This window comes from Acartia tonsa, chromosome 6 (assembly GCF_053477335.1).
Source record: "Acartia tonsa isolate MP-2025a chromosome 6, ASM5347733v1, whole genome shotgun sequence".
Classification (NCBI taxonomy): Eukaryota; Metazoa; Arthropoda; class Copepoda; order Calanoida; family Acartiidae; genus Acartia; species Acartia tonsa.
The window spans coordinates 3,503,555-3,575,429 of record NC_137265.1 but is presented as its reverse complement, the minus strand read 5'-3'; the positions used below and the strand labels follow the sequence as shown (position 1 = coordinate 3,575,429).

At 31.5% G+C, this 71,875-nt stretch overlaps 6 protein-coding genes and 3 long non-coding RNA genes across 9 annotated transcripts; all 9 read left to right on the top strand.

Annotated features, from left to right (window-relative positions):
• The first annotated feature begins 39,903 nt into the window (after positions 1-39,903).
• Positions 39,904-41,459, top strand: LOC145321482 (uncharacterized). Its single transcript, XM_080162903.1, has 6 exons — positions 39,904-39,997; positions 40,119-40,145; positions 40,293-40,346; positions 40,827-40,908; positions 41,076-41,191; positions 41,339-41,459. Exons 3-6 carry the CDS (start codon positions 40,297-40,299, stop codon positions 41,457-41,459), a joined length of 369 nt encoding a protein of 122 aa, XP_080019029.1. The 5' UTR covers positions 39,904-39,997; positions 40,119-40,145; positions 40,293-40,296.
• Positions 41,460-44,031: 2,572 nt separating this feature from the next.
• LOC145321481 (uncharacterized) lies at positions 44,032-46,964 on the top strand. Its single transcript, XM_080162902.1, has 6 exons — positions 44,032-44,069; positions 44,299-44,401; positions 45,376-45,449; positions 45,799-45,870; positions 46,429-46,508; positions 46,876-46,964. The coding sequence occupies exons 1-6, from the start codon at positions 44,032-44,034 to the stop codon at positions 46,962-46,964; spliced, it is 456 nt and encodes a 151-aa protein (XP_080019028.1).
• Positions 46,965-47,576: 612 nt separating this feature from the next.
• Positions 47,577-55,376, top strand: LOC145321480 (uncharacterized). The gene is made up of 5 exons (XM_080162900.1): positions 47,577-47,622; positions 53,991-54,113; positions 54,208-54,252; positions 54,814-54,915; positions 55,255-55,376. Exons 1-5 carry the CDS (start codon positions 47,577-47,579, stop codon positions 55,374-55,376), a joined length of 438 nt encoding a protein of 145 aa, XP_080019026.1.
• Positions 55,377-56,301: 925 nt separating this feature from the next.
• LOC145323438 (uncharacterized) lies at positions 56,302-57,003 on the top strand. The gene is made up of 3 exons (XR_013880980.1): positions 56,302-56,363; positions 56,465-56,580; positions 56,913-57,003. It is a non-coding gene; the product is annotated as an uncharacterized LOC145323438 (long non-coding RNA).
• Positions 57,004-57,089: 86 nt separating this feature from the next.
• LOC145323279 (uncharacterized) lies at positions 57,090-57,982 on the top strand. Its single transcript, XR_013880909.1, has 4 exons — positions 57,090-57,209; positions 57,411-57,575; positions 57,665-57,747; positions 57,912-57,982. It is a non-coding gene; the product is annotated as an uncharacterized LOC145323279 (long non-coding RNA).
• Positions 57,983-58,876: 894 nt separating this feature from the next.
• LOC145321479 (uncharacterized) lies at positions 58,877-62,651 on the top strand. Its single transcript, XM_080162899.1, has 9 exons — positions 58,877-58,953; positions 59,259-59,393; positions 59,462-59,559; positions 60,660-60,765; positions 60,946-61,074; positions 61,307-61,431; positions 61,921-62,035; positions 62,308-62,414; positions 62,501-62,651. Exons 3-9 carry the CDS (start codon positions 59,546-59,548, stop codon positions 62,649-62,651), a joined length of 747 nt encoding a protein of 248 aa, XP_080019025.1. The 5' UTR covers positions 58,877-58,953; positions 59,259-59,393; positions 59,462-59,545.
• Positions 62,652-62,838: 187 nt separating this feature from the next.
• On the top strand, positions 62,839-65,401 carry LOC145321478 (protein eva-1 homolog C-like). Its single transcript, XM_080162898.1, has 7 exons — positions 62,839-62,890; positions 63,764-63,870; positions 63,948-64,053; positions 64,252-64,334; positions 64,760-64,853; positions 65,050-65,161; positions 65,392-65,401. The coding sequence occupies exons 2-7, from the start codon at positions 63,868-63,870 to the stop codon at positions 65,399-65,401; spliced, it is 408 nt and encodes a 135-aa protein (XP_080019024.1). The 5' UTR covers positions 62,839-62,890; positions 63,764-63,867.
• Positions 65,402-66,423: 1,022 nt separating this feature from the next.
• On the top strand, positions 66,424-67,026 carry LOC145323228 (uncharacterized). Its single transcript, XR_013880887.1, has 3 exons — positions 66,424-66,488; positions 66,700-66,817; positions 66,989-67,026. It is a non-coding gene; the product is annotated as an uncharacterized LOC145323228 (long non-coding RNA).
• Positions 67,027-67,239: 213 nt separating this feature from the next.
• LOC145321476 (uncharacterized) lies at positions 67,240-68,946 on the top strand. Its single transcript, XM_080162897.1, has 6 exons — positions 67,240-67,258; positions 67,534-67,583; positions 67,852-67,930; positions 68,112-68,261; positions 68,513-68,656; positions 68,758-68,946. The coding sequence occupies exons 1-6, from the start codon at positions 67,240-67,242 to the stop codon at positions 68,907-68,909; spliced, it is 594 nt and encodes a 197-aa protein (XP_080019023.1). The 3' UTR covers positions 68,910-68,946.
• Positions 68,947-71,875: the final 2,929 nt, after the last annotated feature.

Genomic DNA, 71,875 nt, shown 5'->3' with positions numbered 1-71,875 from the left:
AAATAACTGTTCATATGTATAATCTGCTGCTTGAGTCAAATTAAAAGATAAATATACCCCTAAATGTTTTACTATATCACATTTAGTCCCTAGAATTGATATGTTAAGAGGACACTCCCCATTTGTAAGAATTTTAGTTTTTTGAAAGTTGATTTTGATGTTTACTGTTGACTCTAATTTTTGAAGTGAGTTGGAAACCAATTGTATGTCTTCATTTGATTTTAATTGAAAGGCATTAAAGCCATCGTCAGCAAAAAAAATTGGATCAAATGGTTTTCCATCCAACTTCAAAGTTAGGTTTTTAATTTTAGGACTTGTTAAACAACAATAAAATATGTGGTTGTAAATATCAAATAAACTTCCACTTGAAGGTGCCCCTTGAGAGAAACCAATTTTATTTTTATATTTCTTAGATGAGTTTCCTTTTACAACAATTTTAAAGCTTCCGCCATTTGTAAGAGAGATCCAAGATTTTGCAAAATTGCCTTCTGGAAAAATATGTTTAATTATAGTATTTGATACACAATGTAATGCCTTATCATATGCACGTTGTAGATCAAAAAATATAAGTTGGCTATTGTAGTTGTGCGCTTTTATATGATTTATTATGCTTACAATAGAAATAGTGGCATTGGCCATATGACGCTTAGGTATAAATCCATATTGGTCAGAATGACAAATTTTAGAAAGTAAAGGAGTAACTTTTTTATTAATTGCTTTATCAAGAATTTTCAAAACATTTTCCATTTGTGCAATAGGGCGGCGGTTTCCAGGTATTGTTGGATCAAGTCCTGGTTTGGGAATATATGTAATATTTCTTTCCTTAACAAATGATAAACTAGAATTATCCAAATCAATATCATACATGTTGTTAAAAGCTTTAGTGGTGAATTTAGGTAAATTATCAAGCAAGAAAGCAAATAATTGTGTTGGTTGTGAAGTTGGACCAGGCATGCTATTTGACTTCATGCTCTTGATTACTTTTCTAAATTCACCTGTTGTTGAATATGGATTCGTTAAATGCTTAATTTTAGGATACATATTATCAAGCTTTAAATCAAAAAAATTAAGTAATTCATCTAAATTCGAATTAGGCATAACATTTGGGCACACTAGTTGTGCATGCAAATCACCAAAAATGTTGGCTATTTTCTTTGGACAATCAATCAATTCATTATCAACCAGCAAGTTTGAACATTGTTTTTTTGAGTTTCTAAAGTTTTTATAAGTAAAGTTGTTTGGTAAACCATCTAGTAAGAGGGCTCTCATTTGAAAAGTTTCAGAATTGGTTTGAACAAGCATTTTAAAATATTCTTGCTGTTGTTGTATAAGCCGATTGATTTCCTTACTAGCCTGGCCACAATTTATATTTGAATCAATCATATCATAAAGCAAATTAATTTGTTTGTCAAATTCTTTAGTCTTGTTATAAGATTTGAACTTTAATTTAGAAAAAAATCTATCATGCGCTTTTTTGAGATGATTTATTAAATCAAATAAAACTGTGCTATTTTGATGTTCTGAGCTTACATATGTAAAATCATTATCTATTAACCCAAAATTATTACTATAATTGTGACTGCTAATTTTAAAAGAAATAGGATCTGCATTTTCAATTAGAAATTTAGATGTTTCTTCTTTCATTAAATTAATAAAATCCTTATTATTAAATAGATACCCTTGCCATTTTGGTGCTGAATATTTAAATTTTTTCTTGTTTCCAATTCTCATTGATTTATGATCAGAGAAAGAATTGTAAGAAAATTCAATAAAGTTAAAAAAATCCATATTTGTATAAAAATGATCAATATATGAATAAGAATTAATTCTTTGCTTCGTACCCCTCCAGGTATAGCCTGGTTCAATATTTAGTTTATTTGCTAAATCATGCATATTATATTTTTCAAGAAAGGATTGAATAAGGATGTTCCTGTTATTATGTCGTTTTTGATTAAAATCACAATTGGTATCACCAAACATACTAAAATTTGTTATGTTGTTTCTGTCTAAAAATGAGCTAACTTTTTTTAATATTTTGTTGCACTCCTCCCTATTTGAGGGCAAGTAGACAGGGACTAGATTCAAATATTCATTCCCAATTTTTACCCTTACAAACATAGCATGTTTAGAGACAATAACTTTTACATCTCTTTTTCTGTCCTCAATTGAATAACAATTATCCATGAATCCAAAAATGCCTCCTTGCCCCGAATCACATGAAGTCTCCCCAATATATTTCATCCCCTTGGGTAATCGAATCCTTCTGTGAAAAGATTTAAGTTTAGTTTCAAGGCAAAAATAAATAGTTGGAATATGTCTGCAAGAAGAAACCATTTCCTTAATTTTATACGGGACACCATTTAATCTATATCTATTTTTCTTAAACTGTCCCAAACCTCTGACGTTTGTACATAGTATATTTACAGGGCTTTTAGGTAAACTATTCATTCCCTAAAAGTATTACACTATTGCTGTTGGTTAGCAAACCAATACAATCTAAGGTCTATTTATCAAATAAACCCCTTAAACCAATGTTCAAAATTGATGGGTTGGTTTTTTCCCTTGTAGAGTAATTATCAAAAGAAGCAGAAGAACTATTAATATCTTAAAATATAGAGGACTTTCCTAAATAAATTTTTTGAAACAGAATTATAATCTAGAAGTATTTTACCAGTCTAGTGTGTATGTGTGAAAATTTTTATTTTTGTATCTAAACTTTCCTCCCCCCCCCCCCCATCCCCCTCCATCTATCCATTAAATTTCTTCCCCCCATCTCCTTATAGTAGACCCCCGCAGCTAGGAATAACATAAGTATTTTTCCCACGTATAAGTAAAGGGTTAACTTACCCCCCCCTCCCCCCCTCCTACAAAACTCCTTATATATTCATGTGAACTGTAAGAAATATATACTTATTATTGTAACGCAGCTACTCTATAATTATTTGTTATTGCATGCAATTTAGATAAAATAATACAGTTCAATTATAAAGGTTAATATAGGTACACTAATACTATTTAAATTATTCTATTGGCTATTATGAAATCCAATTAGCATATTAGCAAATGCATCAATGCTAGAATTTTGTTCTTGTTGATCCTGAAGTGAACTATTTTGGCTTACTGTTTGTGGTGGCATTGAATATATTTGAGTAGCTGGTGGGCTTGTATAAATTGGACAATTGTTAAATATACTTGGGCCAATTGCTTGATATGCAACGCTATAGTGTTTTTGCTGCAAATATGGACCTTGCTTAAAAGTGGTTGTATATATGTTTTGATATTTTGGCTGTTGCGATAGCCTTAGGTCTGCCATAATTGCACTCATTGGTAGGTTGGGTTGTTGCATTGTTGCATGATTGGTTGATTGCTGAATAGGAGATAGCATTATATTCCTTGGGGAAATGCTATTCTTTTTTTCACTGTTAAGTGGCGTGCTATTGCATACTATTTCCCCAAAATATGAGGACTTAACATTCTCACTCATTTTAACTTTTTTACGCCCTTGATTATTAGACAATGGACTACTTTTAGCCCCACGCTTTCCTTGGCTATTTAGCCTGTCACTATTGTTGGCGGATGGTTGTTGCTTTGTTTTTCTAGCTGGTGTTTTAACCATGTCAACATATGATGGTTTGGTTGCTGCAGTCTTACCCTCCACATTCTGAGGTGTGGTGTTGCTCTGAGAGCGTGTGTTTCCAGGGGCTACAGGGATAGTGCCATCAATTTGTGTGCTCAATGATTTTTTCCCCTCCACATGTTTTCTAATAGCGTGCATGAGCATGTTGAACTCGTCAGATTCAAAGCTTTTGTCATCTAATGGAATAAAAACTCCATTGTGAAACATCTCATTTGTAGCACAGTCGCTGTAGCTTGTAGGTTCCTTCATCCCTGGTGTTCTGAAAACATACATTGGGGCCACTTTCTCCATTCCATTAATCGCCATAAGGTTGTTGGTAGCAAACCAAGTGATCTCCCCTTCTTTTTGTAGCTGTTTTAGAACAGAAGTGACAGCTCTCATATTGTGTTTTAACAGAGGAAATTTATTAACACAATAGTGCACAGGAAATATTTCCCCTTTCTCCTTACCCAACTTAGTCAAGGACTCTACTGCCATGTCCCTGGCAATCCTGCTGCTAAACTCAATGTTGATGGGATACCGTTTAACAGAGCCCACAGCAGGAAGTTGTCTAAACTCTTTCACATGGTCAATCCCTGCAGGCCCAACGCCTAACAATTCAGCAAATGCATGAAAATGTGAATACTGCTTACCCCATAAATGATAATTGACCTTCATGATACGCCTAGCATCAGGGATATGAAGAGATTGCTGTAGATAGCTTAACTCAGGAGGTAAAATATCACTATGCAAAGTGACTAAATTGTCAGGGCTGCCATAATCAAGCCCAAGCCTAGTTTTTAGAGATGAAAGTTCTCCTCTTATGTCATTTACTAGATCATACAGAGCAAGCATATGATTCGCATGCTCCTTATCTGTTTTGGATAAAGCTCCCAGCTCGCTCTCTATCTTTGATATTCTGCCATTAAAGTTTGACAGAGCTTTTCGTTTGTCAACATTCACTTTACTTTTTGCACCCGTCATGTTTATTGCAATATGTTAGGAAATCAGCACAGTGTGCTCACGATGATAAAAAGTTGGATGCTATGGTTTAGATATTAACTGGTTTAAAATGTTAGTATTTCAATGATATTTTAACTTTAAGTTTATTTAAATATTGCTGTATAAATGTTAACAAATATTCTTGAACATTTCAAGCCCAACCCTTTCTCATTTACTAAGAATTTAAGAGGGGTCAGTTTAACAATATCTTATTTCTTTTCCTATTTATCATGAAAAACACTTAACAATGAAAATATTTCTTTGTATATTTAATATCAAACCCCTAAGTGGGTAAATAAGAAAAGAAAAATTTATCCGAAAGGTGAATGAATTTGATTTGGACTAACAAGTACAATAATGTTCATACGTAACGCTGTAATAAAAATCTAATCGTTCCCTTTATATAAAAAGACGGTTCATCTTACTCATAGGTTAAGTGCTTAGATCAAATTTGCAATCTTTGGCAGGTATTGTAAAGAAATCACTCAGTATGATTCACTCTTTGAAGTTTTAGGAAATCTCTTTTTTGATTTTTAAATTGAAAAAGAAGATATAGTAAGTTTCATCAACTAGTTGTAACATTAAAGTAAAAGAATAGAGGGGGAAAGAGCTATATTTAACTCTGCCCACAAGGGCGGGGACCCTGTTCTTGATTTTGTTTTTGTTAGTTATTCGCTAGCCAAACGAACAACTTGGACCAGGTAGTTGTCTGGAATATACGCCCATAAGAAATACATTTATAATTTTAACACACTGACATATACGTATAGAAAACCCAAGTTTATAGAGTAGTTGTGCTACTATAAAAATGTGTTTATTGGGGGGGTGGGGGGGGAAATACATATTAAGCGTATTTCCTTTCTGTAATTGATGATAGATTAAACATGCTGGGCAAAACCTTTAGACTTGTTGAGCTTAAACTATATACACATACAATATACATACATTAATATATATAAATATTAGGGTTAGTACAGATTGTCAGGGATATAAAGGGATAAGGCAATGATAAATTGATATACATCCCCATTGATGATACACAAATTACCTTTTTTTTTGTAAATTACACTCAGTGCAGTGGTTGAAACGAATGGACACTTAACTTAATGAACCAACCAATCAAATTTGATGAAAGTCACCAAAATTGTTAAGCCAACGAATAAGAAAACATTATTATTAAATTTTGGGGACTAGTGTAATAAACATCCTCCCTGGGTTAGTACAGAATTTGTACAATTTGGATAGGATTTAGCACGTTTTTTTAAGTATGCTGCAAAAAACTGGCAAAACACAACCAAAAAATGAAGGCGGGGATGTGAGGTACTATTTTGAAATAAGTAATATTTACTTTCATTCTTTGAAAGATTCGTCACAACTTTTGAAAATGCCTTAAAATACAGGAAGTAGCTTCACGGGGTATAAAAGGAAATTCTACATAATCTAAATTTCATACATTTTCTTTAAACTTAAACAGTAAGGGATGCTCAATTGTTGATACTTAAATTTTGTACATTTCGTTTATAGAATTGTTGCTTGCATACTGAGAAATCAGACCATGGAATTTTTTTTGCAGCTATACAATTTAAATTACTAAATAGTAGCTGAGAATGGATGTAGAATATACGTGGATAAATTGTCGTCAATATAGCTTGCTAACATGGAACTAGTTTATTGGTAAGTTCGTTCATCCATCAAGAGGGAAAGAGGCGGTAATGGGGGGAATCGTTATTTTAGCCAGCTGCAAGTTTCACTCAATTAGAGTACATCATAGTCTAGTGTAAGATTCAAGTAATAATATTCCCTGAACTTAAATTGTATAGACATACGAACATTCCATAGAAAAGGTAAAGCTATGCTTACAAAATGACCAAACATTTATTGCCTACTATTGATCATTTTATAAACAGTTAGGTGTCTCAAAGGTCGTGTAAATAGGTCAAATCAAAGGAGTCAGATTTAACCTTTTCTTTTAATTACACTTATGTTTCCGAAAATAATCTGCTTAAAATGTTAAATAAGCAAATTTTAAACATTTATAATTGATTATTGATTATTTATAAAGTATGCTAGAATTCTAAATAAATGTAATCAATTAAAACAGCAAAAATAATTGTATGGGTGGGCCTTTTCCTTATTGCATTTAGCTTTACTAAATTTAGATTTTGTCCGTCCGTCTATAGCTCTCTCTTTGTGATGATACTTTTATCCAGGGATCTAAAGGGATAAGACAATGGCCGATATACTGAGGCATTTTTAATTTGTGCAGTTGCCTTTAAACTTATCATACAATCAGATTTAGACACTCATATATATATTTCATAGATTTAAAACGTTGATATGTCTTACTGTGGCTACCAAGTCGTACCTTTTATAGAATACTAGCGGCTTCGCCCCGGGCCTCTAGGGTCTTTGCCCCAAGAGGTAATTAATAAGAAATGTAGTACATGTGGTGCAGCACCAAATAGTTGGTATCATCTACATAATCAAAAAAATTGATGGTGATTTTTTTATTTTCTAGGGGTTGGGGGTGTCCCACATCCCAAGAAAATAGCCTAAAACCACCACAGGATCAGTAGGTATATTCCCTGAAGAGTAGAATCCAATCGGTTCAGTGGTTACCGAGATCTTAAGGGACGGACAGACATCAAGCTACTTTGTATTATAGATAAGTATTCATCAGTGATATGTCTAAATTTTCAAAAAATGTGCAAAAAACAAAGGATCATGTTACTTGTCGATGCAGCGCTTATCACATGTTACTTGTAGATGCAGCAAACTCACACATGTTACTTGTAGATGCAGCAATATCCCCCCTCCATTCCCTATAGAGATACTAGTAAAAAAGTGTAGAGATAATAAAAAAGTGGGACGGGTTTTTCTGGTTTAATTTGGTTGGAATAGAAGGGAGGGAGGGGGTTGTACATGAAATTACCCTGAGTTATGTTTTTTAGAGGGTGGAGATTTTTTAAATCAAAGGTTTAATTTAGAAATTAGCAGAAATTTCTCAGGAGAAAAAGAGTGGGAGGAGTTTTTCTTGTATAATTTGGTTCAAGATGAAGGAAGTTGTTTGGGGTTTTGAAGTTCTTTAGAAATTACTAAAAAGCTTATTTTCGAAAAAAAATATAACTAACATTGTCTGCCTATCTCCTTTTTTTTTATCTCCCTTTAACATGTTACTTGTAAGTGCAGCAAAGTTAAACTTGTTACTTGAATGTGCAGCGCTGCATCGACAAGTAACATGATCCAAAACAAAATTTGGTAAAATTTTATTTTATAAAGCAAAGCTTTGTTATTTATTCGAAACTACATGTGGGAATTTAATTAGTTCAAATTGATTTTTAGGCAATGAAATCAAAATGAAATCAAAAGAAATCAAATCTAGGAGCTCTAACACTACAAAGCTATCTAGACCTCACCGAACACAAAATGTAGATAAATATCAAATCATCGTCTTATCCCTTGAGATCCCTGGATTTTTGCACAATTCTTGTCAACATAACTCTTATATCTCTTAACAAAATATTATTATTATACAAGGGGTTTCACCCAGGGATCTAAAGGTATGAGACTATAGCCTGTAAATTAATGTACATCCCCAATGATTATACACATAATTATCCCTTCTGTAGATTACAATAAGTGGTTGAAACGTTTGGACATTCGACTAGATAAACCAACTAATCAAAATTCAGTAAGAGTCCACAAGTTTTTTAAGCAAACAAATAAGAAAACCTTATTATAAGACTTTGGGGACTCTTGAAATAAACACTAAACAGCCCAATGTCCCCTCCCTTCCTGGTTTAGCCAAAGAGAAAATAGGAAAGAGAAATTAAGAACAACTTTATCCATAAATAGCGAAGCAACAACTAGCACACAATATTTTTATTATTATAATTGTTTTACCAAGAATTACCAAATTGAATATCTCTATTAGGTTGAGTAACACCCAACCTACAAAACCTTTGATTGGACCACCTTTGTCTGTAAGCACTTACTGTAAACCAAAGCATTTTCCCTACTCTAACTATTAATGTTAAGCATCTAACATAGTAGCAGTATAAACCATTTTGATCTAAATGGATAAGACAATGGCTGATAAATTGATGTACATCCCCAATGCTGATACACAAAATTACCCCTTCTGTAAATTAAAATCAGTTGTTGAACCGTTTGAATACTCAACTTAATGAACCAACCAATTACAATTCACTAGGGTCCGCAAGATTGTTAAGCCAACGTTATTATAGAACTATGGGGACCAGTGTAATAAACAACCCATTGTCCTCTCTCTCTCTCTCTCTCTCTCTGAGTAGTAACTCTTTTTAACGTCTTTAATTATGACGCGGTTAAGATCCTAACCCATCTCCTTCAAATGCACGGCCGCGGATAGAATGGAACAAATTGACAGACATACTCTATTCATAAAGTAGCTGCGGTACTTAAAATAAGAGTTGGGGGGGGGGGGTATGAAAGATTGCAAAGAAGAGGCGGTTAAGAGTATAGGGTTAAGTTGGTTAAGGATTAAGAAAATATTTATGATATTTGTTTTCTTTACCTCCAATGAATCTCTTTCTTTCTCTCTCTCTCAATCTTTCTCTCTTTCTATTTTTCACTCCCTCTTTAGTTCTCTTTTATTAACTCTCTTTCTCTTCTCTTTCTTTCTTTCTCTCTCTTTCTCTTATATCTCTTTCTCTTTCCAAAACATTTAATTTATCACTCTATCTTTTTTTTGTTTCTCTGTTTGTTTCCTATTAAATTCCATTATGATCCTAAAAATACATTTCAAAGAAAGATTCTTTTATTATAATTATATTATTAAGTGAGCAGCTACCATACATTTAGCGTATTTCTATAGTCTTACTAAGCATATTATCAAAAGTTTATTTAACCCACTTGTTTATCATCGGAATTTAAAACAGAAAATCAAATTTTTCCACTAAATTTATTTTACTGTTTATTTTTTAAAAATTAAGCCCTTTTACTGCTATGATACACAGACAAACCGACACATAAAACTTGACTACTATGCTACTTAGATATTAATGCTTAAATGACCAAGGCTTGACAACCTCGCATGCGATTTAAACTCGTTATCATGCTTAAGAAGTGGGATTTTGCCGTAATAAGATCAGGACCAGAAATCTAGCTGATTTTAAAGTTATAAAACATTGATTTTCAAGCGGCTGCCTATTCCTAAAGGGATAAGACAATGGTCGATAAATTGATAAATACCCAAAATTATCCCTTCTGTAGCGTAAAATTAGTTGTTAAAATGTTTGAACACTCAACTTAATAAACAACACATCTAAATGCACAAAGCGAACCAATAAGAAAACGTTATTATAAAACTTTGGGTACTAGTGTAATAAACAGCTCCATTGTCCCCCCTCTCTCTCTCTCTGCGAGCCCTGGGCATGACAATAACTTTGACTAAATTATAAGACCATAAAATAAAATAAATAAACAAGTAAGTAAATGATTAACAATGTAGATAGAATTAAAGGATTAATTTCTAGGGGTTAGGTTTATATTCCTAATGGTTTAGTTATGCGTTACCTAACAGTTTTTTTGCAGGGGGGAAGGGGACATTTGGATGTTTATTACACTTGTCTCCAAAGTTTTATAATAACATTTTCTTATTCATTAGCTTACAACTTTCAGGACTATGTGAATATTGATTGGCTGGTTCACTAAGTTGACTGTTCAAACGTTTCAGCAAATTGTTATATACAGAAGGGGCAATTTTGTATATTATCATAGGGGATGTACACTAATTTATCGGCAATTTTCTTATCCCTTTAGATTCCTGGTTATTTGTTTATGTTATATTGGTCAATGATATGTGCCATGAAATACCTACAGGGAAAGATATTTCATCTATTGAAAAACGTTATGCCTACAACTGTTCATAGATTTATCCTCTTTCATCAGATAACCTTAGTTTCAAAGTTGCATCACTGAAAAAGAAATATTTGGACGGACTTACTATACAGCCTCTATAAAATGGTTTAGAGACTAGATATGCATATAAAAATTAGTTATATAGAAGCTTCAGCACTAATTAACTTGAAAATTTGATTTTTGGCGGCACTCCAGGTTGATAATTATCATCTTGATCTTATAGAAAGACGTATGCACAGACTAAAAATATACAATGACAAAGCTTCTTGAGAAAAACTTTTGTAAGTATGATTTTGCATAAACGAGAACTACTTTCAAGGTTTAAAAGACAATATTAACACAGAAGCCGTTGTGCTAAACAGGGACGGCCAAGGTTTTCTTTGCAGTGCAATGCAGTGGGGGGGTGGATCTCAATACTGGGGTATTTAAAGTTTGGGTGTGTAAAACGAAGCTTTATGAATTCTTTAACTCAACACCCCCCCCCCTCCAAAAAAAAAATGTTTACCCCAAGGGTTAGATTTGCATTGGAGAAGGGGACATTAGGTGTCATTAGGAAGCTTCGTTACAAAAAAAAGAATTTAAAAAAACTGTGGCCTGACTCCTGAGAAAGGAATTTTTTGCAGACACCCCCTGCGGATGAGAACCTATATAAATAAAATACACGTAGACAACTAAAGCAGGGGCGCAGGGATAGGACAATAGATGGTAAACTATTTTATCCCCAATATTTCTATATACATTATTAGCAGATTCGAAATATCCTCTATTGGAAGTCCCATCCCCCAAGTAAATAGCCTAAGTAGGACCAATAGGTATATTACCTGAAGAGTTCAGTGGTTACCGAGATCTTAAGCTTCAGACAGACAGACTGACAGACAGTCATCGTTCTACTTTTATTTTATGATATGCCTTGTAAAGAATTACCTAGCTAGTTAATTATCTCATTCGGTTGAAAGTAATCATCTAATAATCCAAGGGCTTGTAATTTAGTGCAATACTCTAACGCTCACGGGTAAATATTAGGTTAGGTAACATCCAAAAACAACAGACCCTTTGATTGCATTACCTTTGTCCTAACTGTATCGTAATTAATTGTGCCTGTTTACGGGCCAAGGTATTCCTTATTCCTAAGTATCCTGTATTTAAGTAGTTTTGCAAATAAATATGACTACAATTTTGTTAGTCTCATATTTTTATATTCTGTTTATTAAGTTCTGACACTCTACAAGTGTTAATGTTCGTTTGTCTTACCGTTCCAGAGTTTCGCTTTTATGGAAGTTGTTCTTCTATATATGTTGATAATGAAAATTCACTGGCTGACTTTTCGAAGGCCTTTTTATTATTACTGTTATTATGGCAACTTTCAATCTATTTTATTTGTTCTCTGACCAAGTGTTAATGTTTGTTTGTCTTACCGTTCTAGAGTTTCGCTTTTATGGATGTTGTCATCCTTGTTCTTCTATAGATATTGATATTAAAAAATTCACTGACAGACTTTGAGAAAGGCCTTTATTATTATTATTGTTATTATGGCAACTTTTAATCTGTGTTATTTGTTCTCGGACGAAGTGTCAATGTCCGTTTGTCCTACCGTTCCAGAGTTTTGCTTTTATGGATGTTGTCATCCTTGTTCTTCTATAGACATTGATATTGAAAATTCATGGCAGAATTTGAGAAAGGCCTTTTATTATTATTATTATTGTTATTATGGCAACTTTCAATCTATTTTATTTGTTCTCTGACCAAAAATTGATTGTACTGACATATAATTTATGTTATATTGGCATTTGAAGGGGTCTATGTCCGCCATTTTAAATAGGAAACAGCTTGGGATTATCAAAAAAATTCACCACCCTTGGTTTTTACTTTTAACTGCCTCGCTTATATCAGCAAATAAAATAGACGTACGGACTTTTTAGTAACGATTATATAGTTACTACGTTTTCTAATACACACAAAACAACCTAGGAATCACCATGCAAAGTTTGAAATCTTAGGACAATTCTAACATGCCTAAATTAACAAAAAAGAGTTAACCCTTATGGACGTAAGGACGAACCAACTCTAATTATAAAAAAGCTTCGCTTTTAAAAAGCATCAGTGGTAAACAGAAAATGCGAACTTTATGCGGCTGTGGCTGCTTTTATATTCAGCACCCAGCTGGCTTCGTCTAATATCGAATTTACTAAAAACAATCACCAATCACGGCTGGCGATCTCTTTGGTTTTGGTAATAAATAAAAATTAAAATGTGTGCGTCAGTCCCTTCAATATCCATTACATTCTCTAGAGTTATTCACAATTTATGCTCCTCACCTTACAGGTTGGGATACAATCTAACAGTTTTTGCAGAAATCTAGAGGGATTAGACAATGGCCGATAAATCAATGTACTTCTATACTGATGATACATAATTTTAACCCTTCTGTAGATTACATTTATTAGTAGTTGAAACATTTGGACAAATATACCAACAAATCAAATTTATAAAAGTCCCAAAAGCTGTTGAGCCAATGAATAAGAAACGTTGTCATAAGACTTTTGGGACCAGTGTAATAAACAGCCCAATGTCCCCTCCTTATCATCACCTAGTATGTTTGTAGCCACACCACATGACTAACAAGGAACACACACACCTAGTATGTTTGTAGCCACACCACATGACTAACAAGGAACACAAACATCTAGTATGTTTGTAGCCACACCACATGACTAAAAAGGAACACACACACCTAGTATGTTTGTAGCCACACCACATGACTAACAAGAAACACACACACCTAGTATGTTTGTAGCCACACCACATGACTAACAAGGAACACACACACCTAGTATGTTTGTAGCTACACCACATGACTAACAAGGAACACACACACCTAGTATATTTGTAGCCACACCACAAGACTAACAAGGAACACACACACCTAGTATGTTTGTAGCCACACCACATGACTAACAAGGAACACACACACCTAGTATGTTTGTAGCCACACCACATGACTAACAAGAAACACACACACCTAGTATGTTGGTAGCTACACCACATGACTAACAAGGAACACACACCTAGTATGTTTGTAGCCACACCACATGACTAACAAGAAACACACACACCTAGTATGTTTGTAGCCACACCACATGACTAACAAGGAACACACACACCTAGTATGTTTGTAGCCACACCACATGACTAACAAGGAACAAACACACCTAGTATGTTTGTAGCCACACCACATGACTAACAAGAAACACACACACCTAGTATGTTGGTAGCTACACCACTTGACTAACAAGGAACACACACCTAGTATGTTTGTAGCCACACCACATGACTAACAAGAAACACACACACCTAGTATGTTTGTAGCCACACCACATGACTAACAAGGAACACACACACCTAGTATGTTTGTAGCCACACCACATGACTAACAAGGAAAACACACACCTAGTATGTTTGTAGCCACACCACATGACTAACAAGGAACACACACACCTAGTATGTTTGTAGCCACATCACATGACTAACAAAAAACACACACACACCTAGTATGTTTGTAGCCACACCACATGACTAACAAGCTAACAAGGAACGCACACACTCAGCGTGCGACAAACTTTTACTGATAAAGATCTTTACAAATATATCTGATGTTATACAATTTATGTTCAATAACTCAAGGGTTACAAAGTCAAAACAGAAAGGATTAGAAAATCAAAGATGTCAAATATTGTATTACTATGTACGTCCTTTCGACAACCCTCAATTAAAGTATTACACTAGTCCGCAAAGTTTTTGATAACGTTTACTTATGCGTTGGCTTAACAGCTTTGGGGACTTAATTATATTTTGATTGTTTAATTAATTAATTTGAGTCTCCAAACATTTTACTAACTAATTATAACCTACAAAAGGGGTCATTTTGCAGGGAGTAAGGGAGGGGACAATGGGCAATTAATTCAATATAAGAGTTATCAAAGAAAGGGCATGAAATCCAGTTTAATCCAATAAATTTGTAGGACAATATAAAGGGATTGTTAATTGAATAATAGATTTCCATAGCGTCATGTAAAGTGAAATCACAACTTGTTTTTGATGAAATATATTGAGGTTTTTTGGTGTGATTTTTATATTAAAAGATTATTGGACCCGGCCAGCTGCTAGCAAGAATATGACTGCCCCTTTTTATTCTGTTTATTTCCCTTGCCCCTTGCCCCCACCTCCCTTCTCCCTTCTCCCCGTCTGCTACATTCCAAACTAACACAACAACGAGTGTTTATTTCCCTTCCCCCCACTTCCCTTATCCCTTCTCCCCGTCTGCAATATTCAAAACATACATAACGAGTAGCGGCATTCTATGCGCAAGTCCCCAAACTCAGTCAGAAACTGCTAAATTCTTGCACATTCCCTTTAAGCCAGTCCCCAAAGTCTGAGACTCCTAAAAATTGAATATTCGATCCATTGTCCCCTCCCTTACTCCCTGGTCATTTTGAGTATGATCATGGGTGTGTACATCAATTTGTCGGCCATTGTCTTATCCCTTTAGATCCCTGTCTATTTGTAATAAGGAAAATGTAAAATTGTTGCTAAAAAATGGTTAAATGCAATTTATTTAATGCAATATTTGTTTTATAAATGCAAAAAAATGTCTCAATTGAAATCCAGACGCAAAAACGTGTTTAAATGTAAATGCCACATTTTCAATTGCATTTTTATCACCACGAACTTTAATGGAAAAGACAATGGACGATAAATTTTTTTACTCCCACATTCATAATAAACAAAATTATATCCCTTTTATAGATTAAAATTTTTGTGGAAAAGTTTGGACACTAATATTTGAAACCAAATAAACACTACCCAAAGTTTTGAGGCAACAAAAAAGAAAATGTGAGTATAAAACTTTGGGTACTAGTTCAATTTCCCCTCCTTCCCTGTTAATTTAAGTTGAATCTGGTTTATTCTAAAACCTACATTTTTAAGTGGGATAAAAGAATATTGAAATTTTCCCAGAAATTTATTGATCAATCAAAAGAAAAATACATCCTACTGCCATAACACACATAGTTTAAACAAGCAGAGGAGAGGGGACAATGGGCTGTTTATTACGCTAGTTCCCAAAGTTTTATTAACCTTTCTTTATTCGTTGGGACTTTAGGTAATTTTTAAAAATTTTAATTGATTGATTCAATAAGGTAAGTGTTCAACCGTTTGAATTATAAATTTTAATCTACAGAAGGGATAATTTTGTGTATCGTCCCAAGGGATGTAAATAAATTTATCGGCCATTGTCCTATCCCTCATAACTGTGAATGTTGTTTGCATATATTAAAGGGGTAGGCACCAGGGATCTAAAGGGATAAGACAATGGCCAATAAATTAATGTACATCCCCAATGATAATAAAAAATTACTCCGTTCTATAGATTTTAATAAGTAGTTGACAAGTTTGGACACTTAACTTAATGAACCAATCAATCAAAATTCAATGAAAGTCCACAAAGTTGTTAAGCCAACGAAAAAGAAAACATTATTATAACACTTTGGGGACAGGTGTAATAAACATCCCAATGTCCCTCACCTCCCTGGGTAGGCACATTGCAAATAATGACAAATTCCTTTCTGGGGAGGGGACAACATTGTATACAGATTAGGTCACACTGATTAGATTGGGACAAATAGAAAAAGTATCCAGGGATCTAAAAGGATAAGACAATGACCATTAAATTGGTGAACAATTGATGATACACAAAATTACACCATCTTTAGATTTAAATCAGTGGTTGAACGTTTGGACACTAAACTTTATGAACCAACCAATCAAAATTCGTTAAAGGTCCCCAAAGTTGTTGAGTCAACCAATTAAAAAAAACAATATAACCAATATACTTTGGGTACTATTGTAAAAAAGAGCTCATTCTCCCCTCTCTCTCTCTGAAGAGTGACCCGTCAAAACTGTCGATATCAATGGTTAATTCGACTATATGGTATTACATAAAGTGGTCTTGGCTTAAATTTTATCGACATTCGATTATTAAACTATTTATATGCTATTTATGTCAACTGTAGGGTATTATATTTATAAAGTGGTCATAGCTGACATATTATCGACATTCCATTCTTAAACTTTTAATATGAATTATGATATCTTATTTCGTCTATCATTAATTATATAAAAGTGGTAATGGCTGACATATCATCGACATGACATTTTAAAGTAATATATAATTGACTGTTTTTAAGTGAATTTTATTGCTAAACAAAAGTGACCATCTGACTTTATTTGAATATATCACAAAATCCCAAAAAGGCAAATAAGAGAAGAAAAAAATATGTTTGGATATACATAACTCAAATGAAAAAAGGAAAATTGGTATAAATAGGATTGACATGCGTAGTTTATTTTAAATAGTTGGATGCAATAATGTATGTCGGTGATCTTTAAAATGCATATCCTAAATATTATAAAAAGAAGTAAGATTTTTTCCGCGGAAAGCGGTTTATAAAACAATGAAAGAAATAACTATTCTGTCTGTAGCGTAGGATCTCACAAACCGCTGAAATGATATGGACCTCATTTAAAATGTAGCTTCTCATAGTTCCTGGGAAGATTTATAACTATTTTGGGGGTGGGTACCACTTCAATCGAAAGAGAAATCGCCCCTAGAGGCCTCTAGGAGATTAGCCGCTAGTAAATTATATTGTTTCACCCCTAAGCAGAAATACCAACTAGAACTATAGAGAATTTGCGCTTCTATTGAGATAAAAGTTACTTTATTTTGCAAAGATTGAATCTGGAACAAGGCTTTTGGTAGAAATACGCATACAACCAGTGGACCATCAATTAGCATCCTCAAATATTTAATTAATTAACCCTCTATGATAAAAAACAAAAAACAAATTTATACAGTATACACTCAGTATATTAAAACTATTGGAGAAAAACACCAATTAAAACTTTAAAAGAACGAGATTATACAGTTTTTTAAAGAAGAAGAATCATTTAAAACCAGCTTTGTTAGATCCGAGGGGCTAAAAAAAACTTTGAATAATTTTATGATTTTTATTGTATATTCGTGGAAAAGTTTGTGTTATACGATGCTATACATGATTTTTTTGTATGACTGACAACTGGTTCTAATCCACCGGATAATAATCGGTTTCGAACCAAAGTGGGTCTATAAGAAAGGGGTTAAGTTTGTCCACATGCGGTATAAAGGATTTTGTTTAAGGATTTAAAATGATCCATCTTTTACAAGGTTTCAGAGGATGCATAATATCTTAGAAGAAGAATAACAACATCCATTACAGCGAAGTCCACAAAACAAATAAATAAACATTAATAGTAATGTTATAGTTTTGAAATATGCAAATAGATATGGAAGGTTGCCCGTTTTGACAGCAATTCTAGAGTAGCAACGCTTTTCATACATAATTAGTTTTTCCTTTTTATTTTTTAAATAACTATAGCGACTGCGCCCCTTGCATCTAATGGCTCTGTATTCAAAATTTGTAAGAAATAGCCCAAAACCAATCCAAGGCTTAAATCTAAAAATAAGATATTAGAAGTTTCTTTAAAAAGAAGAAATCAACAAGTTCATTATTGAAATCTTAAGCCTAAGACAAAAAAGCCTACTAATCCATATACCTTTAATTACCTCGTACGGGCGGGATTAAAGTCCAGGACTTTATCGACTTGATGTACTGTCCAGGTCCTTGTCCAGCAATCCAGGAGAACTAAGGATGACTGTTACGCACCCTTCTCTGTCCAAACACCCAAGGATATTAGGTTAAGTAACATCCATCAGACAACCAACTCTCTGTGATGCACGACCTTTGTCTGAGAAGTCCCAACTGTGCATGGTAACGAGTTGCGCCTGTTTTGGGCCAAGGCATTCCCCCTACTCTAACTATTTATGTCGCGCATCTGACATAGCAGCAGTAGGAACCATTTTTAACGTCTTTAGTTATGACGCGGTGTCGGCCCGAGATTCGAACCTATCACCTTCCCGACGACGAGCGGATGTGCTGCGTGTTGAGCCACGGTCGCGGGTTACTAATCCATATAATAGAACTAGTGACTGGTCCCCTAGCCTCTAGTAGATCTGTATTCAATGGTATAGGGAGGAGCAGAAAATAGCCTATAAGTTTGCTAAGACCTAAATCTAAAAGAAAGTAACCAAAAACCGTGTAAAGACCTAAGTCTAAAAACAAAATAGCCTGAACCATCCCATGACTAATGTAAAGATTCTCTAAAATGGAGAATTCAATCGGCTAAACCTTACTTTACATAATAGAATATACTGCTTTTAATTAAAAAGACATTGCTTATTCGCAAAGATTTTTTAATGTTAGATAAACGGCATTCAAATTTTCTTAAAGAAAAAAATGTTCCAATTATCTTTAAACTTTTAGGTAAAGATTTTATCTTCAAGTTCAAGGGTAACACTAACCATTTCCAAGGATTTCTTTAACAAATGTTAAAAAATCTGAAAACAGATTGCTTTTAGTTGTAAAATAGATTCATCTAACTTATTGTGGCGAATTTTACAGCGTTTAGCGCCAACCTCCCAAAAAGCCTCTACTTTTTACAAATTAGGTAAATTTTTTACATTTCATGCACTGAAATGTGAGTTTTAACAACCCAATTTACTTTTTTAAAACTAAATGGGAGAAATCTATTTTGGGCAAAGTAGACAGATCCATAGTGATCTATTCATGGTTACCCGGGCAGAACTGATAAGGATTAAGGTTGTTACTTGTTATAGTAATATTTATTGTATTTGTAACTTGTATTTTTTGATTTTATGACTTTGTTTAAATTTTAATGCCCAAATAAATATGTATATGTTTATGTTTTATGTACAATCACCTTCTCTTTTTTCCTATATACATATTTATCCTTGTTTATTTTAATTGATGAGTTATTTCTTGATTTTTATTAAACCCTTATTTTCCAACCATTAAGAATTTTTCAAAGCCATTTTTTTCTTCATCTTGATTTGAAAGTAGTAAAACTTTTTTTCATTCTTTTAACCAATCAACTAAATTAAAGCATAACACTTAGACCAAAAACTTATGTAAAATATAATACATACATTTATATAAAGTATTATGATTTTTAGATTTAAGCCTTTAATTGGTTTAAGGCTATTTTTCTGCCCCTTTTACCCCTTATAATTCAGAATCCTTAGTTGTTAGGAGAGCAGCCGCTAGTATGAGATAAAGTATAGTTATTCAGGAATCTAAAGGGATTAGACATTAGCCGATAATTTGATGTACTTTCCCAATGATGATACACAAAATTACCCTTTCTGTAGATTAAAATTAGTGGTTAAAACGTTTAAACACTCAACTTAATCAATAACCTATCAAAATTCACTAAAGTCCCCAAAGTTGTGAAGTCAACGAATAAGAAAATGTTATTTTAAAACTTTGGGGATTAGTGTAATAAACAGCCAATTGTCCCGGCCCTTTTTCTCTCTGATAATATTAATATACAAATGAAGTTACTTGGATAACGACATTTAACATTATCTTCAAAGGGAAAAAATCAATATATTGCTGTGCATTTTAGAATAATTACAAATTTCAAATATATGTTTGTTTTTGATTGGTTATTTTTCTAAAATATATTTTCTAACTTTGATTTTATTCTGTAAATGGATAATATTAAAAAAAAATATAAATTGGTCAGTGACTGAAATGGATAAAAAATTACTTGGATCTTACACCAGATTATCATGTACTCTGATAATGTGAAACTCGTAGCTGGCTAAAACTACCATATCTATCCCCCATCCACCACCTTAACCCCATCCGAAACCCTCCTATGGGATTAACTAACTATCCAATATATTTGTTTTTTAAATGAAATTTTTCAGTTTTTTTTTATAAAATGTAAAGGCAACCGCGATTATAATTCTAAATTTGTCAACCATGGTTTCGAACTAAATTTTTATTAGGCATATCTAATAAGTTAAACTAAATTGCATATTAGTTATTTCTCGTATCGTATTATAAACGGCTTTCCGCTGATATAGAATGTACAATTATAAGATTAAAACTAGTTTTTTTAGCCCCGAGGTGCCGGAGGCACCGGCTAAAAAAACTGGTTTTAATCTTATGATTGTACATTTCTATATTCGTAGAAAACTGGATATAATACGATGCTAGACATAGTTTTTTCGTATTCATGAGAACCGGTTCCTATCCACCGGATTCAAATGAATACGAGAAAATATATTACAATGTGCATAGTCATACTCATTTGGTATGGGGGTTGCTATACACCATTTATACTTCTCTATAAATTGATGTTATATCGGTAAGGGAGGGTGCAATAGACTGAAAATTTTACTTGAACTCAAGACTAAAAGGACATGATCACATATTTATTGGACTACAACTTTGGAAATTTTTTTCTCGTATTCATTCGAATCCGGTGGATAGGAACCGGTTCTCATCCATATGAAAAAACTATGTCTAGCATCGTATTATATCCAGCTTTCTACGTATATAAAAATGTACAATCATAAGATTAAAACCAGTTTTTTAGCCCGTGCCTTCGGCACCTCGGGGCTAAAAAAACTGGTTTTAATACTATAATTGTACATTCTATATCCGCGGAAAGCCGTTTATAATACGATGAAAGAAATAACTAATACTAGATATTAATTTGGTTTACACATCATCATTGTCCAATCTTTTCGACATAATTTTGATCTGCAGAGAACCTGATTTAGAATATGTAAGATAATACCATTTCTCGTATTCATTCGAATCCTGTGGATAGGAACCGGTTCTCATCCATACGAAAAAACTATGTCTAGCATTGTATTATATCCAGCTTTCTACGAATATAAAAATGTACAATCATAAGATTAAAACCAGTCTTTTTAGCCCGTGCTCTCGGCACCTCGGGGCTAAAAAACTGGTTTTAATCTTATAATTGTACATTCTATATCCGCGGAAAGCCGTTTATAATACGATGAAAGAAATAACTATTACTAGATATTAATTTTGTTTACACTTCATCATTGTCCAATCTTTTCGACATGATTTTTATCTGCAGAGAACCTGATTTAGAATATGTAAGATAATACCATTTTGCATATTTCTTTGATCTCAATCAAATAAAACTTATCTCCTAATATAAAAGGCGTTTTTCTTTTAATATAAATTGTGATTACTTAACCATTTGTTCATGTTGCACATATCCTTAAAGTCTGTATTTCATCACCTTTAAATGTATGTGTTTCAAGTTGGTTCATTGCATTATAGAGGAACAAGGATGACAACATCCATAAAAGCGAAGCACAAACGGACATTAACACTTGTATAGTGTCTGAACTGAATAATCAGAATATAAAAGTATAAGAGTCAACGCAAAATTGTAAGTAAATTTGTTAAAAAAACTGCTTGATACAGGATAATGTTTATGGACATACTTACATTTTTAGGACTTGATTAAGGAGTTGCTTCGCTTATAATATTGATCTTTGTTGTCCCAGGAATCAATATATCAAAAATCAGATCAAACGGATAATTAGATCACATAAAAATTTTTTGTTAAAAAAGTAGAAAAATCAACATGTTTAAAATGGACATTCTGGTTATGATTATAGAGTTGCTACGCTTTCTAAATCGTATCTGACTACTACAGGAATCATCATGCAAATCGATAGGACAATTCCAACATGCCTAAATTAACGAATAAAAGCTATCTATCTCGGACGGACGTACGGACGGACCGACCCTAATTATAAAAAAGCTTCGCTTTTAAAAAAGGTATTGGCACTCTCGAGGCTTTTTCGATTTGTTCTCTAGATCAAGAAGACTAATGCTTTTGCAGTTTCTTATAACTCTTTAAAATATTGATGCTGTTATTTGATCAACATAGAAAGATCATTACAACAGAACTATTCTTTGTAGATATAGGTTTCTAGGAATAATGACAAACATTTGTCATAATTAGTTCTAGTTATATGCTAGGAAATATAAATGACTATCAGATAAAAGGTCGTCATTGCTTCTAAGCCATACCCTAATACACAGCTGAAATCACGAAACCTCAATTTTTTTTTATAAAAGTAATTTAGTTTTCGGAATCTACAATCAATCTTCAACAACTTGTTATCAACTTATTTAAGATGTTTTTTTCTTTGAATGATTATCACTTTATTTCTTCAAAGTACAGTTAAATAAAGCGAGGAAAAAAAATTGATTTTGAGACAAAATTTATTGCTTATGAAAATAATCATAATAGTTATTTCTTCCATTGTATTATAAACGGCTTTCCGCGGATATAGAATGTACAATTATAAGATTAAAACCAGTTTTTTTAGCCCCGAGGTGCCGAGGTCAGTATACATTTTATCATTGTTCAATCACAATGTATACTGGCCTATCATAGATTATTTTTATTGTATTACGTCATTTTTATTAAGCACTATAAGCTGCTTCAAAAAACTTCCGGCAGCTAACACTGTTTGTGAATGCAGATATAATGGCTGTAATAATATTGATACATCGACAGTCTAATGATATTATATTTACACATTTTTTTACAAGGAACTGTAGAATGCATAGCTACAGTATCCGCCAGTGTCAGCCATTTACTACATTTAAAGAACAGCTATACTCTTGAAAACCAAATTTATTGTAATATTGTCAAAATACTTTTAAATATTTTACTTTAAACTTTGCGCTAAAAAAATCAGAAGTTTAAAGCTTTTGTTTTTAAATTACCCCATAAATCTATCTTTCCTTTAAAGTGTCCTTCTTTTAAACTCCAATTTAAAATTTTATAATTTGCCATTCTACCAGGGAGGGAGGGGACATTGGGTTGTTTATTGCACTACTCCCCAAAGTTTTATTATAACGTTTTCTTATTCATCGGCTTAACAACTTTGGGGAAATTTAATGAATTTTGATTGTTTGGTCATTAAATTAAGTGTCCAAACGTTTTCACCACTGATTGTAATCTGCTGAAGGGCTAATTTTATGTATCATCATCGGGGAGGTACATCAATTTATCGACTATTGCCTTATCCCTTTAGATCCCTGCATTCTAATCTGTGTATAATGACTAGTGTTTTTAAAAGCGAAGCTTTTCTATAATTAGGGTCGGTCCGTCCGTCCGAGATAGATAGCTTTTATTCGTTAATTTAGGCATGTTAGAATTGTCCTATCGATTTTAATCTTTGCATGATGATTCCTGTAGTAATTGGTACGATTTAGAAATCGTAGCAACTGTATAATCATCACCAAAATGTCCGTACGTCCATTTTTAACATGTTCATTTTTCTACTTTTTTAACAACAAATTTTTATGTGATCCAATTATCCGTTTGATCTGATTTTTGGTATATTGAATCCTGGTACAACAAAGTATAATGTAATAAGTATAATAACTCTATAATCAAGTCCTAAAAATGTAAGTATGTCCATAAACATTATCCTGAATCTTTAAACAAATTTACTTACAATTTTGCTTTGACTCTTATACATTTATATTATGATTATTTAGTACTGACACTATACAAGTGTTAATGTCCGTTTGTCCTACCGTTTCAGTGCTTCGCTTTTATGGATGTTGTCATCCTTGTTGTTCCTAGCATCTAGGGGCTACGCCTCTGAAGGGAAAGAAGGGTAAATAGAATAGGCTTAAACCATCTCGATAATTCAATCTGTTTAATGGTTAGTGAGATTTTAACGGACTATTAAAAAATCATACAAAAAAGTATGTTCATTAAGTTATTAATTAATTGTTATTTATGTAAATGTATTTCCCCAAAAAATAATTATTTGTAACACAAGGAAATAAAAATTCAAATTTACTGCAAATCTTTGCGGCAATTTTCAACTTCCTTCGGTTATTACCAGGGATCTAAAGGGATAAGACAATTGCCGATAAATTGATGGCAATTCTCAATGCTTAAACGCAAAATTATCCCTTCTGTATATTACAATTAGTAGTTGAAACGTTTGAACACTTAACAATGAGTGGTTTGAACACTCAACTAAATGAACCAACCAATCAAGATTCAATAAAAGTTCCGAAAGTTGATCCAACAAATTTGAAAATGTTATTATAAAACCTTGGTGACCAGTGTAATAAACAGCCTAATGTCATCTCACTGGGTTAATTTTTATCTCCTTATTTTAACTGTAACATGTAATGTGTAAGTAAAAATAACTGTAAAGAATTTAAATATCTAAATCAACCTGTTTTCTAATTTTAAAACAAAATATGCAAATTCTTACGTCTTAAAATGTCTTTCAATGTTTAGGAAACCTAAAACATGGAACTTTGCAATTTAAAATAAGATTTACAATCTTCCTATTATCCGAAAATTACTCAATACTCTTATTCACCTCTCTTTAAAGAATGGATACTCTTTAGCTTGAGTAAGTTTTTGTAGTTTTTTTTCTTTTGCCCTTTCTTTTAAAACAAAGTTATTAAAAGAAAATAACCTACTATTTTAATTTATTCTTAAAATAAGAATTTATGGGATTTTCTCCTCCAAATTGGTAAATTTTCCATACTAATTTTACCATGTTAGTAAACTTTAACTTTAGATAGTTTTACCTCAACAAACCAATGCAATTTTTACATCTTTTAAAATTTTGTTCTTGTTTAACTCTCTATGAATATCTGTCTCTCTCTCTCTTTTTTCCTCATACCTCTACCTTACACATCTCTTCTCTGTGTTGATGCAGGGATCTAAAGAATACTGAGGGCTGTGTATTACCCTAGTCCCTAAAGTTTTATAATGTCGTTTTCTTATTTGTTGGCTTAACAACTGTGGGGCATTTTATTGAATTTTTATTGTTTGGTTCATTAAGTTGAATGTCCGAGCGTTTAAACCACTAGTGTAATTTACGAATGTGTATCACTATTGGGGTGCGGATGTTCATCAATGTATCGGCCATTGTCTTATCCCTTTAGATCCCTGATTTGAAACTCTGCCAAGAACAAAAAATAGCATTAATTAGCCCGAACAATGGAGTCCCTAAAGGTTCTATTTTAGGGAACAAAATATTTGTAAAATTTAATTTGCTCTCTCTGTAAAATAAGATAAGACTAAAGCAAGAGTGACAGCTCAATACATTACTTAAAGGGAACTTCCGATGTTTTGAACTTAAATTTTAATGGATTTATTATTAATTGGATGTTACACCAGATTTTCATGTTCTCTAATAAAGGAAACCTTGTAGCTGGCTAAAATAACGACTTCCCCCTCCCGCTCTTTACCTTATCCTCGCCCTAACCAATAGATGACAGGGAAAATAGTAACCTATCAAGACGACTATTTTTCCCCTGTCATAATATCCACGTATATTCTACACATCATGATTTTGTTAGGGGGTACATTTTACCACTGAGGTAAAAAACTTATATTTCTAAACTATATTGGATTTGCTTCACTATAATAAAATGACTAAATCCTTTTTTTTCGCAAAATAAAATAGATAGTCTTACTATCAGATTAAAAAGAATTTTACGAGGAGTAAAAATTTACAAACTGTTTCTATTGTTTTAATAATTGCAAGTTATTTTTAGGAAGACTTTTAAATTCAACATTAAAAAAGCTATGCAATAAAAAGTAAAATTTACAAATAAATAATTTGGAAATGAAAGTATTTAAACTTTACTTATTTTTGTAATAAAAATAATTTTTGAAACATCTTTGGACGATTATGCATGATCAAACGTAAGCAAATGACAGGGAGAAGACATTGGGTTGTTTATCACACTAGTCCCCAATTTTTTATAATAATGTCTCTTTTTGTTGGCTTTATAACTTTTGGGGACTATAATTGAATTTTGATTGGTATGTTTTTTTTAACTTGAGTGTCCATGTGTTTCAACCTCTATTAATAATCTACAGAAGGGTTAATTTTGTGTATCATCATTGGGGTTATTCATCAATTTATCTGCCATTGTCAAATCCCTTTAGATCCCTGCAAAACTAAGAAGCTGTAAGCAATTTAACTAGAAGTATATGCCATATTATCATTCGAGTTCAAACTTAAAAATAATATTCTTTTTAAAAAGTGATCCAACTCTACAATTGAATTTGTCCTACAGTCGGTTTCATTGATCTTGGTGTTGATACTAAAGACCTACTCTACAAAAGACCTACTCTTCAAAAGACCTACCTTTACATAAGACCAACTCTACAAAAGACCTACACCTACATAAGACCTACTCTACAAAAGATCTACACATACAAAAGACCTACACCTACAAAAGACCCACACCCACAAAAGACCTACAACTACAAAAGACCAATACCTACAAAAGATCTGCACCTACAAAAGACCAATACCTACAAAAGATCTACACCTACAAAAGACCAATACCTACAAAAGATCTACACCTACAAAAGACCAATACCTACAAAAGATCTACACCTACAAAAGACCAATACCTACAAAAGATCTACACCTACAAAAGATCAATACCTACAAAAGACCTACAACTACAAAAGACCAATACCTACAAAAGATCTGCACCTACAAAAGGTCTACCCCTACAAAAAACCTATTTATACAATATATTGTTATATAAAGAGTAAATTTATTCAAGTAATACATAATCAATTTATGTACAATATTGTAGGTCTTTTGTAGAGTAGGTCTTTAGTAGCAACGCCTTGATCTTCGCTTGCATGAAAGTTGTCAACCTTGTTAATCTTATTAGGTAAAAAAAAGAAAATTTTTAGATGGGCAATTTTTTAAGTTGCAGAGAATACTAGGTTATATCAATTAGAAAAACAGGAATCACAGAGATTTTATATTGAGTAATTTAGTATTGGTTTACTGCAGGGTTAGTACCTCACTTAATCTAATCATTTACAAAATAAGGTGGGGAATTCAGTGCTCTAAAGTCTCTTCGAGAGAAGGCAATTATGGATAGCAAGGTAAACTTATTTGAAAGATCAACCTTATGATTTTATTTATCTAACTATCTCAGTCAATAGTCATCCATTATAAATCTCAACTTGTTCGTCCGTCTGTCAATAACGCCATATATAACGTTATTTCGGCAAAGAAAATATAAAGATTGTGAATTTTTTTTTCTTGCTTACTTAGTTACCATCCTTGTTTTTTTAAATCTATTGGTTTCATAGGCATACATTAATATTGACAATTTATTTTTATTCATATTTTATTTTTATTTTATTGTTGCAATCTATTATCATTTATTATCATTGAAAACAAAAGAATTTTTCTTTTGTAATTATTCAAAAAAAATTTGTACATTTTTAAAAGCGAAGCTTTTCTATAATTAGGGTCGGTCCGTCCGTCCGTACATCCGTCAGTAACTGATAGCTTTTTTCCTTAATTGAGGCATGTTAGAATTGACCTATCGATTTCAAATTTTGCATGGTGATTCCTGTAGTATTTAGGTACGATTTAGAAAGCGTAACAACTCAATAATCATTACCAAAATGTCCGTACGTCCGTTTTAAACATGTTGATTTTTTTACTTTTTCAACAACAAATTTTTATGTGAACTAATCATCTGATTGATCTGATTTTTGGTATATTGATTGCTGGGACAACAAAGTATAATGTAATAAGCGAAGCAACTCTACAATCAAGTCCTAGAAATGTAAGTATGTCCATAAACATTATCCTGAATGAAGCAGTTTTTTTTCAACAAATTTACTTACAATTTTGCTTTGACCCTTAAACATTTATATTATGATTATTCAGTTCTGACACTATACAAGTGTTAATGTCCGTTTGTCCTACCATTTCAGTGCTTCGCTTTTATGGATGTTGTAATCCTTCCTTGTTTATTTTTATTTTATTGTTGCAATCTATTATCATTTATTTTCATTGAAAACAAAAGAATGTTCTTTTGTAATTATTCAAAAAAATTTTGTACATTTTTAAAAGTGAAGCTTTTCTTTAATTAGGGTCGGTCCGTCCGTACGTCCGTCTGTAACGGATAGTTTTTTCGTTTATTTTGGGCATGTTAGAATTGTCCTATCGATTTCAAACTTTGCATGGTGATTCCTGTAGTAGTTAGGTACGATTTAGAAAGCGTCGCAACTCTATAATCATTACCAGAATGTCCGTACGTTCATTTTAAACATGTTGATTTTTTACTTTTTTAACATTAAATTTTTATGTGATTTAATCATCCGATTGATCTAATATTTTGTATACTGATTCCTGGGACAACAAAGTACAATATTATAAGCGAAGCAACCTTATAATCAAGTCCTAAAAATGTAAGTATATCCATAAACATTATCCTGTATCAAGCAGTTTTTCAACAAGTTTACTTACAATTTTGCTTCGACTCTTAAACATTTATATTCTGATTATTCAGTTCTGACATTATAAAAGTGTTAATGTCCATTTGGCCTACCGTTTCAGTGCTTCGCTTTTATGGATGTTGTCATCCTTGTTATAGCAAGTTTTATTCACCTTTTTAATTCCAAGACTTCAAGAGACTTCCCTCAGGTTGGGAGGTTCCCCCCACAGGAAAGAAAACTTCTGGAGATACGATATATTTGCTTGTTGCTTCGTCTTTAACCTCTCGGAAATTTAATTTTCATTGCATATCCCTAAGTAAAGTGTGTAAGTTTTTTATATGTTCGATCAAGTATATTGCCATAATTCTGTGAAAAATGCTTACAAAACAAATCTTTTTCGAATTAAGATACTAATATATCTTGTTTACAAGCCCAAGTAATCAGTTTATAAATATCTCTATATTTGATGGAATATTATTAAAAGCACGAAAAAATATGCAAATTTGGGTGTAAGTTTTTATATGCATGGTTACCATAAAATCATTGAAAAATCCATTTTTAATTCTGTTCAATTAACTTTTTAAAAATGGATTTATGCAATTATTATTACATAGAATAATATTTGGTAGATATTAACTGTATTTCAAGAAAGAAAATTTGAAAATAAGCAATTCAACCTCTATCACTTCTGAGGTCAGCTGCCAACCTCCAGTTTACAGGATGTAGTTAAATACTTGTTAAATGTAACAAGAAATATAACAATTAAAAAAGAGGGAGAATCTTTAAAAATTCTAAGAAAATCACGAAACCTTAATGTACAGATTATATACGCAAATGACTTAGAAATATTCAATACAATTTCAGCTGTCTAATTTGTAAAAATAGCAGTGACCATATTTATTATCATTAATGTTTTAACATTATTTGTATGTTATAAAAATAAAAATTATAAATAAAATAATAAATACCACACCACAGGGATGACAACACCCATAAAAGCGAAGCTCAATTAGTGAGGCAAGAAAGTTGCTCAAAAATCAGACATGTGACGTCACAAAAATGAGGAAGATGGGAGGAGAAGTGGAAAAGAAAACCCCTAAAAAAAGAGATGGATAATCCCTCATTTTTATGACGTCACGTGTCCGATTTCCCCCCCTCCCCGTACCTAATAGGTCTTGGGAAGGTTTATAACTAATTTGGAGGGGGTAGGGAAAAAAATTCCCATCAAATTTTTTTTCTTTTTAAACAAAAAAAATAGAGGGTCCCGCCTTTCTTCAATTTCCCATTGAGGCCTCTAGGGGCAAAGCCGCTAGTATATGCATGACAGGTCAGAGCTTCCCAGACAATGGTACAAATCCTAATGCAGATATGCTTTACTTTGAAATTTTCCAAATTTCTCCAAAAATATTAATGGCAAAAAAACTTTTTAAAGTAACTAAGCAACTGTAAAAGTGTTTGTGTCGTTTTCATTTTTTCTAATAATATACTTGGACTCAATTAATTAAAAGTTATTTCTCGCATCGTATTATAAACAGCTTTCCGCGGATAAAAAATGTACAATTATTAGATTAAAACCAGTATTTTAAGCCCCTAGATGCTCCTATTCGTAGCAAACTGGATATAACACAATGCTAGACATAATATTTTCGTACGGATGAGAACTGGTTCTAATCCACCGTATACCAATCTGTTTCGAATGAATACGAGAAATTAGTTTATGTGCGGCCAATTTTGAAGCTAAGATTGTCAAATTTTAGTTGGAGCTTTTATTTTTCATGACAAAAAGAACATTTATTTCTTGTCATATTCGTCAGTCATATCGCTCTTTAGCCGCTCTTTTGTGGCCAGCCGCTGAATATTAAACTAAATATTAAAACAACTGTAAAGTGGCAAATTTTAAAGCTAAGATTACCAAATTTTAATTGGAAGTTATACATATATATGTAGAATTTCATATATGAAAAAGAAAATTGGACAAAAATCGGCCAAGGAGTGAACAAATTGCCATCACTAATTTTTTTTATAGAAGTTTCTTAATGCTCCTGGATTCACCTAAAAAAATTGTAGGTCTCCAGCTGTAAAAGAAGCCATGATATCCATGATTTATGTCAATAGTAAGAGACGGAAAAAATCGGTCAAGGAGCGGTCATGACCTTACTTATCACGGAAGATCCTTATTGCTCAAGGATTCACCAAAAAAAAATTAGGTCTCTAGCTGTAACAGAAGCCACAATATTCATGATCATGAGCCTGAAAAAAAATCGGTCATAAAATCAGTCAAGGAGCGATCAAACGGCGATAACACCACTTTTCTCAGATGTTCATTGATATCTAAGTATTACTATTCACCAAAAAAATGTTAGGTCTCTATCTTATACACAAAAGTCATGAAGTTACGGCTCTCTATCTTATTTTAAAAATGACATTGAAAAAAGTAGAGGGGGGGGGGGCATATGTTGAGGCTGGCCTTCCATGTTTAAAGTGATCGCGAATTTAATTTTTCAAAATGCATTTTCGTTTACCTTTTTTTATATTTTAAGTAATTTTCAAAGAATTATGCCTTAAAAGTTCAGTTAAGTTAGAAAAAAATCAGTTTAAAATGCGGAGAGTGTTTCCACATGAAAATAATGTTAAAATCTGAGCATCAATTAAACTAACAGAAAATAAGTTATTTCTTCGCTTGCAGATAAAAACAAAAAAATTGATACTTAGAAAATATTTTTGTAATATATCTCTTTTAATATTTATCTTTGAACTTTCTCTAAAATGTAATGAAAAAGTTTGGTTTATTTTAAAAAATCATTAACCAAATACCGCTTTGTTTATGCAGGTATAGTGACAAAAGAAAATTTATTAAATCTGTAGAAAGCATGATATTTAAGAATTAAAATGTTTAAAAACCAAAGATCTATTATATTTGCTATACATTTACAGCATAAAATATAGCAGTCTTTCTATAGTATTTACATAAAAAAAAGCATTTTATCATCGTAAAATAATCTCGTAATGTGTCGAATTTAATTAAATACACACACACACACACACATACCTTACCTATCTTGCCACACACACGCACACACACACTATCATAGTGTAGCACTAACACACACACGCACACACACACTATCGTAGTGTAGCACTAACACACACACGCAACACACACTATCGTAGTGTAGCACTAACACACACACGCCACACACACTATCGTAGTAAAAAACACCAACACACACTATCGTAGTATAACATACACACACACACACTTAACGCCCCACCCACGAACCCACTTACTACCTAAATAACCAGGGAGCTAGAGGCATAAGACAATGGCCGATAAATTAATGGATATTCACAATGAAAATATACACAAATTTACCCATTTTGTAAACAATATTTGGTGGTTTAAACATTTGGACACTCAAAGTAATAAACCAACCAATTAAAATTCTATGAAAGTCCCTAAAGTTAATTAGCCAACTAACAAAATGTCATTAACTTTGGGAACTAATGTAATAAAAAGCCAAATATCCATTTCCTCCCTGCATACAATTACGTACAGAAGGGTTAGTTTTAAATGAAAAGATTTAACAATATCCTAATTTATAAAGTTGTAAGCTTTTTTTATCTGTAGAGAAGGGACCGCTGAAACGATATGGTTCACTTTTACAGTGAAGCTTTTTATAGTTTTTAAGAAAGGTTTTAGGCTATTTTATTTTTATCAAAAAAGTTGTTTGTTGGTTTTAAGCTATTTTTCTGCCCTTTTATATCCCTTTGAATATTAGAAAAATATAAATTTAGATTTGGTTTCTTTTTATACATTAAATAATATTTATTTAACAACTGACTCCCAGGTAAAAATCTGAATGTGTGAGAAAGAAAAACAGAGAGAGAGGGAGAGAGAGAGAGAGAGAGAGAGAGAGAGAGAGAGAGGGGTTATACTCAACAAATGCCTATCTTAGAAAACGCTTATAATAAAAACTTTGGTTCATGGAAAGAATACAAAGGATACAAATACAACAAAACCTGCAAACTTGTTTCCTTTCCATGACCTAAAACTTATAAATTATTTTGTGTTTTAAAGCTTATTTTGAATATCTACTATAAGTAGCCCTCTTTCTGTTTAAGTTAATAAATTATATTTAAGTAATACACACATCCTAAATATAAATTGTTATAATAATGTAACAGGATGTCTGTATGTTTGTCTGTTCTAAAGGATCTTGCTAACAGCTGAACCAGTATGGTTCTCCTTTACAGGGTAGCTCGTCATAAGTTCTTGAAATGTTTTTAACTATTTTGGAGGAGAATACCACCACCCTCCAAAACGATTTATACATTATACATTAAAAATTTTAATTTTTAAAATTTTAATTTTTTATGGAAGTTTGAAGCTTTTTTAGCAAGTAGTAAATATTGAGATAGGATGAGGATGCTATGTTACAATCGACAACTATAAATCAGCTGACCTTATATCCATATTTGGTAATATCTTTTCGATTATCGATAAAAATTGTTTAATCTCCCCGTAAAAAGAAATTATAAACCTTTTTGGTTAGTTTGATATGTATGTAACAAAAGAATTTATTCTACTCTAAATTTGCAAGTAAACCTTAACAAAAAGATTGTTATTTGTCGATTTTGATAGGTTTTAAGATATGTATAATAAAACACAAAATACATCAATGTTTTCAAGGGAATAAATTCGTTTTTTTAAAGTTTGATTTATTTTTAAATGGGAAGTAATTAAGACTTAATTCTCAAAATAGTACTCTTAAAAAACATTAATCAGTGACATATATCAACTTTTTCCCAGCTTCGTGAACACTTTAAAATTTGATGAAAATTTTACACCCCCCTACGGTACGATATTGGAATGGTCTCTTTTGGGTCAGTTAAATTTGAGTTGCCGATTGAGTACACAGTTTCATCGGTGTTTCCTCATCCTATCTCAATATTTACTACTAGCTAAAAAACTTCAAACTTCCATAAAAAAAATCAAAATTTGATTATATGAACGATTTATACATTATACATTCGATGAACTCCAATTTAGTTTCCGAAAGTGTACCTAGCGTCCAGGTCCTATCTCAAAATTTGCTACAAACTTCCAAAAAAAATCAAAATTTGAAAATTAAAATTTTACATGTATAATATATAAATCGTTTTTACATTATATCGCTTTTCTCTTTGACAGGAGTAGCTGAAAATAGCGTTTGCAATAATTAGGTTATCTGCTGTACACTTTAGGAAACTAGGGTTAGAATAGGAAATCCATTTGGAGCTGATCATACATTCAAAATTTCAATTTTTCAATGGAGGCATCTTAACTTTTTTGCTTTTTATTTAAGATAGCTAGCCGGTTCTTTTAGTATGTAGTAGATGTAAAATTGTCCATAGAATTTAGATATACAATCGGTTTTTATGTAGACCTCTTATTTTTGAAGTAATTTAAGTTTAAAAAAAAAATAATTAAGTCAGTTTCAAAATACTAAAATGCAACAAAATATAAGAAGAAAATTGCCAGTATGAACAAAAATAGTAAGATCTTTAATTTGACACCTTACTTTTAAAATTCTGTTGAGTAATTATTGAAAAAATCTATTTTTCTAACCTCGGTTTGATAAAAACTTTAAACCTAAATATTTTCTCAAACACACAAAAACAATATGGGTTCATATATACCTTTAGAATCAGAAAAATATTACGAATCCATTCTAAGCAAAATTGAAAAAAAGTAAAAACTTAAAAAAATAAAAATGGCCTAAAATATTATATTTTTACAGGCAACACTTAATTTTAACTATTAAACTAGCCAATCAAAAATCTCAAAAATTGATGAATCAGGAAGCTTCACCTCAAAACTTAACCAATAGAATTGACAAAAAAAAGGATAATGTTCATAAAATATATACAATAGATATTACAATAAAAATAGTGATACTTACATAACATGTAAAGAATGAAAAAGTATGAACAAATATGCTTCAGTCTGTTTATAAACTTCAAAACAATGCAGTTAAAAGCCGAAAATTATGATTCTTAAAATAAACTTATATTTTTTATTATAGTTTTATAAAACTTTTTCAATTTTGCTTAGAATGGATTCGTAATATTTTTCTGATTCTAAAGGTATATATGAACCCATATTTTTTATTTCTGTTTAAGAAAATATTTAGGTTTAAAGTTTTTATTAAACCAAAGTTTAAAAAATAGATTTTTTAATAATTACTCAACAGAATTTTAAAAGTAAGGTGTCAAATTAAAGATCTTACTATTTTTGAACATACTGGCAATTTTCTTCTTTTATTTTGTTGCGTTTTAGTACCTTAAAACTGACTTAATTATTTTTTTTAAAAACTTAAATTACTTCAAAAATAAGAGGTCTACAAAAAAACCGATTACATAGTTGAATTCTATGGACCATTTTACATCTATTACTTACTAAAAGAACCGGCTAGCTATCTTAAATAAAAAGCAAAAAAGTTAAGATGCCTTCTTTAGATTTTTTTTGAAGTTTGAAGCTTTTTTAGCTAGTATCGATAGGATAGGATAAGGAAACACCGAGGAAACTGTGTGCTGATCCTCTTTTGGAATTAATTGGAAATTACAAATTTTTCCCCCATATTATGAAATATTGCTTTTTCCTAATATAAATATCAATGTACTTCGTCATTATGCTACAGTCACAACAAAATTGTTCTGGACATAGGTCATAATGGTAAGGCTTTAATTTTAAATGAAAATATTTTTTTTTTTGTTTATTTTGCAACATAAATATGGTCATGTTGAAAAGTTTAACCTTATATTTGCTATGATTTCTTTCTGCTTTGCAGAAAAGATATGAAAAAGCATATAGATTTCTTCCCTATCAAGGTTATGAAATAACTTAATCTCTTTAAAAAAAATATTTTTTATGTAGATTATTTGTAGGTGTAAAGTTACAAGATATTTGTCTTTAGTCAAAGGATTAAAAGAACAAACTATTACCCTACAGTAAGACCCACGAAAAAGTATTTATAATGGTGTACAGCCCTTATTTCTTAATGTATCAGCAAAAGTAGCATATGTTTTTGTTCCCTATACAGTTTTACAAAGACAAAGAAGAAAAATTAAGTTTTCAGAATATATCAACAGAGATTTTTAAGGCCATTCTTTCTAAAAAGCTCTTGAGAAAAATATTGTTTTTTGTTTTTCATATCTTTTAATGTGTATATAATGTATTTCTGCTAACTGAAGAATCATAAACAAAGAAAAATAAGTTTACTAATTATTTTCTGTTATTCCACAAAAAAATATAAATTTTCCATGGCAAAAAATACAACACATTGAAGTGGTTATTTGCAAATTTAAGGATTATGAAACAAAAACAAATTTCTTGCTACATTCCTACAACAAATACTTTGAACTTAAAACCTAATTTTTTTATAACACTATTGTATAAAGTTTCTCCTGGAAACAAAAATAAAAGCATTTTTACATTAATTTTGCTAAATAGTCGTTTCATGTAAAAAGTTACCTTTTGCTCAGTCACATTTTCAAATATTTAGCTCTAAAAGTCTCCATTGTTAATGAAGGTAAAATTGTAATATTGTCTTATGTGGAAATGTATAGAGAACAAGGACATATACAACTTTTGATGAAATATTAGAAAAAATGGGCTGTAAACCCTAAAAAATACTTTTGGTGGATCTTACTGTATATTAGATATTGTAATATTGTATTATAGGAACTTACTTAAAATTTATATAAATTTAATATCCTTTTTTTCTCTTCATTAATTTTATTTGTTTTTAACCCTTACAGATCGGGCCCCAATTCCCACCTTAATAGATCGGGGGGAGGGGGGGGGCTCCAAGAGCCCCCCCCCTCTATCTCGGCTCCTGGTACAGATAAAGACGTAAAATTTTTTTCTGGTGGTTCATGTGTATTTTTAGAGAAAATTACTTTTTCTAGTCATAGCGGCCAGGCCGCTCCTTAGCGGCTTTTTTGCGGCCAGCCGCTAAATTTTAAAACGGCTGTAGAGCGGCCAATTTTGCAGCTAGGATGACCAAATTTTAGAACGCACTTTTATTTTTTATAACAAAAAAATTACTTTTTCTGATCATCGCCGAAAAACGGCAAATAACGGAAATCGCCATTTTCGGCGGTTACGGCGGTAAAACGGCGGTTGGCGTCACAAATTAATATTTTTATCTGTTTATTATTGCTCAAGGATTCACCAAAAAAAATTATAGGTCTCTAGCTGTAATAAAAGCCACGATATTCATGATATATGTCTGTAGTAAAAGCCGGACAAAAATCGGTCATAAAGTCGGTCAGGGAGCGGTCAAACAGTCATAACACCACTTTTCTCAGAAGGTCATTGATATCTAAGTATTCACCAAAAAAATTTTAGGTTTCTACCTTATACACAAAAGTCATAATGTAGAAATTAAGATTTATTTAGAATTTTTTCAAATTTTGTTGCTACCCAACCGACTTTGACCGGACACCACGACCGACACAGACCAGATATCCTAATAAAATCAACTCTTGCCGACGTATAATTACTAAACTTAAAAAGTCATGAAGTTACAGCTCTCCATCTTACCTACAAAAAAAATGAGATTGAAAAAACTAGAGGGGGGGGCTCTTGGAGCCCCCCCCCCCCCCCGATCTGTAAGGGTTAAGAATAACACTCTTATTTACAATCAAATCAAATGTAACTCAAATTGTAACAGCCTTTAATATAACATCCATGGAAAAATGGTATTCAGAAATTGTAAAGTTTTTAATTAACAAAGGTGGACTAATTTTGACCAAAATTGTTTTTCACTACTCTAATACGCCCCTCAGTTCAGAGTAAATGTTAAAACATTAGATGAGGAAAATCAACAGCTATAATAAGGTCTTTGTTAAGTGATACATTCAGTTCAGACAATCATCAAATTATTTTAGATAGTGAGGGCTTTTTTGAAGCTTAAGATCTCAATGACTACTGTCCTGATTGAGTTCTCTTTTTAAAGCAAGCCACATGTAGGTCCTGGTATGTTTTTAAGCTATTCTATTTTTAGATTTAATTATTTGGATGGTTTAAGCTATTTTCTGAATTCTATACCCATTTGATGTTAGGGGTGCTGCCACTAATAAATTTATATAATAGGCAAGAAAATAGAAACAATAAATTGTAAAAAAAACAAATATTTTTTCCTAATGGTTGTAAAAAAATTCTAAAATGCAATAATTTCTTACTCATATTGCATGGTCACTTTTCAACAACTTGTTTACTTTGCATATAATTTACAGAAATAAATGAAATGACAATGAGGAACTTTAAGATTATAACATTAATTCTTATATTATGTTTCAAAGCTGAAAAATCTTATCAAATAGGCAAGTATATTTTTCTTCTTCAACTTTCAAATGATACTTTTCAATAAAGTTTATTTCATTGGCAACAACTCGTGTTCTAAAATCAAATGTAACATTTTATTGTCACAATATATCTGGGTCTTTAAAACACAATATTTTTTTTAAATTTAAAGCTATCATTATCTATTATTTATATAGTAGGTAATCTACTATATCTTCAATATCAAAATCACAAAAATTGTCTTTTTGAATTTTTAAAACTGGAATGTCATTGCCCACCAAATTTGTATTTTAGATAGTTTTCAGGATGATTATATCTGGTTCTGATTAAAAAGTTTTTTTTATCCATTTTTGAAACAGGCTATTACAAATGCATAATTCAATTTGTATAATTTACAGGTTGGAATGTGGATTTCATAACTTTATATATTCGATTATTTTAATTTCAGATTCTATTGAATGTTATAGATATAAGTATATGCAGAAAACAGAAGTGAGTTTCTTAGTCTATTTTTTATTTTCTTTCTTGAATATCATAAATAAGATAAATAGATTTGAAGCACCAGTTTTATTATGGCTATTTTTTAACTTTTTTTTTATAATACTTGTATACTTTATTTCATTTGTTTTCTCTAAAACTTCTTTTTAGTACACAGACCTTAGAATTTCATAATTCTATGTACTATATATTCAGAACGAAGAAGCATCAGAAATAAAAGACTTTGCCCATACTGATGGATATGTGAATCAATGCATAGAGTCGTGCAGATACAATGATATTTATACAACAGGATATATTGGTATAGACCAGGTATTATTAATTAAACATTTACAATAAAGGCAAAATCTGGCACAGAATATAAAAATTTTTTGTAACACCAACAAAACATATAAAATGGTTAAAATAATAATAAGAAGCTGCAAATAAAATGAAATATAGATAATAAAGCCACTATTGTGTTCCAAGTATGATCCTGCTTTTTTATACCCCCTACAACTGTTGGATAATTTGAAAGGCTGATAAGTTTGAAATTTTAATTTAACCCCCCATTCCACCTTGAAAATATATTACAGGAAGCCTGCAAGAAATTCAACGCTTTAACTGCTGAAAGACTGCCACAAGTAGATCCAATACCCCAAATTTAAAGCCTTCTGCTTCAATAACAAAAAAAGTTCTAGGCATTTTAAAATGGCGTTTTATGTACAATGAAAATTTTTAAAGATACATTAATTGTAATTTTAAAATGCCTACAACTTTCTTGCAGACTTCCTTTAAGGTCAAGCTAATTGACTTTGCTCAGTGTAAGGAGAAACAAAACTCAAACCACAAGTGAAGACTTGAAATGTTCTCAATTGGATTACGTTTAAATATATACTTTTAGAGAGACAAGAAATGCTTCTGTATAAAAGACGAGAATTCACATAGATGGAAAACTGATAAATGTAAAATTCGGGTAATATTTATTGTTAGATTAGTGTTTTCTCTTATATGCCCCTGTTGAGCACTGAAACAACTTCTCTATTTTTTAAAGAAATTGAGAATAGTTTTTAGGTTTTTTTTATTACTTTTGGTCAGGTTAGGTACAGCATGGCTTTCAAATTTTTTTGCATTATCTATAGAAAACTAAAATCATATTCTAAATAGCTGCAAAACCTGATAAATCCCTGAGTTTAAAGTTACAAAGAAAGAAATACTTGCTAAAAATGTTAACTAAATATTGACATCAATTTAGAGGTAAGAAAAATAATTAAGATAAAATTTTAGATTTATAGAACTTCTGATAAAGAGTTTGCCTCAACGTGTGCAGAATTATACTTTCAGCACAAGATATATCTACCAGGAGCATACAGGTTTGGTGTTATTAAAAGTAATTTTTAGGTGGGAGTTAGAAATATATCATTAATAAAGATCTGAATTCTCATAATTTTTATTAAAATTTTTTTAAAAATAATTATTGTTTGACTATTTTAGACTTCTTGTAAATGGTACACAAGTCAAGTAAGTTGTGATAACAATATACAGCTTATTTTAAAAATCTTTTATTTTTTAGTGTAAAATTAAATATAACTTAAATCAAGTAATTTGTAAAAGAATACCCATGAAGAATTGTAGCACAGCCACCATATTACTATAACATTTCTTTAGAGTTATGTGTATGCTTGGAAATGGATTTAAAGTTGGAAATCAGCTTTCTTTACGGTAAATAACAATCAAATTTTTTTTCTTCAATTATTGCAATTTAATATGAGCAAAAATAATGAAAAGGTCTTTATTGAATATAAAAACTTTTACCTACCTTTTACAATGTTTATTAGTATTAGGGTTGAGCCGGATATCCAGATATCCATTTTCATTATCCGGCTGGATACTGGATATTCGGCATTAGAAATCAGTTGAGCTGGATCTTTAAATCATTTTAGTGGTGAGCCAGATCGGGGTGAGCCAACTTTCAACCAATGAGAGCACAGCATTTCATGAAATGCCACGCAGTGATTGGCTGAAATTTGGTGCATCCCGATCTGGCTCACCACTAAAATGATTTAAAGATCCAGCTCTGGATATCTGTTATCTGCCAACAAAAGTATCCAGCCCAACCCAAATTAGTATGCACAATCATTATATAGTTCAATTATTTTCTAAATTGGTTAAGTAATGTATGTATAGTCCCACACTATTTAGGTCCCTAGTATTGGGTGACAATTATACAAAAGAAAATCCAAGTTCAGGAGTCAAGCTTATTAAAAGAGAATCCTCAGGACAGGTAAACTAGCATAATATTGTTTAAAACTATAGTAGAAAATGAGATAAAAGGCATGATAAAATTTGATCTAAATATATATCAGATGTTTTTTTTTGTTTTGATATTTTAATTACAAATCATGCAACAGTTTTTTTAATTTACATGTATGTGCATGAATTCAATTGAAGGAAAGAGCACCTGAAGATTTATTTGGGGCTGGTGGTAGGGACTGGCCTTGGCCTGATAGTGCCAGAACTGTAGATTTCTCAATTACTCCATCCATAGTTGTTGACTTTCAGCAAAGGTTAGATCAGATTTCTCATATTTTAAACATAAAGAATTGTTAATGTAGAAATGTATTCCCCTAGTTATCAATACATTTTTAAATCCAAAAACATTTAAATTTTTTTTCAGATCTTAATTTAATATATAAATAATCTATACATTTTAGAACTACACACATCTGGGGAATGGTCATCTTGAAATCTCAATTGACAGAATCAATTACATTGAAATTAAGATTGAAATCAAAAGTCTCATCAACATGGACGTTAGTCACCTTTGAATTTTAGAAATGATTAGTAGAAACATATACTTTCATTCCCTGCAATCAAAACCCTAATATACCTTTATGCTAAACAAAAATATTTTGTTTTATATATTTATAGTAAATAAAAGGATGAAAATTAAGTTATGTTTTTAAATATAGAGATTGGATGAACCCCTATCCCCCACTTGATGTTATTGTAAATGATGAATATTATCAAATAACAATAGATCCCTCACTTTTAGATAAAACAGGTACAAAATCAAAAAAAATAAATTAATTTTTTATTCAAAGGTTGACAAAATGGTAATAGTGTAGCAGTTGGTGTTATTTAATTCTATAATTTTAGGCTTATATCAGTTTAAAGGCGAAAATGGTACTTCTGTTCATTTTACTGCAAACCAAGTGGAAATTGTTTGGGTATCAGGACCTCACATGTTCACTATTGATTTTTTTGGTATGTATCTTTTGTAAAATAATGAGATAATTCAATAATGTGCCCTCAAAAATAAAAATATTTTTTTTCAGGGGAATATTATGAGCCAACAGTATCTTTCCCATATACATCTGATCCTACATTAACCCAAAATAACATTGGAACATTTCTTTTTCAAAGTAAATATTATTATTAATAAAATATTTTTTTTTTATCAAACAAAATTGCTCTTAGTATGCTAAACAACTCACATTATCTTTCTGAATATTGAAAAGATCAAACTGTACAATTTAATGTATGAATTTAAAATGTTTGAAAACAAAAGTTGTTAATTGAAAAGACCTTTCTCCCTGTTATAAGGTTTCATTCCAATAGCAATGCTCTTTTTATATATTTTGAAATGAATTATGCTTTTTCCATACATGTAAATAATCAATAAATTATTCTTATTTACAACTTTCTTAGGGGAGACATCTAAGATGGAGACTCACACTACACCTGTATACTCCAGATGCACGAGTTTTTGTGCAGCATATCCTTTCTATGCAGTTAAGCTGATAACCCCATCAAATATGAAATGTCTTTGTGTTAAAAGGGTAATGTATTTTCCTGCAGGTTTTGAAACCAATTAATATCTACTGGATTAGATCCAGTTATCAGCCATACTAAAAAAATCATGTATAGCATCATATATCTATGGATATTAAATGGAAATTCATAAAATTAATACCAATTGTGTTAGCCGAGGCCTTCAGCCCCTCACGGACCTTATGATTTTTCATTTTAATATTTACAGAAAGCTGTCTATAACATGAATATGTTGTAAATAACTATTTTTACATAAGGTTAATGAACATGAAGTTTTCTGCATAAAATTTTAACTTATCTTTATTTATGTCTAAAAATTTGTACTGAAAATACAATTTATATTGAAATGAATTAGTGTTTAACTTCCCTGGAATCTATTTACAGCAAAAGTGTTTATCAAGGATATGGAGGAAATTGTGGGTATGGCTGATGCTGCTGAAATGAGTGGTACTGCTCCTATCTCTTCCGTACAATGCACAGATACCTATTTTGCTACATCAATACAACAACTTGACAAACAAAATTCTTTTAAAGAATGGCTTACAGTAAGTTTTATCCACTTTAAATAAATATTTTTTTGAAGTTTAATATTAGATAATATTGTTTCATGAGTTTATAAATAATTGCCTTTTATCTAATTACAATTCAATTTAAAAGTTGTCTTTTAAAACTTCAGGAGAAGAAAAACCCATTGAAGGTTAAGAGCAGTTTTAATAATAATAACTCTGACAAGAAAAACCTTTGCAATGAGGACAGACTTGCAGATGTTGCAGCTGTGTATTTAGCTACATTTCTGGGGTACCCAATAACTTTAAGTTCATTTCTTGATTATGAATTGGACCCTAATAAACCAAAAAATTATCCTTATCAAAGTGGTGAGTTATTTTATATCTGAAATAAAAAACATTATATTATTACAAGAAATGATAAAGTTTTATATTAGAACTGAATATTATCTAATTAATTTAATAACACTGTCATATTTTTTTTCTCAATAAACTGTTAAGCACTGAAACACTCTTTCCCTCTCCCTTTTATTCTATGTATATAAATTGAAAATAAGTTGGGGGCAAGAGGAGGGGGAGGGGCAGTTTTGTTTGTTTGTTTATTAATATAGAGCAGGTTAGGTTAGGTATTTTTTTTGGTACTGGTAAGCCCTGAAGACCCTCAGCAGGTGTTTGGCATAATAAAAATTTATTCTCTCCCTTCTTATTTTATTTTTTTAAAGCAAAGCTTGTCTATAATTAGGGTCAGTTCGTCCGTCTGTCCGTAATGGATAGCTTTTTTTGGTAATTTAAGCATGTTAGAATTGTCCTATTGATTTTAAAGTTTGCATGCTGATTCCTGTAGTAGTTAGGTACGATTTAGAAAGCGTAGCAACTCTATTACGTTACCAGAATGTCTGTACATCCATTTTAAACATGTTAACTTTTTTAACAACAATTTTTTATTTGGTATAATCATCTGATTGATCTGATATTTGGAATTCTGATTCCTATTACAATAATAAAAAGCAACTTTACACTAATTTAAGATAATCAATTTTCCATAACCTGGAAAGAAGGAGTTAACAATGGATATGATGGCCTTGATGATTCATTCTGGAGAACAGTGTTTCAGTACAACAAATACACTGAATATAAATTAAGGAATTTTTTAGTTTTCTTACCCCAAACTGTTAAAACTTTATGGGATGAAATAGAATTGCTATAGTTTTATAGTGGAAATTTGATTAGCTACATTGTTAAATCAATTATTCTTTTTAATTTCTAAAACAATTTTTGACCAAAAAGTTCTTTAGAGATGGTAACTTAATTTTTAAAATTTTTATCTTTGATAGACAGTACAAAAATCCTGCATGGTGCAATTTACGAGGTGATCTTGTTCTGAAACATTGTCAACACCATGCTCCAGATTGTGGTGAAAATGCTCAATACTGTGAGGTAAAGTATTTTCACATATTCATTTGAATCCGGTGGATAGGCACCGGTTCTCATGAATGCGAAAAAACTATGTCTAGCATCGTATTATATCCAGTTTTCTACGCCTTCGGCACCACGGGGCTAAAAAAACTAGTTTTAATCTTATAATTGTACATTCTATATCCGCGGAAAGCCGTTTATAATACGATACGAGAAATAACTATTCTCGTATTCATTCGAATCCAGTGGATAGGAACCGGTTCTTATCCATACAGAAAAACTATGTCTAGCATCGTATTATATCCAGCTTTCTACGAATATAAAAATGTACAATAATAAGATTAAAACCAGTTTTTTAGCCAGTGCCTTCGGCACCTAGGGGCTAAAAAAACTGGTTTTGATTTTATAATTGTACATTCTATATCTGCGGAAAGCTGTTTATAATACAATGCGAGAAATAACTATTCCCATATTCATTCAAATCCGGTGGATAGGAACCAGTTCTCATCCATACGAAAAAACTATTTATAGCATCCTATTATATCCAGCTTTCTACAAATATAAAAATATACAATCATAATTGTACATTCTATATCCGCGGAAAGCTGTTTATAATACAATGCGAGAAATAACTATAATCTATGCAAAAATACAATTACAGGGGAATTATATACAAGTTTTAAAAGGCTTACATGAATAATGACTATTACAAATAGAAAAACAGAAACTAATCATATAATAGTTATGAAGATAATCTACAAGTACACAAGTCTGTTATGCCAGCTTTTATTTAAGAAAATAAGAAGTGCTTGCAAAAATTAACTATTTTTAAAAAGTTAATTGTTTTTTTTCTTCTATTTCTCTCTTCTCTTTTTCATTCTTCTCCTGCTTTCTTTCTTTCTTGATATCTGCTTTACTTTTATCTTTTCAAACAGGTTGCATAATAACTGACATAAATATTCTTATTCAATAAAATGAATTATTTTTGTGATCAGAATGAAGTATGGGATTATTTTATGCAACATTGTTATGTTACTCTTAACTTGGGCTTGACCAGGAAACCAGACAGGTAATATAGATAGATCCTGGTGAAAGAAAAATTTGTTCAAACTTTAATGATACTTTGATTTCAGTTCAGATTAAAAAGGTAAAGAAAATTGTAATCATAGAGCAAATGGAAATTTTAATCACTTAAAATTTTTCCAGACTTTGACATTTAATGGGTTACATAGGAACTTCTCATCCCTTATTTTGTCCATTATTATACTTTGGATCTGACTAAAAACCCAAATTTTCATTCTTTTCAAAAAAATTATAGGGCAGGAGGATTAGCCTAGACTTGATAAGAAAGCAAAAAATCTATGATGACATATAAAAATACTTGGTAGTAAGTAAAATTAATTATGCTTTTTATTTAGTCCTCTGACAAGTTGTCGGAAAGAAGAATATTACACTAGCAAGGGACTTGTCCCCTTCACCTTGTTTAAAAAGTAAGTATGATAATTTATTCATTTTACTTCTAGCATGGAACTCAAATTAAAAATTTCTAATTACCTAAATAATTTTTTTTCCATAAAATAGAATCAGATATAGGGTTACTGAACCACAACATTGGTTATCCTAATAATTGTAATTAATATCCGGTGGATTAGCACAGTTCTCATCCATACAAAAAAAAACTGTGTCTAGTATCATATTATATCCAGTTTTCTATGAAAATAAAAATTTACAATCATAATATTAAAACCAGTTTTTTTAACCTGTGCCTTCAGCTTCTCCGGGCTAAAAGAACTGGATTAAATCTAATAATTGAACATTTTATATCCGCGGAAAGCTGTTTATAATACGACGCGATAAATAACTATCCTTTAATTTCCAAACAGGATTTTGAAAATTATTATCATTTGATTAAGAAATTCTGATAATTTATTATATTTATATATTATATATATATATATATATAACTAGCGGCTATGCCCTTCAGTACAGACAGACAAACATCCTGTTACTTTGATATAAGTATTTTTGATCCATAAAATATTATTTAGTTGGGTTCGAGACTGTCCAGAATATCCAACTAGCCCTGAAAGAACATTGAAAAATCCAAAATATGTCTATAGAGAATCAGGTAAAATTCAAATTATAATAATATTAAGCTTCCAAGAACATTAGCAAACCCCTACACCCTCAAAACTTTGCTTATTAGGTATAGTACACACCAGCCAAAAATTTCCCATTGAATGAGGAAAAGTTTCCAGGAGGTTAAATTTATTTTATGCATCCCTCCTTTCTCAAATCTCCAACCTGAACTTATATATGTGTATGTTCTTACCATAAACACCTGTTTTCATCCCTAAAATTAAATCTTAGATTTGCCACAGCTTGACAATTACAGTCCAGGAAAGCAAGAAACTAGCAGAATTGTGGCCTTGAATCAGAATTAGAAACTTTGATAATCTTTCTACCATAAATTAAACATTAATATATAATTTTAGGACTTGATGGGTATTTAAAACTTGAAACAGCAGATGAACCCTTCCATAAATATTACAAGGGTCCAGGATACATTGCCAACTTTTCATGAAGTAAGTAATAACTTTTAACTCTCGCAAAAAAAGATATATAAGACTCTCATGGTTATAGAATTATCACTTGAGAAGATTTTTAAATACTCAAAAGGCATTATGAAGGAAAGCCCATGTTTGGACTAAAATATCAGTAATGGTTACATTCATTTCAAGATACAATATTTAGAAACAAAGTTATACTAGAATTAAAGATTCCAGGACAAAGGTATTTGTCCCAAACGACAAAGTGGGACAAACGTCTGAGTGGACATTGCTTAAGTAGAAGGCTTGGAGTGTTTATTATTTTAATTATATGATAAAAAATCTTCGAAATATTTGTTTAAAAATCTTTGAATGTTTGGTTCTATTTCATTTGTGGTTTGGGTTATGTTAAATCAGAGCTGAGATTTTGATGTGAGCATATGACTATGCTAGGTATAGAGATTTAATAGAGAGTATGTCTGGAATAATTAAAGTAATACATAATCTATATATAACTAAAATTAGATTAGAAATTTAATTATAATCTTTTATTGTAGTTTAAATCACCAAACATTAAAGAAGACGAACCCAATCCAAAGTGTTCAATGTTTGGCAAATCGCAGAGCAGACTTCAGAAAGTTTTCTAAATGCTTCCCTGTGGAGTGTCCCACCTATCCTGCACCTACAACACAGGTATGAAACTGGTGCTTTGGCGCCTCTTTATTATTGAGTAGTTTTACTTTTGATTAATGGAAGTACATCTAACCAGCTTAATTAAATTTGCAAGACAAAGGGTATTACATGTAAGTTTGAACTTGAAAGGGTTAGGTGTCAGTAGTAAGCTTTTAAAAAGCTTTCAAAGATATGTTGCTCTTGCCTCTAAACAATAATTAATGGTTCTACTGCGGTAGAATTAATTCCTATTTTTAATTTCAAGCAACTTGCTTTTTAGTTTCTATGGTTATATCTTATATTTTATGAAAACAGGAGGTTAGGAGGTTAATCCCACTAAGGTTATTAAGCTCCCCTCCCCCCCTCAGAACAATGTTAATCATACTTACAGAAGTTAAAATTAGTAAATTTTCAGTTTGCTAATCGTAGCTGGGTGACCCATGGTTTAAAATATCTTAATACTAGAGTTAATTATAAATGCAAGGTAATATATATACAAATATTTAAATTATAACTTTCGAATTTTTCAATGTAGGTGACCCACAGGTAATTATGCAGTTAAGAATATTTTTCAATAAGTCAATCCTAAAACTTTATTAATGAATGTTGTTAGTAATTTGAAATTCTTTTTCCAAAACTTAGCTTCCTATACTCTTTGATTTGCAATATTTGCAATATTTTTCTAACTATATGTATATATTTTTTTTCTTTTTGAAAAGTAATTGATTTGGTAAAATAAAAACAATAATTACAAATATTAAGCTGTCATAGTTTGACCTTAATAATTTATGATATCTAAGTTCTAAGCCATATACTTGGAATATATTAAAGTTAGGAACAGTATTCAACACAACAAATCACTGTTGGATATATGTGATTTCAAAATTCCATCTAGCACTGAACCACTCTTTACATATACTGATGCCAACCCTGTTCCTGAGTGTATACGTAAGTAATTATTCATTATTCAATTTTTTTCCAGTATTTCTTCAATATCGATTGATATTCACTAGATCTTTTCATGAAAATACACTTTTTCGAATTTTAGTCTTCTGCTAACCTAAAAAGTTACTTTAGGAGCCTGGAAATACATGTACAAAATTTCAGCTCTCTATCTCTACTGGCGACCTAGCGCCAGGCATGTAAAATATCAACAGATAACGGTAGCACGGCGGTTTTAACAATATCTCACCAATGTGCAGGTTTTGAAATCTTCTGCATATTTCAATTTAAACACATAAGGACAAAGATATATTATCCCAAAAATCTTTTGTCAAAGTTTACTCTACACCTAGCGCCAGTCAGTTTTCTAAAATCATGCATTTTATACCTGTGAAAATAGAAATCGCCAGCGCTAGGTGTAGAGTAGACTTTGACAAAAGATTTTCGGGATATTATATCTTTGGCCTTATGTGTTTAAATTAAAATATGCAGAACACCTAAATTCATCTTCCATGCCATTCTCTAAGCATTTTAATTTTTTTTTATGAAATAACGGGATTTCAAAACTGCCCTTTGAAAAGGCTTAAAAAATATCTTTTTTTGTTACTTTTTTCACTGCTTATAGTTACAACTTACTAAGATATTATGCTCAGTTAAAAAAAATCGGCGCCTCCAGCACCAAAACCGGCAAAAACTGGCAGTTAAACTTCTGTGCCCCTACTTGCCCCCCTCTTCGGCCAACAGTAGTTATCTCAAGAAGAAAGATATCACACAGAAAGAAAACTTTTTAAATAAAACTGAACTAAGTAACCATTACAGATTTCATTTTGGGACTTTCCTTCTAGGGGCTTGTGGAGAAAAAGACCCCCCAAAACACTAAAAATATGAGTTCTGAGCTTATTTTTAAAGATATAAACCTGATTTTTTTTGAAAAATTTGTTAACATAATGGAACTCAGTAACATTTACAGATTTCATTTTGGGACTTTCCTTCTAGGGGCTTGTTTGGCAAAAGACCCTCAAAAACTAAAAATATGAGTTCTGGACTTATTTTTAAAGGTATCAACCTATTTTTTTTTTAGAAAACTTTTTTCACATAACCAAACTTAGCAACCTATACAGATTTCATTTTGTGACTTTCCTTCCAGGTGCTAGTGGAGCAAAAGACCCCCCAAAACACAAAAATATGAGTTCTGAGCTTATTTTTAAAGATATCAACCTGATTTTTTAAAGAAAACTTTTTAAATAAGACTGAACTCAGTAATGTTTACACATTTCATTTTGGGACTTTTCTTTGAGAGGCTTGTGGAGCAAAAGACCCCTAAAACACAAAAAAATGAGTTCTGAGCTGATATATAAAGATATCAACCTGATTTTTTTAAAGAAAACTTTTTTTACATAACCAAACTCAGTAATGTTTACAGATTTCATTTTAGGACTTTCCTTCTAGGGGCTAGTTGGGCAAAAGACCCCCAAAAACTGATATAAACCTGATTTTTAAAAAAAAAATTTGTTAACATAATGGAACTCAGTAACATTTACAGATTTCATTTTGGGACTTTCCTTCTAGGGGCTTGTTTGGCAAAAGACCCTCAAAAACTAAAAATATGGGTTCTGGTCTTTTCTTTAAAAATACCAACCTAATTTTTTTTGAGAAAACTTTTTTCACATAACCGGACTCAGTAACCTTTACAGATTTCTTTTTGGGACTTTCCTTATAGGGGCTAGTCGAGCTAAAGACCCCCCAAAACACAAAAAAATTAGAGTTCTGAGCTTTTTTTAAACATATCAACCTGACTTTTTAAAGAAAACTTTCTAGATAAAACTGAACTAAGTAACCATTACACATTTCATTTTGGACTTTCTTTTGAGGAGCTTGTGGAGCAAAAGACCCCCCAAGACACAAAAAATATGAGTTCTGAGCTTATATTTAAAAATATCAACCTGATTTTTTAAAGAAAACTTTTTTAACATAACCGAACTCAGTAATGTTTACAGATTGTTGTGGAGCAAAAGACCCCCCCCCCATATTCTAGTGTTTTGGAGGGTCTTTTGCTCCACAAGCCCCTAGAAGGAAAGTTCCAAAATTAAAAATGTAATGGGTACTTAGTACAGTTATGTTCAAAAAGTTTCATAAAAAAATCAGCTCAATATCTCTAAAAAATAAGCTCAGAACTCATATTTTTATTGGGGGTATTTTGTCGAACCTGCCCTAGAAGGAATAAAAGTGTTGGGGGTCATTTGACCCACAAGCTCCTAGAAGGAAAGTCCCAAAAATAAATCTGTAATGGTTACTGAGTTCAGTTATGTTCTAAAAGTTTACATTAAAGAATCAGCTCAATATCTCTAAAAATAAGCTCAGAACTCATATTTTTATTGTTTTGGGGGTCTTTTGTCCCACTAGCCCCTAGAAGGAAAGTCCCAAAATGAAATCTGTAAATGTTACTAAGGTTGGTTATGTTAACAAAGTTTTCAACACAAAAATCAGGTTGATATCTTTAAAAATAAGCTCAGAGCTCATATTTTTAGTTTTGAGGGTCTTTTGCCCAACTAGCCCCTATTTTAATTTAAAAAGTTTTCTTTAAAAAAATCAGGTTGATATCTTTAAAAATAAGCTCAGAACTCATATTTTATGTGTTTTGGGGGGTCTTTTGCTCTACTAGCTCCTGGAAGGAAAGTCCCAAAATGAAGGCTGTATAGGTTGCTGAGTTTGGTAATGTGTTTAAAAAGTTTTCTCAAAAAAAATTAGGTTGGTATTTTTATAGAAAAGACCAGAACCCATATTTTTAGTTTTTGAGGGTCTTTTGCCAAACAAGCCCCTAGAAGGAAAGTCCCAAAATGAAATCTGTAAATGTTACTGAGTTCCATTATGTTAACAAATTTTTTTAAAAAAATCAGGTTTATATCAGTTTTTTGGGGTCTTTTGCCCAACTAGCCCCTAGAAGGAAAGTCCCAAAATGAAATCTGTAAACATTACTGAGTTTGGTTATGTAAAAAAAGTTTTCTTTAAAAAAATCAGGTTGATATCTTTATATATCAGCTCAGAACTCATTTTTTTGTGTTTTAGGGGTCTTTTGCTCCACAAGCCCCTCAAAGGAAAGTCCCAAAATGAAATGTGTAAACATTACTGAGTTCAGTCTTATTTAAAAAGTTTTCTTTAAAAAATCAGGTTGATATCTTTAAAAATAAGCTCAGAACTCATATTTTTGTGTTTTGGGGGGTCTTTTGCTCCACTAGCACCTGGAAGGAAAGTCACAAAATGAAATCTGTATAGGTTGCTAAGTTTGGTTATGTGAAAAAAGTTTTCTAAAAAAAAAATAGGTTGATACCTTTAAAAATAAGTCCAGAACTCATATTTTTAGTTTTTAGGGGTCTTTTGCCAAACAAGCCCCTAGAAGGAAAGTTCCAAAATGAAATATGTAAATGTTACTGAGTTCCATTATGTTAACAAATTTTTCAAAAATCAGGTTGATATCTTAAAAAATAAGCTCAGGACTCATATTCTTAGTGTTTTGGGGGGTCTTTTGCTCCACAAGACCCTCGAAGGAAAGACCCAAAATGAAATCTGTAATGGTTACTTAGTTCAGTTTTATTTAAAAAGTTTTCTTTCTGTGTGTTGATATCTCTTTTACTTCTTGAGATAACTACTGTTGGCCGAAGAGGGGGGCAAGTAGGGGCACAGAAGTTTAACTGCCAGTTTTTGCCGGTTTTGGTGCTGGAGGCGCCGATTTTTTTTAACTGAGCATAATATCACAATAAGTTGTAACTATAAGCAGTGAAAAAAGTGACAAAAAAAAGATATTTTTTAGGCCTTTTCAAAGGGCAGTTTTGAAATCCCGTTATTTCATAAAAAAAAATTAAGATGCTTAGAGAATGGCTTGGAAGATGAATTTAGGTGTTCTGCATATTTCAATTTAAACACATAAGGCCAAAGATATAATATCCCAAAAATCTTTTGTCAAAGTCTACTCTACACCTAGCGCTGGCGATTTCTATTTTCACAGGTATAAAATGCATGATTTTAGAAAACTGACTGGCGCTAGGTGTAAAGTAGACTTTGACAAAAGATTTTTGGGATATAATATCTTTGGCCTTATGTGTTTAAATTGAAATATGCAGAAGAGCTTAAAACCTGCACATTGGTGAGATATTGTTAAAACCGCCGTGCTACCGTTATCTGTTGATATTTTACATGCCTGGCGCTAGGTCGCCAGTAGAGATAGAGAGCTGAAATTTCGTACATGTATTTCTAGGCTCCTAAAGTAACTTTTTAGGTTAGCAGAAGAATGCAATTCGAGAAAGGGTATTTTCATGAAAAGATCTACTGTAAATAAAGCTGGTTCTTAGCCATACTGAAAAATATGTATATCATTATTTTTCAGACAATTTCCACAAATATAAAATTAAAACCAGTTTTGCTAGCCTAGGCCTATTGGTCTAACAAAACTGGTTTAATCTTATAATTTTACATTTTAATATCCACAAAAAGCTGTCTATAATACAATGCTATAAATATTTATTACTTTATAATAAGACAATGTATTTGTAAAAAATTATGATAAAATACCATAGAAATAATTTTGTTTTAGCTTGGTGTGAGACTAAGTTTCTACCTTCGGCAGTAATATGGGGAGTAATTATTTATTGTTATTTGTAGAGAAAAATAATCATAATAAATCTAATCTAATAAACCAAGCATTCAAAACAACTTTCCAATTAAAATTTTAAAAGTTGAAATATCCAAAATAAACTTTTCTTAAAATTTATTAGAAATTGTGATAATATTAAATATTCATGATAAAGTTTTCTTGACTCAAACAGTTTTTTCAAATTTAAACGTTTTGTTAAATTCAAACGTATACAAATTCACATTTTCATTTATTTTATAAGTAAGGTTATTCATATAGATTATAGATTAGTTGACAAAAAAAAGATTTTAATCAAATTAAAAATATTTTAAGGAGCTCCTATGAGTATGAAAGGTCTTTGAATGATATTGGTCAAGTTGCAACTCTAAAGTGCAAAAAGGGCCACATATTTCCAGGCTAGTTGTATTTCTTACTCTATATCATGTAAATATTAGGGGAAACAAGTAATTATATATATAATGCCAAGACCGGTAGCTTTATGTTGGTCCCTAGCTATTATTCCCCTTCTTTTCTTATCCCAATGTGATTGATTGATTGAGCAAAGACGACATTTGGTCAAAACAGTATACAGGATGAGGAATCAAAGGGTTGGTTGTTTTTTATGCTGCACATAAGGGATATATCACGTCTACTCTAGTCTAGTTATGTCACTAAATTCAATTTCTATTTGTGATCTATTTCCAAAATTTGGGTATCTTACTGTTATCAAAATAAGAATTTAATAGACAAAATTAACAATTAGATAATTTTTATGTAATAGAGAATCTTGCTTAATATCTGAAATATAACTAATATTTAGCTGAGGAAGGGGCTGTAAAAATAACAACTCCAGAGCCATCAACAACTACATCAACCACAACTACAACAACTACAGCAACATCTGCTGTGTCTAGTGCTAGTGCAAGAAGGCGTAAACGTGAAGGTATATAATTGAAATTGAAATATAATTGAAATTGTAAAAAAAAAAAATTATTACTATCTATTGATTTTCACTTATTTCTGATTTTATATTTCAGATGATATTGTTTCTACAACTGGAAGTACTGTGACAAAATCATTAGGTTAGATAAAAAAGTATCATTCTTTATATTGTAAACAAAGATTACAACATCTATAAAAGTAATATAATATATATACTGTATAAAATCGGACAGTAGAAGAAATGAACATTGATTATAGAGATAACATTTTGCTTTGCATTCCTAGGAATCTCTATTCCAAAAAAATCCTGAATAGAATGATATCATGAAAATTTTTGTCAAATAAGTAAAAAAAATCAAATGTTTTAAATTACATACATGCACATGTTCTGGTTATGATTATAGAGCTCCTACGCTTTATAAACTGTACAACACATTGTTACACAGATCATCATGCTAAGTTTGTAATCAATAGGTTAATTTTATTAAGCCTAAATTGTTGAGAAGAGCTTTCTATGATTGTTCACTCTCATTCTTTAATTAATAAGATTACACTTTTGGGAGAAAAATAGGGATGCAAAACCAAATAACATTTTTCGTCAAAGGATTTAGAATTCATACTATCAATTAGAAACTTACTATTTTGGATAGCTAAATAACCACTGAAAGAATGTAAACACTTCCAATTGCTGCTCTGTTTAGAGGATATGTTGAGAACAGAGAGAAAATTTGAATGTGTAACTTGGCAGGAGGGAACAGCTGCTTACTGGAAATATGACTATGCTGTACCCTCCGCTTGCTACAGTAAGAAATTAATAAATTGCTAGAACAAAATAATGTTTTATCTTGAGAAAATTATAATGCCTCTAACTTTTTTTTATGAGAATACCTTGGCTAACTAAAGACACAACCTATTAACATGCACATTTTGACTTCCAAACACAGAAATGGAATCAAAGGATTGGCTGTCATCAAAGGATTGGCTTGTATGCATTTAGCTCTATGACCTTGCCTTCAACTTTCCCTAAGAGTTTTATATTCCTAATTATTTCAAGAACCTAGGGTGAACATTAATGGGTTCAGTTAGAGAAAAGTTAAATGTTCAGATATCTATAGAAAAAAATCTATGGTTTAATATTTTAGTTGTGAACTGTTCGGCATCAATTATAATGGATATATTGTCAAATAGAACTGATATCCAAGCAATGGGCTGGGATCAAACTACAACAAAATATGAAACAAAATTAAAGTATCTTCAATATTAATTGATTTTTGAATAATATAAAAAATACCATAATTCTTTTATTGTTTAGTTTCAGCATGGTTGTTACAGTGACTCAAATTATAAGATATTTATTTGTATTATCCAATTACATTGAAACTTAATTGGTGAAAAAAATAATGATTTAGTAATATTAACAATATAAACTATATTTAAGTTTTAACTGTAAAGAGAGAGGTCAAGAATTTGAATTAACACCAGCAAACTTCTCAGCAACTTACACTATTACATGTCAACAAGATGATGTGGGTCATCCCTACTGGTCTTCACATACAATACCTGATTGTCACTGTAATTTTTTTATTTATGCAAAACTCAATTTCAAAAAAAATTAAGGAATATACTGTTAAAAATGTTATTCTTATTAAATTCTGATTATATGAATGTATAACAATGTTATTTTGAAAAATTGTTCTTAAAGTGAAATTATTCAGGGGCTAATTGTTTGATACCACCAGAACCTGATGATTCCCACAATTTAAAATTGGTTGGATGGTATGTAGGAAGTGGAGGAGGTCAGAATTTTTAATATGACTTTATAACTTGACTTGTGGCTTCGCCCTTAGCCTCTATAAAATTTATTTTTACAAGTTCACAGTTCAGATTAGGTAAGGTATTTTAAATGCAGTAAGAAAATTATAGAAAAAAAAATTTTGTCTTTATTTTCAAGTATGGTTCAGTAAACTTTTGATAATATAACAATGCTAGCGTTTGCGCCCCAAGCATCTAGGGGCTCTATATTCAAAGGGATATGGAAGGCAAAAATAGCCTAAAATCACCTCAGGACCTTTAAGAAGCTTCACCACATCCTTTCAGTGATTATCGAGATCCTTTGCTACAGACAGAAAAAAAGCTTACTTCTTTATATAATAACGGATATTTTCATAATTAAAGGTGGTGGAGGAGATGGTGATTGGGACACTTGGTCAGACACTAAACTTCCCAGACATGGAGACAAAATCACATTTGTGTAATGAGATTTATTAATTTTGAACTATACTATGTTACATGACATTTCTATGTTCAATCTGTTAGAAGGACAATTCTGTATTCTTTTTATATTTATGATAGATGTGATGCAGGAGGAATTAATAAGTTTGAGCATGACTTTACACAAGATCAACTAGATGTAACTTGTAATGTAAATAATACCTTCACTTCTGTGGAGTGGCCAACATGTGTTAAAAGTAAGTCAGCAGTTTCTCTCAGAATGCCAGGTTCAGCACAGAAACCAATTGCTCTTATTTTGAAATTCATTGAATATGTGGGGAGGGGGTGGGTGTGATTTTTTTGTGAGTTGGAGTTTTACTTTGATTCAAGTTAGGTTAGGTTATATTGGGTACAGAGTAGCCAAACAGTGCTATGGCAACTCAGGTGTAGACTATTAATTTAAGTTTAAAGAAGAAAAAAAAGGTTGTTTCTATGCTTGCTAGGTAATTTAATTTTTTTAAAAACAATAGTAAACATAAAGAAAAGAAAATTATTTTGATTTAAATTAAACTTGTTTTTCTATAATCAGCCAAATATTGTGATCCACATGAATTGGAAACTGAAGTGATTGGCACTCATACTCCTACAGATGAAAAAGTTGAATATATGAAAGAGACAAGGCAAGTTTACATACTATTATGAAAACCTAACAAATTTAGATTTTGGTTTACAATTCAAATTAAACATTTTGTATCATTATTGTTTTTAGTTGGTACTGCAAAGATAGAAGACTTCAGATTAAGGGACAAGATGGAGATCCACAAGATAGTCTTCCTGGAACTTGCCTTTGGTCCAAAGCTTTTACTGTCACCCCTGAAAATCTTGGGTATTTTTTTTTTTTCAGTCATATCATGCCTTGCTATTTAGATTGATATTAGATATTTTATATACTTTACATGAAGGTGCATGGAAAACAAACATGTCATAGTTCCATTTATGGTCAGCAAATAGACAAAGATTCATGATTCTACATTTGTGTTATAATGTTATAATGCAAATGATTTTACAACATAATAAATTTATCTAGTTGTGTTGTGGCATATTGTACAAATGCTACTGTAGAACCTTTGGTAGATGGAGTCGACTATGGCAAAGCTTTTCATGCTAACTCAACAGAATATAAATTCCAACCTCATGAAAGAGTTTTAATTGGAGAAACACTTACATTTACTTGCAAGAATGGTTACTATAGGTTATTATTTTAGATTTATTAATTTTATCAACTTATTAGTTTCTTAAATAATTGTCATAAAATGCCAAACAAATTCAAATTTTTTTCAGAAATAGTGAAGTAGACAAAAAAGAAGACGCTGATAATACAACAGTAATTTCATGCCTTGAAACTGGTTATTTTCAATACCCAGGTTATCCCTACATAATCTATGAATAATGATGAAATTATAAAAATTATATGATACATCTAAATGTTATCAATTTTTCAAAGTAAAAATGCAAATCTCTTATAAACTTTTTAATACTTTTAATGATGCTAAGTAGCCTCTAAGATTAATGTATCTTTAATTTATAGATTCCTGGGATCCCTGTGTTAACGACATACTTTGTGAAGATCCTGGTACATTGGATTATCTCATTCAAACCAAGGAATTAAGCAAAACATTTTGTATAATGGGCATATCTATCATCTTTTAAAAGAAAAATTTAAATGAATACATTTTTTTCTATTTTGTTATGCTTAAAATTTTAGCCAGAAAACTTGACCTATGACTCAACAATATCTTATAAATGCAAGGTAAATTATATAATAATAGAAAGAAAGAAAAAAAACAGTATTGCACCAGCATTTTCATTTTGAGAGTTGAAAATTTTGATGTTTTGTAAATGAAAGAAGTATAGGTATTACGGTTATATTAAAAACTTACTATAACAGCCCCTAAAAAAGGTGACATGTAAGACAGAGTTTTACATATAAATATAATATGATATTTTTATGTACTAGGACAAAAGAATGTACATAAAAGAAGGGGATGCCGTATCCTTAAAGCCATCTGTTGAAACAAATTGCAGGTGGAAAAAAACATATCCCATCAATATTCAACAATTAAAGGTATTAAAGTAGTTTTTAGATTTAAAATTCAAGTATACATGTAATATTCAAACAGAATGCTAAAAATAATAGATTTAAAATTTATCATTTCCTGAAACAGTGTAGTATTCATCACTGTGGACATCCCAACCTGGAAGATGGTAGTCATCCACATCCTGATGCAAAATATAATTTGAACCTTGAAGTTACTCCCCAAGTAACAGCTGCTCATGTTCCTTTTGCTGACAGGAAAATTATTATCTGGATATTATATATATATGCTTTGTCTTAATAAAATATTAAAATAAAAGTTAGCCTGCTAAATTGAATAAATAAGAAATATAAAATTTTACTCCTCAAGCGCATTTAAAAGTTTATGTTGCTTTAGAGAAACATCTTTGAAAACCTAAAAAAATTTCCAGACAAAAAATATCAAATAATTCTTTCTTCCAGTGTTGTGTATAAATGTAAGCCAAACCACTTTTTTGAAAATAATGAAATTGATCCTACTAAAACAGAAATTAAGGTATGTGAAAATAAAATTTATTTAAAGAATTCATTCAAGATAATTTGATTTTTTCCAAGTGTAATTTTGACCCTATGTTGTCTTAGAAATTTAATACACATAACACAATATAATGAAACCCTGTAGACACTAATTATTCAAAGAAATTTCTAAATACAATTCTTAACAGAGGCCAAATAAACTATATTTTCCCAAAGAAATCTAACCTCTTCTGAATGTTTCCCCTTTAGATGTACAAGATAAAAGAACAAAATAACTTATTGAGTAAATTCACAACTAAAATCCTTCAATTATCATATTATTAGGTACAATGTTTGACAAATGAAGGTGTATATGGAGTTCCTGCCGCCTGGCCGAACTGTACTGAAACAGTTTTATGTGACCCACCCCCATCACCAACTATTAATGGGTCCATTACCTGGCTTAACAATCAAAATGAGGTAGTTAATGTACAGTTATCTAATTGTTAAACCTTAATTCTAAGAAATAAATTATTTTATTTCATCAGAATATTTATAACACAACCATTGAGTATAGATGTACAAATGGGTCACAATTTGATGTAGATTTGGATAACAAAGGAGAGACTATTATGATTTCAACAAGGTAGATATTAATATTTTTGTTCATTTGTTAACTTTTCAAAGATTAACCCATTAGTGCCGAGCGCCACTTTTATGGGCCGATCGAGCTGAAAATTTCAGGAAAGCTTTATAATGGTCAAAACAGAATTCAAATTTTTTTGTTTTGCTCTAGTGGCATGCACAGGAAAGTTGCCAAAAAATCCGGTTTGGCATGGCCATAAATGCACAACGGGTATTTAAACCCGTTTTGGGTGGTTTTCTGCCGGCATTAAAAGCCGCTTATTCCTAAATACCCGGTTATTTTGACAAAAAATGAAAAATGTAATTTTTGAACGCCCAAAGTGAGATGAACACTTTTTAGAACTTTGATACGATCCGTAATTGAAAACTACACAACCTCATGTAATCTATAGGGCTACAAGTAATATACAAAGCAATTTATTTCAAATTTAGTGTTTCGGTCGGTTTCGACCACCGTAACCGGGTAAAAAAGCCCGTTTGTCGAAGTTTAAAAACCTGACATACACAAAAAAAGAACATATAAAAATTGGATGATACATATCAGAAAAAGAGCATAAAACTATTGGAGGACACATATAGAGATTACTAGGGTATACTGATTAGGGTGGCTCAAGAATAATAAATCATAAAAAATATTTAATGGTTGAAAAGTAAAAACCGGGTCATAAAACCAAAACCAAGCCGGGTTTTAAAACTGTCGGGTATTTATGGCCATGCCGAACCGGGTCCTAATAGAGCGTAAAAAAATGATAAAAAAATCATATAAAAAATAATAATTTGAATAAAACGAATTCACAAATAGATGTACTTGTCAATAAACATTAGATTTCACAAAAAAATCAGCAACTTAATTATAAAAACAAAAAAGTTATTAACGTTTTTCTAAAGCACCTTTTTTTTTGCGGTTGATCCATATTATCCATATCATAGATCCATATCTGAGACTTCTCTCCAGGGACAATAGATAAAGAATGGAGTAAAGGGGAGGCTCACAAAAGGATGATGAAATTTGAAGACTGGAAACCGTTTTTTTTCCTTTTTTTGGAACCGGGTTTTAATACCCGGTTCGTCACTAATGGGTTAAATTCTTTATTTTTCTAGATGTCAATGGAACAAGAAATGGTATCCTTACAAGGATAGCCTTCCAGAATGTGAAATAACACACTGTGTAAACCCTTTTAACATCCCAGAAGACTCTTTCATTCAGGTTTGCAAATATGATTCAGGAATATTTTTTCAGCATACTATTATAATGATAATATGCTGTTTATCTAAAGCATAAGCAGATTAATTTGAAATCTTTTGGCAATATTGTAAAAGGCAATTGAAGAAATAATGAATTAAAACATAATATTTCTTGAAATTAAACTATTTGAATCTTAAATAGGAAAAAACCTCAGAATGGACAAAGATTGGGATGGTAAAATGGTATGAATGCAAAAACAAGCAAAATGGCCAGCACACTATGTACTTTGAAAAGGATAGATCTAGTTCAGAGTTCTCTGTGTTATGCAAGGTAAACAATTTACACTTCACATTCACTCAAGTTAAATGAGCATAACATGAACATTTAACAATATATGGGTGCCAATATTTCAAATCAAATTTTGATAATTGGGTTGATTAAGTGTTTACAGAGTTAGATATGCTTTTACAAACTAATAAAAGAAAGTCAGTGTTAAGCAGTTCTAAAATGTATTTTTATATAAACACATTATCATTAGATTATATGGTTTATAAATATTCAGGAAGATGGAACATTTGAGTTTACAAATGTAAGAGAAAATTGGCCAACCTGTTTAGGGGATATACAATGTGATATACCTCCTCCTGTACCAACTAATGAAGAATATACTCTTAAAGAGGTAAGAAAGTATATATTATTATCATTAAAGCAAAGTTAATCTACTAATCATGTATATAAAGAAATGTTGTTAATCATTCATGGAATACCACAATTAAATATTATTGTTTATAGGATGATGGATATGTTCATATTCACTACTATGAATATCCTCTTCCTGAAACTGCTTTAGAAAAGAATCTTACATCTGAGTATAATCATACAACATACAGCAGAAACTATGATGCTTCATTGACGTAAGATTTTTATTAGCATTGAAGAAATATACATTAAACAGTGCAGTGTGATAAACATTAAAATTGATTGGTTGAAAATATGATACTTCTGGAAAATAATCTTTAGATTAAAAACAAGTTTTAGGGGGTTACAATCATGAGTGTAGGTGGGTGTTAATAAAAAAATAGCTTTAAGTTAATTTTTTGGTCTCTCCCTACCACTTTGAAAAGAGAGCTCCTAAATACTGTGGGTGTTGTCACTAGCAAATTATATTTTAATTAGATATGGATGTGGTGCAGCTAGAGAGTTTATAAATCCAGATGGAAATTTTCACCCAATTCAGAAAATGAAGTGTCAGTGGAACAGAGAATGGTTCCCTGCAATCAATAAACTCCCTGTAAGTATTATTTTCAGGGGCTGTGATTCTGCTAATTATTTCCATTTGATTTTTTTATATTTTAGTAGAGTAATAATGTTGGTTATAACTAAAGAGAAGTGAGTAAGAAGAGAGAAAGGAAGTAATTATTGTGGGGAAATTTTAGAATTGTTAGTCAGAATCCTGTTCCCTTGTCCCTGAATACAACAAAGTGATTGAATAAGGTTTTAAAACAATGTATGTATTTGTGTTAAAATGACACAGAAAAACATGACATTGAAAATTTATGCTAGGATTGTGAATGGGTTGCTTGCCTGCGGCCTCCAGAACCACCAGAAGGGACAAATCTTGTGCTTTTGGACTGGCAAGGAGAGGTTGTACCTTTTGGTGGTTTAGCAAGGTATAAAGTAACTTAATATTTTTTTTAAATTTGAATCTCTGATGCATTTTGTCTGTTGTGAAGTATTTAAATATCATTTTTTGTAGATATGCTTGCAAGAGAGATATGTTCTTTGAAGAAGATCCGACAATTCTGGAAGTTAATTATGAATGTCAGGATGGCTCTGATGGATCAAGGAACAGTTTATTCATAAGAAATATATTTAAATTCTCAAGAAAATTCTTTATAAACAAATAAAAGGATTATAGATAATGTAAAGTCTTATTGAGATGCATCTTTTATTTGAATGAAAATATAAAACTATAGTTTTGATTTATTATGTAGGCTTTTTCATTTACTTCAAGGATAAACTTTGCTGCTTAAAAATCTGATAATAAAAATTTAAAGAAATATGTTAATATGAATATATTTGTTTAATAGAAGGGGATTTTTTAACACACCATCAGATCCAACCAGTTGGCCCAGGTGCCTTTCAGGTAAGTTGATAAAAGCTTTGATAAGATTAAAGGCACTGCTCTCTTGAAAAGGATCAAGACATCCAGGACTAGCTTAATTCTAATACAATATTTAAATATTATGCTTTTTTTGGATAACTTGATTAGTTAAAATAAAAATAAAAAAGACTAGAATAGTTATTTTCACATCGTATTATAAACAGTTTTCTGTGGATATAAAATTTACAATCTAGGGGCTAAAAAACAGGTTTTAATCTCATGATTTTACATTTATATATTCATAGAAAACTGGTTATAATACAATGCTAGACATAGTTTTTATATGGATGATAACCAGTTCTAATCCACCAGACATTTATTGGTTTCAAATGAATACAAGAATATTTATTTCTTTCATTGTATTATAAACCGCTTTCCGCAGGAATAGAATGTACAATTATAAGATTAAAAATAGTTTTTTTAGCCCTGAGTTGCTGCAGGCACGGCTAAAAAAAACTTGTTATAATCTTATGATTGTACATTTCTATATTCGTAGGAAACTGGATATAATACAATGCTAGACATAGTTTTTTTTATGGATGATAACCAGTTCTAATCCACCAGACATTTATTGGTTTCAAATGAATACAAGAATAGTTATTTCTTTCATCGTATTATAAACCGCTTTCTGCAGATATAGAATGTACAATTATAAGATTAAAACTAGTTTTTTTAGCCTCAAGTTGCCAAAGGCACGGGCTAAAAAAACTGGTTTTAATCTTATGATTGTACATTTCTATATTCATAGAAAGCTGGATATAATACGATGATAGACATAGTTGTTTCGTATGGATGAGAACCGGTTCCTATCCACCGTATTCGTATGAATATGAGAAAATCAATTACAATTTTCAGCTCCATTGTGCCCAAAACCACCAGAAGTACCCTTTGAGGGTATAATAGAGAACAATCCAGTTGAAATTGGTTATCCTGACCAACATAATTGTGTTGTTGATGGAATGGTAATGTACATATATTCATTCAGATTATTGTCTGCTTTAATTGATTTGTACAACAAATAAAATAAATTGTTGTTTAGGAGCTAGAAATAAAATGCTTTTCTTTCTTGAATGTTTATGCAAAGTTTGCATATTTTGGAAGATATAAACAACTGAACAAAAAGCTTATTTGCAATGGAAAACTAGGTAATTTAACTACTTCACCAAGCATAACTTGTTAACCTTTCTTTGAATTTACTTTGCCTTTGTACTTGTACTATACCTTACTAAACATAAACTAACCTAGAATGAATTTTTCCATAATCATGAATATGCACCTTTAGAAATGTATTCTGTATATTATCCATGCATTTGAAATATATAAATATTAACATATTAATCTAGAAAATGACCCAAGAGGAGGACCAGAAGATGAATGTATTAATACAGATATTCTACAAGTTATTAGGCACAATTGTCATGGAAAGGTAACTAGTTTTTAGGAATTATAATGTCATTCATAATATCCCAAAGATAGAATAACTTGGGCTCTCATTTTACCACCAAGTTTTACTTAAAGCCAAGACATGAGAAAAAATAATGGATCATATAAATGTGCAGTTAATAGTTTTATTTTCTTTATTTTTGCCCCCAAGAAAATTGTATAAAAAAATATTCTAACAAATTTTGGGTTACCCAAATTCTCTCTTTGGGTAAAGCCCAAAGTAGCTAGAGGCACTGTTTATTTTGACTAATTGTATGACTTTAATCTTGTTCATGCAATAAATTAGAAGTGCCTGATTATTAGTCTACACATTATCCCTAATCCTGTTAGTTTTCATGTAGTTATTATGACATACTGAAACATCCCACACCACAGAAATTTCAAGATCTATAAAATTTCTACTTTTAGAGCTCCTGTAAACAAACTTTTCAATCTTGGGAATATCCATTGGATATCTTTTGTGAGCGATATAGAAGAGAAATAAATGTGACTTACATTTGTAGTGAGTACTTTTCTTTGCAAATTTGATTTACATACAATTCTTACATGCTTTTTACCATTTTTTTAAAGCACAAAGAATATTTTTTTTTACTTTGTTTCCATAGTTTTCTATAGTTGGATATTATACAACTGTGACATTGTTATTATTTCTTATTTGCTCATTTCTTTTTCTTAAAGTATTAAATATTTTTTTTTAGTCCAATGTAATGATTGGTCAAGTTTACTGCATGATGAGTTTACTTGCATAAGTGAGTCTCTGATTAAAAATGAGTGGTTATCTTTAGAGGCTTTAGCAAATTCAACAGGATTGTCTCAGATATTTTTGTTTAACAATTATAAAAAAATTATTGCAAGGTGTCAATTATTCAAATAGATGAGGAAAATAAATATCATTTAAAGAAATTAAAGGAAGCTTGCAAGAAGTACACTGATCTAACTGGTAAACTGCTGTCAAGTAGACCCAATACTCAAAATTTAAAGCCTTCAGCTTCAACAACAAAAAGATATAGACATTTCGAAGATTGGTGTATTTCTTGCAGGCTTCCTTAGATGGGAAATTATATCACCATCTTTAGTCCTGGGATCTTTTGTTTTCAATCTCATATGGAATAATCTAATATGCATTTTACATGAAAATGTAAATGAGACACAGTTGTGCAGATGAAGAATTGAGAACTTTGTTGACAACAACCGTATCAAGGAAATTAACTCATAGTATTGGGGATATTGCAGCAAGGTATGTAGAAGGTTCGGGTATAGTCCTTTCCACGACATCCCTCCATAAGGGGCGATTCTTCGTATTTTTCACAGTAGCTTTTCTCCTATTTCTAGCCCCTGCGGGGGGCTCTAATCCTGCGGGGCCAATTACCTAACCCTGTAGGGCAATCACCTAACACAATATAACCTAACCTAACCTAAAATAAACTATAAAAAGCCATTTTAAAAATACGACTAATCGCCTCTTATGGAGGGATGTCGTGGAAAGGACTATACCCGAAGGTTCTCTTATATAATTCACAAATATATTAGCGTCATGAATTAAAACTAGTTCAATACAATAATGTGAAACATATAGACCACCCAAATGTGATTTATTTTTAATTTGATGAAAGACACTAAACATTAAAATTATTAAGACCTGTTTTGGATGAAACTGGTAGCTTGTGTGGGTTGTCAGCAATATATTGGTCACTTTTTGATACTGTCAAATCTAAATCTCAGCTTCTTAAAATGAACTATAAAGAAATGAGACTAACTATATTCCAAGAGCTAGGAGTTATACCAGGTTAATTTTATATTTTAAATTTTATCAGCAATAATCAAGAAGAAAACAAAACATGTAATTTTTTTCACCAAAACTTGTATCGCTGAATTGTTAACTTTATTTTTTTAGAAAATAACACTATCCTTGTGATAAGATGAGGGTCTGACTGACAAAAAGTTGCTGCAACGGTATCATCAATGTAAGAAATTTTTTAAAACATAATTTTGATTTGGGTAATTTCTCTAATATAAGCAAATATAATTATCATAGACACACAGTTAGATTAAAAAAAAAATCCAACCCAAATTCTAGTTGCTTGCACAAGTGGAAATAGCTCTTTGATAAAGAAAAGAGATGTTGGAGTAATATCAGGTCAACAGTTTATTTTTTTCTGCTTATTGGTTTTATTTGATTATACTTTATTTCTTTTAAGAATTATGTACAAACTTAGATATAATTGTGATTTCTGAAGTTGAATATAGGTTAAAGTAGGTGTAGTTGCTAGTTTTACTATAAATCAGACTGTATTTATTTTTGGACCTTCAATACTATTCATTGTGTTAAGACTTTTTTTAATTTACAGAATCAGAAAAATCATTGGAATCACTGAAAAGAGTGGCTCGGAATATTGATCCTGTAACTTCAACAGATTTAGAAACTCCAGAAGAAATAGAACTAAGATCCTATGGTTCTGTTCTGACGTATGTATCAATACTTTAACAATTTAAAGGGGTGTGTACCTTCCAACTAGGATGAATTTCTTTCCCTCCTCTCCTTCCTTATCTCTTTCAACATGTATCAAAACAATACACCTAAAAAATTACATAAAAACATTTTTCAATATTAACTCTTTGATTGCTAATAAATTTTAGATACAAGTGTGGAAAAGGCAGACAGTTTTTACCTCCAGGAACATGATAGCTTTCCATTATTATTCAGTTCAAACCTAAGTTAAACTTTAATAATCTTATATAATAGAATAATCTTGAAAATAGTAATAGCTGAATGTGAATGCCTTAGATGGTGACAGATTAATTGACACTTATGAGAACAGGACCATTCAGTGCAACTGGAACCAAACTTGGACAGTCTATGATACTCTAGATAATTGTGTCTGGGTAGCATGTCTCTACCCACCAACAGTAATTTCATTTGTAAAACCTAATATTAGAAATTGAAATTTTTTTAACGAGGAAAAAGCAAAATATACAACCTACTTAAACATTTTACTTAGATTTAAAACATTTTAATAGATCATTTAGAATCTGCAAACTTTTATATATATTATTCTAATTTGGAAATATTTTGTTTCAAGCAATAATTCTAAAAAAACAGTACTAATTAATGTTTCAAATAAAGGATACTTAAAAAGTTCAGCAATAATTTTTGTTTAATAACAATTATATAAAAAATTAAGGCTCCGAAGGGTCACAATTTGGTGGGAAGTTTTGCATTGGAGGAAACACAGTATGGAGAAGCTACTAACTATACATGCAGCTCTAACCACCTTTTCTTTGAACATGACAAGGAATTTACTTCTTTTAATGACAATCAAAATGAAGTAAAAATAGAATTTTGTTGGGTTTCAAAAATTCTTCAAACAGTTATGTTTGGAAATAAATTGTAAAAGAGTGGGCTGTATAAAAACATTTTTCTCTAAATGTCTTGAAGGGAGATGACACAGTAGAAGGTAATAAAATTGTGGATCGAATTAAAAGAAAGTAATCTATAAAAGGATCTGAAAGCTTATGATGTATTTTGTCAAAATGATGGAACATTCTTAGAACCAGAAATATGGCCAAAATGTGTAGCAAGTATGTATAACTTTTATTAATATCTTCCAAAATATTAGCTAATGCTTACTAAACCACAGTTTAATTTATCAACTCCCTCTCTTTGAAAAGATTTTTGTCAACAGCAGTTAATATAAATTTTTCAAATATAAATGTTATAATTTTATGATAAAAATTACAGTTATTTGATATTGGTTTGTAGGTGTAAACTGTGGAGAGCCTCCAGCCAGACCTGGAACAGGAACCTGGGAGTGGAATGGCAACTACAGCTACAAAACACAAATATCTTACACTTGTGGACCATATGGAAAATTTTGTTACAGTAATGGAAAGTGTGTTGAAGAAGTAATAGGTGAGTTTTGCTTATTTTCTGATTTATAATTTATAAAACATTGGTTACGTCATGGAAAAGATTAATGTTCCCCTCAGGTTTTTCCAATGTCTAACTACCCTAAAGGTTTTTATACAAATCATAAATAGAAACTAAGTCAATTTTGTTAAAGGACATACATTCAGACCTATAACAATAGTAATATCATACTTAATAATGCCAAATATAGCCAAATCTTTAGTAGAATTAAAATTTAAACTTCTTATTTCTAGTTGAATGTGGATGGAACAAGAATTGGGTTCCAGCTGAATTACCAAAGTGTGTAGCCACTGCTTGCTCAAATATTCCTGTCCCTCCAAAGAAACTTCAACTAATCAATAGTCCAGATGAAAAAAATAACATGACTTTCTCTACAGGTAAAGAGGAATGAACATTAGGTTATCTAATGCCTTTGTTAAGTCTAATGTACTAAATATAACAAAATAGAGTATATTAATAAATTTAATTTTAATGAAAGAGTTTCAAAGATATAATCCATCAATACCCATGAAAATACCATTTCCTGGACCAAGTCAATGTGTTAGAGGACAAAAGCTGATGATGATTGGAACAATACTAGACAATAATCAGGTGAGAACATTTGAAAGTGATAAAACATTACTCAATTAATTTATTATATAGATTATAACTTAAATTTTTTTTAGGCTGTAGAGATTGTTTTAAAAGCAACTGATGAAAATGAGGCATTTCATGCCCACATTGATATTCTTACTGAACAAATATCTTTGTGGTCACAATTTGAGGTAGGAATATTTTGTTTGCAAGGTCTATATTTATAAGTGTTAAGCTGTTTGTTCATTACAAGTTTTGTAAGGGTAGAACTGCTTAGTTCGTAATTTTCATAGTATCTATGAACTTTTTTTTTGTTGACATTTTACTAAAAATAAACGAGGGTATTCAGCCTTTTCATTCATTATATTTTTCAAAAAGATTACTAAACTTTAATTACTATTTTGATAATTTGAAATTAATATTTTTCAGGGAGAAAAACTAAACATGCAAAGTGACAATGGTACCACAATAGATTTTGGAGAAACTGTTATGATAAGGTAATATGATTATTAGTCCCTTTTGTGGCAACTCCTCTTAAGGGGCGTTTTGTCGTATTTTCACAGTAGCTTTTCCCCTATTTCTAGCCCCTGTGCGGGGAGCTCTAACCTTTCAGGGCCAATTGCCTAAGCCTGGCGGCCATTCCCCTAACTTTACTTAACCTAACTTAACATAAGAAGACCTACTGTGAAAATACAATGAAACGCCCCTAAAGAGGCTTTGCCAGGAAAGGGACTATACCCATTTTTTTTTCAATTAAAATGTGTTTTCTTTTTTAAAAGCTTTAATTCAAATGCATAATCCCTGGTTCAGTTTACTTTGTGATGAAGATGGTTTCTCTTTACAATTGAACTCCGACCCCTCCTACCCTCATGGAAAATATTACACATCTCCTGGTTTCTGGAGGCATTTCTCTCAGGTCAGATTTAATTTATCATAGTCATGTATAGAAATCAGTGTGTTGGTCAAGATCTTTTATTAGATTTACATAAAAGGTAGAGATATTTAGACTATCCTTCTTTAAGGCAGTCATTTGAATAAAAAGATAAGTACTAGTTTGAAGACGGATCAGATACAAAATCTGGAGAATCCATTATTTTTAATCCTTATATAGAAATAACCAGCGTTTGTGAAAGATCTTGTTATTGCTGAACTGATATGATCCTCCTTTATAAGTATGTTGGGGAAGGGTATCTCAACCAACCCAAAAGAAATTGCCAATAAAAAAGATTATATATGTCACAATATTTTTTTACTTTTCAGCCACAAGTAATAATTATTTTTTTTAGATTGAATGTTTTATTATAAAATAATAATGTTTCAGGTGTACTCCTAAGTTTTTATATTATTATCTATCTATTCTTAGTTTTGGTGGATTTGTAGATGAGAGTATGGAACCAGCGCCTCCTATTGGTTTCAATATTACCTATAAATGTCCTGATGGTAAGTTATAAAACAAAATAATGCTATCTGCAACATCATTGGGAAAGAGGGACATACTCGGCTGCTTTTAAGGATAGGTGGCTAAAATTTTAGTGAAAATACATATAACAGTTAGGTATACAGTATATGACTTGCTTGAAAATTCTATGAAAAGTACAATTAAGATAATATGTTAGAAAGCTTTTGACTCAAAATATTTATAAATTGTACATGTCTTTCAATAAAAAGTTTAAACTTTTTGCAGGAATGGTGTTTGATGCTGATTGGTTGGCAACTCCATTTATAATGATGACATGTCAGGTTCAGATATTATAGTGTGGTATCCGCCTAGGACAAATGGCAGACACCAGAGTTCGAAAAGACTACGGCAGTGTGACAGACGTGGACACCTTACTATAGAGAAGCTACGCTTCTCTAACAATCACTAAATAACAAACAGCATCTATTCAGTTGTTCCTTTATTGAAGGTCTAAGGATTACTAAAGTTATATACAACAAACAATAGCTACACAGATAGGAATAAATAATCATAACATAAAAGCATTATAATACATATACAATAGTCAGTTTGGGCAATAATGATCCCCCATCCCTGGGAAGGGTGGGGGAATTAACAATGCAGCTTAACCATAATAAAGCTTGTCAGATTCAATCATTAATTTTAGGCATAGGGAGGGGGTCGGCAGACCCCTTCCCCAGGACTCGGGGGAGGGCCTTTGGCCCTTCCCCGAACCCCGGTCAGGGGTGCCATAGGCATGGCTCACGGTTGCCGAATACCACAACTCTCCCCTCGGAAGGCTGGGAGGGGGTCTCCCTGCCAGACTTCCGACAGTGGTTGAGGCCTTCGGCCCGCTCCTTAGGGCTAAGATATATACAAATGATAATGATTCAATGGAGTCCTAGTGGTGATTTTTCAGGGCTGATGGGCTCCCAACGTGGGATAGAAGGTAGAGGCTGGCTTTGGTTGGACACGTAGCTCGGCGCCGGCAGGTGTCAGGTTGGCGTGGGGCACAGCCGCTGCGGGGCCGGTCAGCAGCGGGGCATTCTGGTTGTTGTTGGCAGCGGCTGGGGCACTGGCTGCCAAGTTGACCGTCTGAGCGGCAGCCTGGCCTCCCGAGGGGCCGCGGGGTCTTCCAGAGGGCGGTCCAGGCCTGCCTGGGCGGTCATGCCCGCTATCGGTCGATTGCATGGACACCATTTCCTCGGCGGCTTCCCGGCCAATGGGAATGGCATCCCAGTCTACTGAAAAGTCCCGGGACTTGGCATGGGTGAGCCGGGCTCTGGCCAGGGCCTTCCTGTACAAGGTTGGATGGTACAGGAACACTTGTGACATCGCATTCATGGCGGCCCGTACACCTCCTTGTGCGGCTGCCAGGGAAATGATGGTCAGATCCCCCAGCAGTTTGAGGATCAACAACAGTAAGCACAGTATGGCTGCGCCATCTCCCCACTCGTGAATAGCTTGTCTGAACCCAGCCCAGACATCCAGGGCGGCCTCTCCTTCCTCCGCCAGTCGGTCGATATTGTAGGACACGATCCCATGGTCTCCAGTGGCCGAACAGCTACCTTGCTGAACGCACGAG

Excerpts from the sequence above, each read along its gene's own strand:
- LOC145321482 (XM_080162903.1), top strand. The coding sequence starts at position 40,297 with ATGTGTATGCTTGGAAATGGATTTAAAGTTGGAAATCAGCTTTCTTTA. Across the intron at positions 40,347-40,826 it reads GGAAATCAGCTTTCTTTACG|GTCCCTAGTATTGGGTGACA; the intron begins GTAAATAACAAT and ends CACACTATTTAG. Across the intron at positions 41,192-41,338 it reads GTTGTTGACTTTCAGCAAAG|AACTACACACATCTGGGGAA; the intron begins GTTAGATCAGAT and ends TATACATTTTAG.
- LOC145321481 (XM_080162902.1), top strand. The coding sequence starts at position 44,032 with ATGGATATGATGGCCTTGATGATTCATTCTGGAGAACA. Across the intron at positions 44,402-45,375 it reads AAAATGCTCAATACTGTGAG|AATGAAGTATGGGATTATTT; the intron begins GTAAAGTATTTT and ends TTTTGTGATCAG. Across the intron at positions 45,450-45,798 it reads TTGACCAGGAAACCAGACAG|TCCTCTGACAAGTTGTCGGA; the intron begins GTAATATAGATA and ends CTTTTTATTTAG.
- LOC145321480 (XM_080162900.1), top strand. The coding sequence starts at position 47,577 with ATGCTTCCCTGTGGAGTGTCCCACCTATCCTGCACCTACAACACAG. Across the intron at positions 54,114-54,207 it reads AAGAAGGCGTAAACGTGAAG|ATGATATTGTTTCTACAACT; the intron begins GTATATAATTGA and ends TTTATATTTCAG. Across the intron at positions 54,916-55,254 it reads TGTACCCTCCGCTTGCTACA|TTGTGAACTGTTCGGCATCA; the intron begins GTAAGAAATTAA and ends TTAATATTTTAG.
- LOC145321479 (XM_080162899.1), top strand. Across the intron at positions 61,075-61,306 it reads AGTTCTCTGTGTTATGCAAG|GAAGATGGAACATTTGAGTT; the intron begins GTAAACAATTTA and ends ATAAATATTCAG. Across the intron at positions 61,432-61,920 it reads ACTCTTAAAGAGGTAAGAAA|ATATGGATGTGGTGCAGCTA; the intron begins GTATATATTATT and ends TATTTTAATTAG.
- LOC145321478 (XM_080162898.1), top strand. Across the intron at positions 64,054-64,251 it reads TATTTGCAATGGAAAACTAG|AAAATGACCCAAGAGGAGGA; the intron begins GTAATTTAACTA and ends ATATTAATCTAG. Across the intron at positions 64,335-64,759 it reads GGCACAATTGTCATGGAAAG|AGCTCCTGTAAACAAACTTT; the intron begins GTAACTAGTTTT and ends TTCTACTTTTAG.
- LOC145321476 (XM_080162897.1), top strand. Across the intron at positions 67,584-67,851 it reads TTTGCATTGGAGGAAACACA|GATCTGAAAGCTTATGATGT; the intron begins GTATGGAGAAGC and ends AATCTATAAAAG. Across the intron at positions 68,262-68,512 it reads GTGTGTTGAAGAAGTAATAG|TTGAATGTGGATGGAACAAG; the intron begins GTGAGTTTTGCT and ends TCTTATTTCTAG.